This window comes from Neoarius graeffei, chromosome 3 (genome assembly GCF_027579695.1).
Source record: "Neoarius graeffei isolate fNeoGra1 chromosome 3, fNeoGra1.pri, whole genome shotgun sequence".
Classification (NCBI taxonomy): domain Eukaryota; kingdom Metazoa; phylum Chordata; class Actinopteri; order Siluriformes; family Ariidae; genus Neoarius; species Neoarius graeffei.
This window is the reverse complement of record NC_083571.1, coordinates 94,996,125-95,068,213: the sequence shown is the minus strand read 5'-3', so window position 1 is coordinate 95,068,213 and position 72,089 is coordinate 94,996,125. Positions and strand designations below refer to the sequence as shown.

At 40.3% G+C, this 72,089-nt stretch overlaps 2 protein-coding genes across 2 annotated transcripts; both read right to left on the bottom strand.

Annotated features, from left to right (window-relative positions):
* Positions 1-47,912: 47,912 nt before the first annotated feature.
* six1b (SIX homeobox 1b) lies at positions 47,913-50,728 on the bottom strand. Its single transcript, XM_060916095.1, has 2 exons — positions 49,907-50,728; positions 47,913-48,466 (listed from the first exon to the last, which is right to left on the bottom strand). Exons 1-2 carry the CDS (start codon positions 50,464-50,466, stop codon positions 48,187-48,189), a joined length of 840 nt encoding a protein of 279 aa, XP_060772078.1. The 5' UTR covers positions 50,467-50,728; the 3' UTR covers positions 47,913-48,186.
* A 7,013-nt stretch (positions 50,729-57,741) lies between these two features.
* On the bottom strand, positions 57,742-65,043 carry six4b (SIX homeobox 4b). The gene is made up of 3 exons (XM_060916093.1): positions 64,094-65,043; positions 61,522-62,153; positions 57,742-59,036 (listed from the first exon to the last, which is right to left on the bottom strand). Exons 1-3 carry the CDS (start codon positions 64,807-64,809, stop codon positions 58,534-58,536), a joined length of 1,851 nt encoding a protein of 616 aa, XP_060772076.1. The 5' UTR covers positions 64,810-65,043; the 3' UTR covers positions 57,742-58,533.
* Between the last annotated feature and the right edge of the window lie 7,046 nt (positions 65,044-72,089).

Genomic DNA, 72,089 nt, shown 5'->3' with positions numbered 1-72,089 from the left:
GTCCCCTCTGTTCCCAATAGAGAATGTGTGGTGAATTTTGAAATGAAAAATATGACAACGATGACCCTGTACTGTTGCACACCTTAAGACCTGTTTGAAGAAAGAATGGGACAAAGTAACACCTGAAACGTTTCATCACTTCATGTCTTCAGTCCCTAAACATCTTTTAAGTGTTATGAGAAGGAATGGGAATATTATAAAGTGGAAAATGCTTTACTGTCCCAAATTTTTTTAAATGTGTTGCAAGAATCTCATCTCATTATCTCTAGCCACTTTATCCTTCTACAGGGTCGCAGGCAAGCTGGAGCCTATCCCAGCTGACTACGGGCGAAAGGCGGGGTACACCCTGGACAAGTCGCCAGGTCATCACAGGGCTGACACATAGACACAGACAACCATTCACACTCACATTCACACCTATGGTCAATTTAGAGTCACCAGTTAACCTAACCTGCATGTCTTTGGACTGTGGGGGAAACCGGAGCACCCGGAGGAAACCCACGTGGACACGGGGAGAACATGCAAACTCCGCACAGAAAGGCCCTCGCCGGCCCCGGGGCTCGAACCCAGGACCTTCTTGCTGTGAGGCGACAGCGCTAACCACTACACCACCGTGCCACCCCTGTTGCAAGAATCAGAATTGAAATGTGTTCATTTAAAAAATTATAATAAAATGCATGAAGTAAAACATCAAATAATGTGCTGTTGTATTGTTTTAAGCACAATACAAGTCAAATATTATTTACAAATCATTGTTTCAGTTTTAATTTCAACTTCAACATAACATCCCAACTTTTTATGATTTGGGGTTGAATTATTTATATCATTAATATAACTTTTTTAGTATGTCAGCATCTCATATATTTATTGTTGGTTTAGCCATGGTCTTACTGGACTATTCATTAAAGTGTAGGTAATGCCTTATTGTCATGCTTTAAAATATATATATATATACAGGGGTGTAGTGGACGTGGTACGCGGGGGTACGCCGTCCACCCACTTCTCCCGAGGTGAGATTAAAAAAACAAAAACAAAAAAACCTGTCATTCAATGGCCTGAGTTTATACGCTCTACAGTAAGTGACACGTGCCTTTGTGCTCATCATCAATGCCCCCCCCCAATCGAACGTTACGTAAAACGTAGCGACGCAAAGTAGAATGCATTCTAAACGCAGCCGAGATATTAGAATTATGTAAACAGTTGACTCCGCCATCTGTCGGTTTAATGCTTCATGATCTTTGAAGTTCTAATGCGATTTTTGCTCAGTATAGGCCTATGATTTTGAATAGCCTAATAATAACAGTAGGGTCTCTCTCTCTCTCTCTCTCTCTCTCTCTCTCTGTGTGTGTGTGTGTGTGTGTGTGTGTGTGTGTGCGCGTGTGTGTGTGATTTCCGGGCGTTCATGGTAGCAGCACCGAGAGGGCAACAGAACTGTTATAATCACCTGCCTGGTCATCCTTACGCGGATAATTTCACCACATACTGTATTATATATATGATTTGAAATTCATAATCTTTGTGGCCTTCCTGTTTAGTGTTTTGTTGTACATCCAAAAATGTGAAATGACAATAAATTTAAAGAAATACTCAAATCTTTAAGAAGGCATGGTAGGGCTTAACCCAATGGCTGCATGTCATGTATTTTGTATACGCAGATGCCTCAATCGCGCCAGACTAAATGCTTGATTTATTCGATTGGTGCCTTTTATAATAAATTTCAGCCCATTGCTGGTTTGTATGCGATGTGAGTGAGTGACGTGACTTTTTTTGAACTTCTGGACACATGCTGGCGGCACGGTGGTGTAGTGGTTAGCGCTGTCGCCTCACAGCAAGAAGGTCCTGGGTTCGAGCCCCGGGGCCGGCGAGGGCCTTTCTGTGTGGAGTTTGCATGTTCTCCCCGTGTCCGCGTGGGTTTCCTCTGGGTGCTCTGGGTTCCCCCACAGTCCAAAGACATGCAGGTTAGGTTAACTGGTGACTCTAAATTGACCGTAGGTGTGAATGTGAGTGTGAATGGTTGTCTGTGTCTATGTGTCAGCCCTGTGATGACCTGGCGACTTGTCCAGGGTGTACCCCGCCTTTCGCCCATAGTCAGCTGGGATAGGCTCCAGCTTGCCTGCGACCCTGTAGAAGGATAAAGCGGCTAGAGATAATGAATGAATGGACACATGCTGTAGCTGTTGCCACGGCAGTAAGTAGGCTAGTAAAAATATCGAATTCCGAATGCAGCTCGGCTCAAATGAACATGAATCGAACCTGAACAAAGGTGTTTGTGTATCATAATTTCCAATATTTTGGCTTCACGCCTGATAGTCCATGTTAAACCTATGCAAGGTTTATGTTGAGTTCCAGCAGCAGAGTGGTGCTGTCTACGACGATGCATTCGGAAGGAGAAGGCGAATTTGTTCCTCTTTAGCCATTGCGGCATATTTATTGGAGACAAAATAAACCGCGGCTTTTCGCCATAACAGTTGGGCTGTACTGACAAACACGAATGAAAATTGCACACATAAAAATGTCTGGAAAAAGGTGTCTTCTTGTGCCCTCTTGTGTTGTTAAAAGAACGTAACATTTATACAAATCATTCATACCAAACACAGGCGACCAAACAAAGGCTATCGCTTCTGAAATGATATCAAATCGATGACGTCACGAATCGCGTACCCCCACTTTAAAAATCTCCACACGCAAGAAATTCAGATTTAAAACATGCTAAAGTGGCCCCAAGTTGATAACTGTATGAGGAGCAAGCCTCCCAGACTTCTACAATTTAATAATAATAATAATAATGATTTAGGATGGTTTGGGGCTTGCTCGCTGCTGCCAGGTTGGTTGTTGAGTAGCCTGACTGTTTTTTTTTCTTTTTTCTTGCGTGTGGTATCATTGTTGAAGCGAGGTTGTTTTTTGAACATGCCAATGCGGACACGATTTCCCCTGATGAGTTATGACTTCAGACGCGATGCGTGTGTGGAGTCCGCGTGATATGTGCGTAAGATAGGCTTCTCATGTGTTTGGAGATCCGCGCTCTGAGACAAGCGCAAGCACACACACCCCCAAGGGAAAAAAAGGGGCCCCCGAAAATATCGGCATAGTTCGAACACTGAGTGTAGGCACTGGGTGTAAACAACAAATAGTTTACAATGTCTGGGTAGCAAACAGATGGCAGAATTGGTGTCAGGTCCTCCTTATGTTTCCATTCTCCCTTGCCCCGAGTCTTATCATATGGGTCAAACCCATCAATCACAGCCAGTTTCTCCACATACCGTGCCCTTTCTGCAACTGGTAATGTACTCACATAACCAGAATTATCATCCATCGTGTCACTTTACTCTTGCTCGTACTTTGTTTTATATTGTGAGTGCATGTACTTGGTCTTCCAATATGGCGCCTAACAAAATCTCGCGGCGCGGTGACGTCATGTGAAAGGGGTATATATATATCATCATCATCATCATCAACTTTTTATTCAAGACACAAGAAGGTCCATATAGACAGCACAATACATGAAAAAATAAATAAAACAATACAAAAACATTTAAAAAGGATGCAAATAGAGCATCAACAATTACATCATTAAAATAATCGTGTTCTTAGACCCAGTCAATCTGCACATGAATCTATACATAACATTTCTCAGAACAGCATTAAAAGTTGGCACATTGTTCATAACAAACATTTCACTGGCACTACTGCGCCTGGGAATTTTGAGCAAAATTCTCAAAGCATCATTATATGCCATTTGAAGTTTTTTCATTTTCGCATTACTATAATTGAACCACAAGTGGGCAGTATACAGTGAAGTGCAGTATGTTTTAAAAAGCGATATTTTTACATCAGTAGTACACATGTGGAATTTGCGAGCCAGCATATTTGCCTGCCCATACAGTTTACCACACTGACGCTGCACATCATCATCATCATCATCATCACCACTAAGATCATCTCTTATCACATGTCCCAGATATTTAACTTTCTTTACAACCACAAGTGGTTCACCTGCCAATGAGAAAGAGGGAGATACAAGCTTCATATCCTCCTTTGTTCTAACAATCAGTACCACACTCTTCAATGAGTTAAATTTAATATCATACATTATGCCATATTGAGAGCATATTCTTAGAAGCTGCTGCAGGCCAGCACTGGAGGGAGACAATATCACCAAATCATCAGCGTAAAGCATATGATTAATGAGGTTATCCCCCACCATACAGCCAGTTCTACACTCCTTTAGCTCCATAGATAAATTATCCATGTACAGATTGAATAATAGTGGAGACAGAATTCTGCCCTGCCGCACTCCATTAGAGACATAGAAGGGTGTGAACATACTCACCCCCCCACCTAACTTGCATAGTTTGATGAGAATACCAAAACTGCAGTGTGTGTATATATATATATATATATATATATATATATATATATATATATATATATATATATATATATATATATATATACTGGGATAGGCTCCAGCTTGCCTGCGACCCTGTAGAACAAGATAAAGTGGTTAGAGATAATGAGATGATATATACTGTGTGTGTGTGTATATATATATATATATATATATATATATATATATATATATATATATATATATATTATACAGTATATATCATCTCATTATCTCTATATATAGAGATATTATTATATTATTATTATAATAAGATCAGCCAATTTTCACAGACTCTGCCGAGACTGATCCGGAAAGATATATATACACACACACACACACACACACACACAAACTTTCAAGCACCACTGTGTGTGTGTGTGTGTGTGTGTGTGTGTGTGTATATATATATATATATATATATATATATATATATATATATATATATATATATATATATATATATATATACAGTGGTGCTTGAAAGTTTGTGAACCCTTTAGAATGTTCTATATTTCTGCATAAATATGACCAAAAACATCATCAGATTTTCACACAAGTCTTAAAAGTAGATAAAGAGAACCCAGTTAAACAAATGAGACAAAAATATTATACTTGGTCATTTATGTATTGAGGAAAATGATCCAATATTACATAACTGAGAGTGGCAAAAGTATGTGAACCTTTGCTTTCAGTATCTGGTGTGACCCCCCTTGTGCAGCAACAACTGCAACTAAACGTTTGCGGTAACTGTTGATCAGTCCTGCACACCGGCTTGGAGGAATTTTAGACCGTTCCTCCGTACAGAACAGCTTCAGCTCTGGGATGTTGGTGGGTTTCCTCACATCAACTGCTTGCTTCAGGTCCTTCCACAACATTTCGATTGGATTAAGGTCAGGACTTTGACTTGGCCATTCCAAAACATTAACTTTACTCTTCTTTAGCCATTCTTTGGTAGAACGACTTGTGTGCTTAGGGTCATTGTCTTGCTACATGATCCACCTTCTCTTGAGATTCAGTTCATGGACAGATGTCCTGACATTTTCCTTTAGAATTTTCTGTTATATTTCAGAATTCATTGTTCCATCAATGATGGCAAGCCGTCCTGGCCCAGATGCAGCAAAACAGGCCCAAACCATGATACTACCACCACCATGTTTCACAGATGGGATAAGGTTCTTATGCTGGAATGCAGTGTTTTCCTTTTCTCTAAACATAACGCTTCTCATTTAAACCAAAAAGTTCTATTTTGGTCTCATCCGTCCACAAAAATTTTTCCAAGAGCCTTCTGGCTTGTCCATGTGATCTTTAGCAAACTGCAGATGAGCAGCAATGTTCTTTTTGGAGAGCAGTGGCTTTTTCCTTGCAACCCTGCCATGCACACCATTGTTGTTCAGTGTTCTCCTGATGGTGGACTCATGAACATTAACATTAGCCAATGTGAGAGAGGCCTTCAGTTGCTTAGAAGTTACCCTGGGGTCCTTTGTGACCTCGCCGACTATTACACACCTTGCTCTTGGAGTGATCTTTGTTGGTTGACCACTCCTGGGGAGGGTAACAATGGTCTTGAATTTCCTCCGTTTGTACACCATCTGTCTGACTGTGGATTGGTGGAGTCCAAACTCTTTAGAGATGGTTTTGTAACCTTTTCCAGCCTGATGAGCATCAGCAATGCTTTTTCTGAGGTCCTCAGAAATCTCTTTTGTTCGTGCCATGATACACTTCCACAAACACGTGTTGTGAAGATCAGACTTTGATAGATCCCTGTTCTTTAAATAAAACAGGGTGCCCACTCACACCTGATTGTCATCCCATTGATTGAAAACACCTGACTCTAATTTCACCTTCAAATTAACTGCTAATCCTAGAGGTTCACATACTTTTGCCACTCACAGATATGTAATATTGGATCATTTTCCTCAATAAATAAATGACCAAGTTTAATAGTTTTGTCTCATTTGTTTAACTGGGTTCTCTTTATCTACTTTTAGGACTTGTGTGAAAATCTGATGATGTTTTAGGTCATATTTATGCAGAAATATAGAAAATTCTAAAGGGTTCACAAACTTTCAAGCACCACTGTATATACTTATTAATGACCAAAATGAATTAATAAAGGAGTGGGAAAAGTAATATTAATTATGTGTTATTTTATTATCAAGCACAAAACTATTGATAAACTATTGACAAACTATTGATTGTTCCAAATCTTGTGTTATGTTGTGAAGCACTTTGGGGTCAACTTTGTTGTATTTAAATGTGCTATATAAATAAAATGACTTGACTTGATAAATTGCAGCTTCCAGATCCCGGAAAAAGGCAGCCTTGCCCCAGGGCTAATCTCGCATGATGTCACGTGTGGAACCTCGGTTATCTGGGTCATTTCTGTTCATCTAACTCCGAGCTTGTTTACTCACTGAAATTGGATATTGTTGTTGGAATCTTACAAAAATAACGATGGGAAAGCACTGTATTGTGTTTGGATGTTCAAATCCATATACAATAGGACATTCAGTTCATGAATTTCCAAGAAATGACACTAATCTAAAGTGACAGTGGGTGAGGTTTGTGCAAACGAAGCAGGCAGATTTCGTGTCGCCTACTAATAATAAATCTGATTCATCAAGTGTTCACCACCACCAGAACGACTACATGGGAATTACTGGAGCAAAAAAGAAACCCATTGATTTAATAAATGACATTTGATCTGACATTTGGACAGTTTGTCGATTCCCCTATTATTGCCCACTTCATTTTTTCTTTTAGTAATTACACTGAATAAGTGGACGTTTTAAAGATTATATTTCTGCATTTATTGAGGTACATGTAAATATTTTCCTTATATTTTGCAGTGGCCAGCTTAGAATAAAAATCCACAAACCAATCTGTGTTTCCAATTCTGTCTGGCTGGTGGTGCGCTATCGGCGGTGAGCGGGACTGTCGTGAACTGAGTGAACTGGCAGTTTCTCGTCTTAGGGACTCAAAAAGATAATCATTAACTCCGGAATATTCTTGACAATCTTCTGCCCCTTCATCCAATATATAAGAATCCCAATCACTATCAGAATTCTCTCCAAAATGTGATTCCATATCGAGACTGGTCTAACCACTGCTGCACACAGGAATGAAATTGATACATGGATTGTTACACGTGTGATGTCACACACCCCTTCAGGATCTTCAGGATCAGTCTCGGCAGAGTCTGTGAAAATTGGCTGATCTTATTGATTAACCATTAATTTATGGCCTTGTGGATCAGCTATGGTTTGAAAACACATGGTCAATCAACATGATTGTTGCTTTGTACAAGGAAAAAAGTGTGGTTTAAGACATTAAATTCACTTTAACAGATACTCTCAGTCCCACTACCAATCTTGGCTGCATTTCCTGAAAATGATGACAGTAAAGTGACAGTTAATGATTGACTTTTTCCCCTACATCTGCACTGAAAAAAAAATCACTCATCAAAAAATCGAACCACTGATTTCCATCAATGCTAACAGGATTGTTCCTGAACTTTTTGCATCCCTAACCAACAAACCCCATATACATCTACCTCCCCACCAAGATAATATGACCAAGAACAACTGAAAGAATATCTGTTGTGTTAAATGTGTGCTTAAAATTCCCAGTCCCACTTACCCAGCCCCAACTTGGCTCTCCTGTACATCATTCCCCCTGCTCTAATGCTGGCTTATCACCAGGGTCTTCACATCCTGGGCCCAGTTAAATAGCTGCACCTGAACAGGGCAGAGAAACAAATACCTGGGGGTGTAATCAAGAGCCCATTGTTCTGGAAAAGGAGAAAAAAATTAAAAACAGCTACAGCTGAAAAGATAAGTTTTCCAGCAGTGAGAGAAGCAGCTTCAGGAGCTGGTTCAGCTATCAGCAACCAAATCTGATTTCATCACAAGCTCAGCCATCCTCCCATTACAGTGTTAATTATATTGCCTTTTAGAACAAAGTGAATTATTTAAACAAGTAAAAATGGGGGAAATGTATAGACATTGATTTGTTTATAACAGATCCATAAAACGGGCGGCATGGTGGTGTAGTGGTTAGCGCTGTTGCCTCACAGCAAGAAGGTCTGGGTTCGAGCCCCGTGGCCGACGAGGCTGTGTGGAGTTTGTGTGGAGTTTGCATGTTCTCCGGGTGCTCCGGTTTCCCCCACAGTCCAAAGACATGCAGGTTAGGTTAACTGGTGACTCTAAATTGACTGTAGGTGTGAATGTGAGTGTGAATGGTTGTCTGTGTCTATGTGTCAGCCCTGTGATGACCTGGCGACTTGTCCAGGGTGTACCCCGCCTTTTGCCCGTAGTCAGCTGGGATAGGCTCCAGCTTGCCTGTGACCCTGTAGGACAGGATAAAGCGGCTAAAGATAATGAGATGAGATGAGATCCATAAAACTAACATTAAGTTTTGTGGCTGTGTCATTCATTTTTGTATTTCTTCTTCTTTTGGCTGCTCCCTATTAGGGGTCGCCACAGCAGATCTTTTGTCTCCATTGCTCCCTGTCTTCCGCATCCTTCTCTACCACACCTGCCACTTTCATGTCCTCTCTCACCACTTCCATGTATCTCCTCTTTGGCCTTCCTCATTTTCGTTTGCCTGGCAGCTCCATCCTCAACATTCTCCTTCCCACATGCTCTGCATCTCTTCTCAGGATGTGTCCATACCATCTCAGTCTCATCTCTCTTAGCTTAATTCCCAAGCTCTCCACATGTGTTGTCCCTCTGATGTGCTCATTCCTTATCCTGTCCAACCTTGTCACTCCCATCGCAAACCATAACATCCTCAACTCCGCCACCTCCAACTTTGCCTCCTGTCTCTTCGTTAAGGGTATGGTCTCCAATCCATACATAACAGCTGGCTTCACTACTGTCTTATACAGCTTACCTTTCACTTTTGCTGGGACTTTCCTATCACAAATGACTCCCAAAATCCTTCTCCAACTGCTCCACCCTGCCTGCACTCTCTTTCTCACCTCACTATTGCAGCCCCCATTTTCCTGCACAGTTGACCTCAGGTACTTGAATTCACCAACTTTCTTTACATCTACTCCTTGCATCTTTACTCCACTCTCATCCCCATTCTCATTGATGCACATGTATTCTGTTTTGCTACTCCTCACCTTCATTCCTCTTCATTCCAGTGCATACCTCCATCTCTCCAAACCCAACTCAACCTCCTTTCTACTTTCACCACATATCACAATATCATCCACAAACATCATGTTCCATGGTGACTCTTGCCTCACTTCGTCCATCAAGCTATCCATCACTATGGCAAACAAGAAAGGACTCAAAGCAGATCCTTGATGGAGTCCCACCATCACCTTGAACCATTCAGTCGTTCCAACTGCACACCTCACTGCTGTTTCACTGTTCTCATACATGTCTTGCACCACTCTGATCTCATTCACTCCACACTTTCTCATACAATACCATAACTCATCTCTTGGCACTCTATCATATGCCTTCTCCAGGTCTACAAACACACAATGTAGCTTTCTCTAGCCTTCTCTGTACTTCTCCATTAACATTCTTAAAGCAAAAATTGCATCCGATGTGCTCTTCCTTGGCATAAGCCTGTACTGCTGTTCACAGATTGCTACCTCTCTTCTCACTCTCGCCTCCAATACCCTTCCCCATAGCTTCATGGTGTGGCTCATCAATTTTATCCCTCTGCAGCTCTGTACATCTCGCTTATTCTTGTATATTTGGACTAGCAAACTCTTTCTCCATTCATTTGGCATTTTCTCATTCTCTAGGATCTTATTAAACAATCTCGTTAGGAACCCCACAGCCGTCTCACCCAAACATCTCCAAGCCTCAATCGGGATACCATCTGGTCCGACTGCTTTCCCAGTCTTCATTCTTTTCATGGCTGCCCTCACCTTGTCCTTACTAACCAACTCTGCTTCCTGATTTGCTGTCTCCAGTGAATCTGACCTTTTCTCTCTTGGATTCTCCTCATTTAATAAATCCTCAAAGTACTCTTTCCACCTTCTTAATTCACTCTCTTTGTTTGTCAGCACATTTCCATTTACATCTTTCATCATGGGGTGGCACGGTGGTGTAGTGGTTAGCGCTGTCGCCCCACAGCAAGAAGGTCCGGGTTTGAGCTCCGTGGCCGGTGAGGGCCTTTCTGTGCGGAGTTTGCATGTTGTCCATGTGGGTTTCCTCCAGGTGCTCCGTTTTCCCCCACAGTCCAAAGATATGCAGGTTAGGCTAACTGGTGACTCTAAATTGACCGTAGGTGTGAGTGTGAATGGTTGTCTGTGTCTATGTGTCAGCCTTGTGATGACCTGGCGACTTGTCCAGGGTGTACCCCGCCTTTCGCCTGTAGTCAGCTGGGTTAGGCTCCAGCTTGCCTGCGACCCTGTAGAACAGGATAAAGCGGCTAGAGATAATGAGATTAGATCTTTCATCACTCTTACCTGCTGTACATCCCTCGCTTCCCTGTTTCTCTGCCTAGCTAGTCTGTATAGGTCTTTTTCTCCTTCTTTGGTCTCCAGTCTTTCATACAACTCCTGGTATGCATCTGCTTTCACCTTCGCTACCACTCTTTTTGCCTTCTGTCTCGTCTCTCTGTATAACCGCCTTCTTTCCTCATCTCTCTGATCGTCCCAATTCTTCTTTGCTAGCCTCTTCTCTTTTATAATTTCCTGCACTTCTTTGTTCCACCACCATGTCTCCTTGTCTTCCTTCCTCTTTCCCGATGACCACCCAAGCACCTTCCTTGCTGCCTCTCTTACTACACTGAGTGCAGAATTATTAGGCAAGTGAGTATTTTGACCACAACATCCTTTTAATGCATGTTGTCCCACTCCAAGCTGTTTAGGCTTGAAAGCCTACTACCAATTAAGTATATCAGGTGCTGTGCATCTGTGTAATGAGAGGGGGTGTGGTCTAATGACATCAACACCCTATATCAGGTGTGCATAATTATTAGGCAACCTCTTTTCCTCTGGCAAAATGGGTCAGAAGAGAGATCTGATAGACTTTGAAAAGTCTAAAATTGTGAGATGTCTTGCAGACGGATGCAGCACTCTTGAAATTGCGAAGATGTTGAAACGTGATCACCGAACAATCAAGCGTTTCATTGCAAATAGTCAACAGGGTCGAAAGAAGCGTGTGGAAAAAAAAGGCGCAAAATAACTGCACGTGATCTGCGGAAAATCAAGCGTGAAGCTAACAAGCAGCCATTAGCATCCAGTTCTGCCATATTCCAGAGTTGCAACATTCCTGGAGTGTCAAAGAGTACAAGGTGTGCAATACTGAGGGACATGGCCAAGGTAAGGAAGGCTGAAAAACGACCACCACTGAGTAAGGCACACAAGATAAAACGTCAAGACTGGGCCAAGAAATATCTTAAGACTGATTTTTCTAAGGTGCTGTGGTCTGATGAGATGAGTGACTCTTGATGGGCCAGATGAATGGGCCTGTGGCTGGATCAGTAATGGACACAGAGCTCCACTCCGACTCGGACGCCAGCAAGGTGGAGGTGGAGTACTGCTATGGGCTGGTATCATCAAAGACGAGCTTGTTGGACCTTTTCGAGTTGAGGATGGACTCAAACTCAACTCCCAGACCTACTGCCAGTTCCTGGAAGAAACCTTCAAGCAGTGGTATAGGAAAAAGTCAGCATCTTTCAAGAAGAACATGCTTTTCATGCAGGATAACGCTCCATCTCATGCGTCCAAATACTCCACTGCGTGGCTAGCCAGTAAAGGTCTGAAAGGTGAAAAAAATAATGACATGGCCCCCTTGTTCACCTGACCTAAACCCCATAGAGAACCTGTGGTCCATTATAAAACGTGAGGTCTACAAAGAGGGAAAACAGTACACCTCTCTGAACAGCGTCTGGGAGGCCGTGGTTGTTGCTGCACACAATGTTGGTCGTGAACAGATAAAGAAATTGACAGAATCTATGGATGGAAGGCTTTTGAGCGTCCTCATGAAGAAGGGTGGCTATATTGGTCACTGATTTGTTTTTGTTTTGTGTTTGAATGTCAGATATGTTTATTTGCAAATCTGGAGTTGTCATATCAGTGTACCTGGTGAAAATAAATAAGTGAAATGGCTACACATTTGGTTTTTATTAAGTTGCCTAATAATTCTGCACAGTGAAAGTTACCTGAACACATACATATTCTCCTAAAATGGCCAAAACTAAAAACACCCCACTCTAACTTCCATACATATTCAGCTTTGATATTTATGAGTCTTTTTGTTTGATTGAGAACACAGTTGTTGTTCAATAATAAAACTAATCCTCAAAAATACAACTTGCCTAATAATTCTGCACTCCGTGTAGTACAGCAGTAGTATTCCAATCTTCTGGCAGACTTCCATGACCACTCAGTGCTCGTCTCATTTCTTCCCTAAACTCCTTCTGATGTTCAACCTCTTTTAGTTTCCACCACTTAATCTTTGGCTCGACTATTTCACGCTTCCTATTTTTCACTTTCAAGCTCATCCTGCACATGACCACTTGATGTTATCTAGCTACACTCTCCCCTGCCATCACTTTACAGTCTCCAATCTCCTTCAGGTTACCCCTTCTGCAGAGTATGTAGTCCACCTGTGTAGATCTTCCTCCACTCTTAAATGTCACCCTGTGCTGCTCTTTCTTCTTGAAGTGTGTATTGACTATTGCCAAATTCATCCTCTTTGAAAAATCAACCACCATTTGCCCTTCCACATTTCTCTCTCTTACACCATATCTGCCCATCACGTCCTCATCTCCTTTGTTTCCCTCGCCAACATGTCCATTGAAATCTGCTCCTATCAGCATGCGCTCCCCCCTTGGTATACTTTCTACCACTTCATCCATCTTTTCCCAGAAAGACTCTTTCTCTTCATTCTCACATCCAACCTGTGGGGCGTACGCACACACAACATTGATTACCACTCCTTGAATCTCCAACTTCATGCCTATCACTCTATCTGACACCCTCTTCACATCAATCACACTGTTGACCAACTCTCCCCTCAAAACAATACCAACACCATTTCTCTTTCCATCGACTCCATAATAAAACAACTTGCATCCATCTCCAATGTTCTTGGCCTTGCTTCCTTTCCACCTCGTCTCTTGCACACACAAAATGTCCAACTTCCTTCTTTCCATCATACCTGCTAACTCTCTTGCTCTGCTAATGATCCCACATTCAGTGTTCCTACCCTCAATTCTAAGCTCCTTCCCTTCCATCTTTCACGCTCTCTCCTAACATGCCTCCCCCCACTCTTTCTCCTTCTCCATTTTGGTGCAACAGTAGCACACTTTCCACCGGCACCCTGTTGACCAACAGTACCAGAGGTGGTGATTGTAAACCCGGGCCCCGACCGATCCAGTATGGTATTTCTCTTTTCATTCCGCATGTTAGATTTAGCACAGTTTTACGCCAGATGCCCTTCCTGACGCAACCCTCTCTAATTTATCCGGGCTTGGGACCAGCACCAAGAGTATGCTTATGCACCCCCAGTGGCTGGATTCATTTTTGTATTTACTTTTCTGATAGATACCAGAGAGCCAGTGCCAGTGTTAGTAATTACCAGTCATACACACCGCCTAGGGGCGGCACGGTGGTGTAGTGGTTAGCGCTGTCGCCTCACAGCAAGAAGGTCCGGGTTCGAGCCCCGTGGCCGGCGAGGGCCTTTCTGTGCGGAGTTTGCATGTTCTCCCTGTGTCTGCATGGGTTTCCTCCGGGTGCTCCGGTTTCCCCCACAGTCCAAAGACATGCAGGTTAGGTTAACTGGTGACTCTAAATTGACCGTAGGTGTGAATGTGAGTGTGAATGGTTGTCTGTGTCTACTGTATGTGTCAGCCCTGTGATGACCTGGTGACTTGTCCAGGGTGTACCCCGCCTTTCGCCCGTAGTCAGCTGGGATAGGCTCCAGCTTGCCTGCGACCCTGTAGAACAGGATAAAGCGGCTAGAGATAATGAGATGAGATGAGATGAGATGAGATGAGATGAGATGAGACACACCGCCTAGTCGCCAGTGTTAGTAATTACCAGTCATACACACCACCTAGTGGCCAGCGTTAGTAATCACCAGTCATACACTTTGCCAAGTGGTCAGTATTAGCAGACATCCCAACCTGACAAAATTCATTTCAGGGAGGTTCTTTCTTTTCTTTTTTTTTCTTTATTTTTTGGGGGGACAAATATTGCTGGGGTATGGGGGTACTCTCAGAAAATTTTGGATTTGGTTGATGTGATTTCCTGCATTCTGGTGGATTTTGGGGTAGCCTTTTGGAGATGAACAATATCTGAATTCACTCAGTTCACTCAGATTCATAGCTGACACCCTGACTTGGGGACTTAGCTGCCCCCAACCCATAAACTATGATAATTACAATGTGCCATATATTAAGATCCTTACTGATTTGAATCTGGACACCCAGAGTATTCCTTACTTTTATCAGACAAGGGTACACTTTTGTGTAGCTTGATGTAAAATGTGCCTTATATTTTCATTTCTTGGGGCACTCTGCCTCTGCCATGATGCTCCTGCTCCTATGCACTGACTGATTGGATCATTGTTAGAGGGAGAAGCGCACGGAAGATGGCAGCCGGTTCATCTGTTCTCCTGTTCACTGCTTTGGCCAAACAGCGCACGCAGAGGCGAGAGAAAACATGCCTCATGCACAGTCACGTTTTTTGTGTGTTTGTTTGTTTGTTTGTTTGTTTGTTTGTTTGTTTGTTTGTTTGTTTTCTTAAACCGGAAATACACATTGTGAAATTGGCCGCATCCCAAACCGCACTCTACCCTACTCAATAGTGTACCACCACACCACAGGCTGCGTGGGCCTGCTATTGTGACGTACACAAGTTTGCATCTGGTCGGTTCGGGATGAAGCTTGCTCTGGATTCCGTGAGATTGTATGTAATTTGCGGGCATCAGGGAGCCACTATCAATATGCGGGAGACTCCTGGAACTTCTGGGAGACTTGGGATGCCTGTATTAGCCGGTAAAGAAATAAAACAAAAGAGGCTGGCAATGATATAAGAAAATTCTACAACCCAGAAACAGATGGGAGCTCCACTTTTAGGCAGTGCCTAAATCTATACATTAGGTCTTTTTAAATAGAACAATTAATGAATTTAGGGCCATGTGTCCCTAAATTCTCCACTATTTTTTCTTGCTTCACCATGGCCCAATTCAAGATACTACGTCATGCATCATGTGATAGGCTTTCCCTGTTCGCACAAGGCATTGTGGGATACAAATCTGAAACAGGAAAGAAAAATGGAGGAGGTGAGTGTGCAAATGAAACATGAAAGACAGACTACAGGAACAGAAAGTCAGAAGAAAAGATGTTATGTTGCGAAGGAAAGGAAATGCAGGACCAAACTAATAAATATCGGCAGTCAGCGAACACCTCGGTGTGATCTATACAAAAAAATAAACTTGATCAGCTGTTCATTTCGTGACAGAATGATGTAAGTTTCAGTGCATGGTCAAGGTAAACCTGTAGATGGCAGTAATGCAACACTGTGGATGCCAGCAGCTGTAAAACCCAAAAGAAAAGGAAAAGAAGAAGAAGAAGAAGAAGGTAAACTTGCGCATGCGCACACGGACTTCCTCTGTCTGCTTGACTGCGCCAAGTGAACGATTTCATGCACATTATTTGCTAGGGAAGCCCTTCAAATTAAATAACTTCCCAGCCACAGAATGGCCTGGTTTTTTTTTTTTTAGATTTTACAGAAGTAAACATATATCACAATGACCATATTTCAGAGGGAACGAAATTTCACCGATTTATGAAATCGAAAGTCCGTGTAGCTTTAACAGAAATGATGGACTGAATTTAGTAGAACCATGAGTAAAAATGCAAGAATCAACATTTAATAATTTATGTAATGAATGTAATATAATAATGCATGTCACAAAACTAAATCCAATTCACATATCACAAATACAAATAAAGGCAGTATTTTATCAAGCTGATTTACATCACCACTGTCATGTTGTAGGTATTTTGAACAATACATCCAGTGGTGCTTGAAAGTTTGTGAACCCTTTAGAATTTTTATATTTCTGCATACATATGACCTAAAACATCATCAGATTTTCACACAAGTCTGGAAAGTAGATAAAGAGAACCCATTAAGACAAATGAGACAAAAATATTATACTTGGTCATTTATTTATTGAGGAAAATGATCCAATGTTATATTTTTGTGAGTGGCAAAAGTATGTGAACCTCTAGGATTAGCAGTTAATTTGAAGGTGAAATTAGAGTCACCTGTTTTCAAACAATGGAATGACAATCAGGTGTGAGTGGGCACCCTGTTTTATTTAAAGAACAGGGATCTATCAAAGTCTGAGCTTCACAACGCATGTTTGTGGAAGTGTATCATGGTGCAAACAAAGGAGATTTCTGAGGACCTCAGAAAAAGCGTTGTTGATGCTCACCAGGCTGGAAAAGGTTACAAAACCATCTCTAAAGAGTTTGGACTCCACCAATCCACAGTCAGACAGATTGTGTACAAATGGAGGAAATTCAAGACCATCGTTACCCTCCCCAGGAGTGGTCAACCAACAAAGATCACTCTAAGAGCAAGGCGTGTAATAGTCGGTGAGGTCACAAAGGACCCCAGGGTAACTTCTAAGCAACTGAAGGCCTCTCTCACATTAACATTAGCCAGTGTTCATGAGTCCACCATCAGGAGAACACTGAACAACAATGGTGTGCATGGCAGGGCTGCAAGGAAAAAGCCACTGTTCTCCAAAAAGAACATTGCTCCTCGTCTGCAGTTTGGTAAAGATCACATGGACAAGCCAGAAGGCTATTGGAAAAATGTTTTGTGGACGGATGAGATCAAAATAGAAATTTTGGTTTAAATGAGAAGTGTTATGTTTGGAGAAAGGAAAACACTGCATTCCAGCATAAGAACCTTATCCCATCTGTGAAACATGGTGGTGATAGTATCATGGTTTGGGCCTGTTTTGTTGCATCTGGGCCAGGACAGCTTGCCATCATTGATGGAACAATGAATTCTGAATTATACCAGTGAATTCTAAAGGAAAATGTCAGGACATCTGTCCATGAACTGAATCTCAAGAGAAGGTGGGTCATGCAGCAAGATAACAACCCTAAGCACACAAGTCGTTCTACCAAAGAATGGTTAAAGAAGAATAAAGTTAATGTTTTGGAATGGCTAAGTCAAAGTCCTGACCTTAATCCAATCAAAATGTTGTGGAAGGACCTGAAGCGAGCAGTTCATATGAGGAAACCCACCAACATCCCAGAGTTGAAGCTGTTCTGTACGGAGGAATGGGCTAAAATTCCTCCAAGCCGCTGTGCAGGACTGATCAACAGTTAGCGGAAATGTTTAGTTGCAGTTATTGTTGCACAAGGGGGTCACACCAGATACTGAAAGCAAAGGTTCCCATACTTTTGCCACTCACAGATATGTAATATTGGATCATTTTCCTCAATAAATAAATGATCGTCATAATTTTGTTTCATTTGTTTAACCAGGTTCTCTTTATCTACTTTTAGGACTTGTGTGAAAATCTGATGACGTCTCATCTCATTATCTCTAGCCGCTTTATCCTGTTCTACAGGGTCGCAGGCAAGCTGGAGCCTATCCCAGCTGACTACGGGCGAAAGGTGGGGTACACCCTGGACAAGTCGCCAGGTCATCACAGGGCTGACACATAGACACAGACAACCATTCACACCTATGGTCAATTTAGAGTCACCAGTTAACCTCACCTGCATGTCTTTGGACTGTGGGGGAAACCGGAGCACCCGGAGGAAACCCACGCAGACAACATGCAAACTCCACACAGAAAGGCCCTCGCCGGCCACGGGGCTCGAACCCGGACCTTCTTGCTGTGAGGCGACAGCGCTAACCACTACACCATTGTGCCGCAATCTGATGACATTTTAGGTCATATTTATACAGAAATATAGAAAATTCTAAAGGGTTCACAAACTTTCAAGCACCACTGTATAACAATACATGCCTTCCATAACAATACATATAACACAACATTGTTTTTGGAATCTGTAAAGAAGAAGTCGAAGTGTGCACTTGTTGTTTTGTATAGAATCAACAAAAAGGTTACTCTGTACACACACAGCTTCTCTTGCACATGAACTAAGTACATTTCTACTGTTTGTCGAATTGAGTGTTGTATTTTTATGCTCTTTCTTTGCCTGAGAGCTCCCCCTTGAGGTGAGATATTCCCTTACATTCTCTCTTTGCTGGTGGTTAACTGTTTCTCTAATGTGTTTACAAAAGCACATTCTCTCATCTGAGTTAAAGGCCAGGGATTACCTTCTGACTGTGCTGAATGGAGTTATTCTGCTCTATTTCTTGGCAGCCTTTGTGGACTATGGGAGAGCCTCCTGGACCTGGTTGCAAGCTGTCTGGTCAGGCTGATCTGCTTCTGGAAAAGCCATGTGATTGGCCCTATTTCTTCATAAGATTCAGTACTGTGCAAAAGTCTTAGGCACCCTAATTTTTTTTCATTCAAACTTTGTTGTAGATTTCTATTTTATGATTTCTACATTATCGAGTCAGTACAAAAACATTTTAGAGTCCAAACGTTTGTTTTGCATCAGAAAATTAAATGTTACAGGAAAAAAGTTTGTATCTGAGCAGCATATTACATAAGAGACTGCTGTTCAGATTAAAAAAGAAAACATAATGAAGGCTGTTGGGTTTTGGTGCAAAATTAAGAAGCAAGTGTGACAGTCAAAGTGTCCAGAAGAACTGTGGTTGGTTCTGCAAAATGCTCAGTAAAACCTACAGCTCATTTCCTTATAAAACTGCTCTAATTGTACTTGAGACTACTTTTTTTTTTAAAAGCAAAGGGTCGTCTCACACCAAATATTGACTTTGTTTCATTTATCATGGCTTACTGCTGTTTATAGTATTTTTTTATTTTGAAACATTTAATTTTATTTCATTATATTTTCAGCCATTTTTGGTCTCCAGCATTTCTTTATAAGTGCCTAAGACTTTTGCACAGAACTGTATTACCTTTTTCAGTGTTTCCTTCAGATACAGTGGTGCTTGAAAGTTTGTGAACCCTTTAGAATTTTCTATATTTCTGCATAAATATGACCTAAAACATCATCAGATTTTCACACAAGTCCTAAAAGTAGATAAAGAGAACCCAGTTAAACAAATGAGAAAAAAAATTATACTTGGTCATTTATTTATTGAGGAAAATGATCCAATATTACATATTTGTGAGTGGCAAAAGTATGTGAACCTCTAGGATTAGCAGTTAATTTGAAGGTGAAATTAGAGTCAGGTGTTTTCAATCAATGGGATGACAACCAGGTGTGAGTGGGCACCCTGTTTTATTTAAAGAACAGGGATCTATCAAAGTCTGAGCTTCACAACACGTTTGTGGAAGTGTATCATGGCACAAACAAAGGAGATTTCTGAGGACCTCAGAAAAAGTGTTGTTGATGCTCATCAGGCTGGAAAAGGTTACAAAACCATCTCTAAAGAGTTTGGACTCCACCAATCCACAGTCAGACAGACTGTGTACAAATGGAGGAAATTCAAGACCATTGTTACCCTCCCCAGGAGTGGTCGACCAACAAAGACCACTCCAAGAACAAGGCGTGTAATAGTCGGCGAGGTCAAAAAGGACCCCAGGGTAAATTCTAAGCAACTGAAGGCCTCTCTCACATTGGGTAATGTTAAGGCCAATTTATGCTGACAACCCAGTCCTCGCAGACGGTGTCGCAGATAGTGTCTGCGTAGCCCCCCCACCTTCGCAGACGCTCTGCGCGCACCTCCCAAAAATTGTGACCACCGCAGAAGCCTCGCAGACAGCACCGCAGACAAGAGGGCTCTGATTGGTCCACTCTACATCTGCTGTACATGCACTTCCGCTTCCCTACTTTCCCGGTTTGTTTTGTTTTCACGACCGGCATTTTTAAAAACACGAGCGAAGCTGGAGCAGCACGAAGAGCGGTTGATTGAGGAAGTACGTACATCTATACGACTCCAGTTCTAGTCATTATAAAAAAAAAAAGTTCTAGTCATTATAAGTAACTGGAGGATAAACACTCCACTAACCACACCCACCAACTACTCCTAGTGACTTTGCGCCCCCTTGCGTTGTGCCGGTGAATAACATCGCGCACACCTATTTCTCCCCGCTCAACAATAAATTACAACTGTCTGCGAAAAGCTATCTGCGAAAGCCTTGTCGCAAGAGCATGCAGAGGCCTTTAATGTTCATGAGTCCACCATCAGGAGAACACTGAACAACAATGGTGTGCATGGCAGGGGTGCAAGGAGAAAGCCATTGCTCTCCAAAAAGAACATTGCTGCTTGTCTACAGTTTGCTAAAGATCACGTGGACAAGCCAGAAGGCTATTGGGAAAATGTTTCATGGACAGATGAGATCAGAATAGAAACTTTGGTTTAAATGAGAAGCATTATGTTTGGAGAAAGGAAAACACTGCATTCCAGCATAAGAACCTTATCCCATCTGTGAAACATGGTGGTGGTGGTATTATCATGGTTTGGGCCTGTTTTGCTGCATCTGGGCCAGGACAGCTTGCCATCATTGACTGCACAATGAATTCTGAATTATACCAGGGAATTCTAAAGGAAAATGTCAGGACATCTGTCCATGAACTGAATCTCAAGAGAAGGTGGGTCATGCAGCAAGACAATGACCCTAAGCACACAAGTGATTCTACCAAAGAATGGTTAAAGAAGAATAAAGTTAAGGTTTTGGAATGGCTAAGTCAAAGTCCTGACCTTAATCCAATCGAAATGTTGTGGAAGGACCTGAAGTGAGCAGTTCATGTGAGGAAACCCACCAACATCCCAGAGATGAAGCTGTTCTGTACGGAGGAATGGGCTAAAATTCCTCCAAGCCGGTGTGCAGGACTGATCAACAGTTAGCGGAAACGTTTAGTTGCAGTTATTGTTGCACAAGGGGGTCACACCAGATACTGAAAGCAAAGGTTCACATACTTTTGCCACTCACAGATATGTAATATTGGATCATTTTCCTCAATAAATAAATGACCAAGTATAATATTTTTGTCTCACTTGTTTAACTGGGTTCTCTTTATCTACTTTTCGGACTTGTGTGAAAATCTGATTATGTTTTAGGTCATATTTATGCAGAAATATCGAAAATTTTAAAGGGTTCACAAACTTTCAAGCACCACTGTACCTTGCGCAATATACCTTTTTCCTCAAGGTGTGGACAATGGTTCTTAGACTGTTCCTGTGATCTCTGTTTCCCTGATCCATACTTTTTGTCCTTGGCAGATCTTTTGCTCTGTGTCTTGTTTCTTTGTTTCCATATGTTGTCTATCGTTTCAGCTTTAAGTTTCTATCTTTTTCCCTCCAAAGGCTTGCAGACCTGGCCATTCTGGTTTGAGTGTCTGAGGAAATACTGGTACTGCTGAATCTCAGTCTTCTCTCCAAGAGCTTGGCAAGTGACAGTCCTTCAGCCAGTGAGGTAGATCTGTAAACAGGGCAAGAAGTTTTTTAAGGATCTTGATTTTTATTCAGAACCTGCGTCAACATTGCTCTAAGGGTACTGAGAGATGCTAGTGATATGACTAAAATCATAATGTCAAGGAAATACTGTAAATTCCAGTGATAAATATCAGCCCATTATCAGCAATTAGGGTTTCAGGAACCCCAAACATGGCAAAGTGCCATCATTAGTGTTGGGAGATCTGACACTTCTATGTTATATAGAGTAATAGTCTACTTTGATAATATAGTGGCTATTCTTCCATTGAAAGATGTCAGCTGAAACTTACTGCCAAGGTCTTCAAGGTAACAGGATCACCAGGAAGGGTTCAGGTCTCTTCTGTGAAAACTGACAGCAGATTTCACACTTCTCCACCATTTTTCTCCACATTGACTGCTGTGCCTTGGCAAAACACTTGGTTATTTCCTGGTTGAGTTTCTCTCGCATTTCTTGAAGCATGGGTCCTAAAGTCAGGATTCTTTCTCCTTTCAGTAGGATCCCATCTAGTCAAGTCAAGTCAAGTTTATTTTTATAGCGCTTTTAACAACAGACATTGTCGCAAAGCAGCTTTACAGAAAATTAAAGACTTAAAACATAAGAGAATTTTATCCCTAATTTATTCCCAATGAGCAAGCCTGTGGCGATGGTGGCAAAGAAAAACTCCCTCAGACGACATGAGGAAGAAACCTTGAGAGGAACCAGACTCAAAAGGGAACCCATCCTCATTTGGGTGATAACAGATAGTGTGATTATAAGCCTCGGTCACAACCGGCCGTACATGCTCCTACGGCCGGTCTACGTGCAAAAAACGCAAGAAATGCAGGGAGGGCGCGCGTGAAACGCACGGAGGGCGCGTGTGTGATGTGCTGATTTTTGAGCCGTAGACTGGCCGCAGACCGGCCGCAGAGGTTCTTTGTCATGTCAAACAAACTCTACGGGCGCTTACGTTTTTTTCAGGTTGCAAGACAAACTTACGGCCAACGTGCGTCTTTCTCCATGAACAAAAAAAAAATGCAGCGATTTGGGAAACGCTAAAAATAGCATGGCCAAAAAATCGTATGTCCGGTTGTGACCTAGGCTATAAATAACTCACATCTCTAACTGTATCCTGTATAGTCACAAAGTATAACTGTGAAACCAGGAAAATCATTATAGTTTTAACATGAAGTCTGTTTTGTTGAAGTTATAAACTGTTCACTGATGGAAACTTGAGTGCAAAACTGTTCATGACAACTGCAGTCCTAAAGTTAGCAAGTTAACTGTAGTCCTCAGATATAAATGTATTACTGTAAATGTCCAGAGCATCTTCCAAGTGCGACTTTGACTGTAGTTCAAAGACATGCAGTTAGGTTAACATGGGGCGGCCTTGGGCTGAAGTGCCCTTGAGCAAGGTACCTGACCCCTGACTGCTCCCCGGGCACTGTAGTATGGCTGCCCACTGCTCTGGGTGGGTGTGCGCGCGTGTGTGTTCACTGCTTCAGATGGGTTAAATGCAGAGGATTAATTTCAATGTGCTTGAAGTGTGCCTGTGACAAATAAAGGTTTATTTTTCTTCCTCTTCTTCCATATGGGGCCGTCCTCCACAGGAGCAATGTGATTAGACTCCAGCCAGACGTAGGGCATAAGAATGGATCAGGCAGGTCCGAGGAGCAGAAGAGGTCAGCATCTTACTGGTGTTTCAGAATCAACATGTAACTCAACAGAGAGGGACAGACAGAGGGAAGAGACGGGGGATATTCATCTACTACATGAATATCAAATCATGCTGGCCAGAAGGTAATCTGGAATTGATCTCTGATGCACAGGCCATCCTTTACCTGTATACTGTATGTCCTGTCCTTAATTATTTGCATATCCAAACCATATTCTGCATTTCATGCATCTGTTCCAACATTGTTTTTGTTGTGCTCTCTCTCTCTCTCTCTCACACACACACACACACACATGTGAGCTTAGTTGGTAAAGTCATAATGTTGTCAACTGGACTATAGACTAGCCTGATAATTATTTTTATATTTTCTTTTTGGGTGCAGCATTAATTAATATACAAATCAAGAACTGATGATTTACACGTGTGTTTGTGGATGAAAGTAAAACCCTAAAGTAATGAAATTGTGTCCCAAATTACCAAACAAAATGTTATTAAAACATTTTTTCACCCAGTCTTGACAAAAGGGTAAACAACGCTTCTTTAGAATATGATATCAACATTTTCCCTTCGTATGTTAATAATCAGGACAGCACAGTGGTGTAATGGTTAGCACTGTCACCTCACAGCAAGAAGGTCCTGGGTTTAAGCCCAGCAGCCAACAAGGGCCTTTCTGTGTGGAGTTTGCATGTTCTCCCCGTGTCTGTGTGGGTTTCCTTCGGGTGCTCCGGTTTCCCCCACAGTCCAAAGACATGCAGGTTAGGCTAACTGGTGACTCTAAATTGACCGTAGGTGTGAATGTGAGCGTGAATGGTTGTCTGTGTCTATGTATGTCAGCCCTGTGATGACCTGGCAACGTGTCCAGGGTGTACCCCGCCTCTCGCCCATAGTCAGCTGGGATAGGCTCCAGCTTGCCTGCGAGCCTGTAGAACAGGATAAGCGGCTAAAGATAATGGATGTATGGTAATAATCAACATCTTGAGGAGATTCAAATCTGTTTCGAATCTAGAAATCTAGGCTATTTTGTTTTATTAATGGCAAGATAGCCGATACAAGTTGAAAATTAAAAAAGCGTTCCAGTAAGCTATCCAGGAAAACACAAAATATCTCATCTCATCTCATTATCTCTAGCCACTTTATCCTGTTCTACAGGGTCGCAGGCAAGCTGGAGCCTATCCCAGCTGACTACGGGCGAAAGGCGGGGTACACCCTGGACAAGTCGCCAGGTCATCACAGGGCTGACACATAGACACAGACAACCATTCACACTCACATTCACACCTACGGTCAATTTAGAGTCACCAGTTAACCTAACCTGCATGTCTTTGGACTGTGGGGGAAACCGGAGCACCCGGAGGAAACCCACGCGGACACGGGGAGAACATGCAAACTCCGCACAGAAAGGCCCTCGTCGGCCACGGGGCTTGAACCCGGCCCTTCTTGCTGTGAGGTGACAGTGCTAACCACTACACCACCATGCCACCCCAAACACAAAATATGTATAATTATATAATAATCTGTCATACAATACAGTATTTATTGTCATTTTAAAATAATGAGAAGGTAAGATAGATGTAAATGTTCTGTTATGTTCAGTTATATATGGCAGGGCACTGGATGCCCCACACTCCAGTGTGCTGATGGAATAAATGGTGTCAAACCAAACTAGGCACTCGTGGGCAGATATTCAACACAATTGTTTGCAAATTCATTGTAATACAACTTACAGCCAGCAGGTGGAAGTGTAGTCATAAGCTTTTCAAGTGTCTTGCTGATCACAAACACTATCAATATGGTTAGCTCTTTTAGCATATGATTACACAGGTTTTTTTTTTTTTTTTTTTGTATTTCTTAGACTCCGATATGTGCATGTGGTCAAAACTATATTTATTGGCCTCTCATATAAAACACATAAGTGGGCTATTACAAATATGTACAAAGCATATATTTATGGGTGGCATGGTGGTGTGGTGATTAGCACTGTCGCCTCACAGCAAGAAGGTTCTGTGGCCGACGGGGGCCTTTCTGTGTGGAGTTTGCATGTTCTCTCTGTGTCTGCGTAGGTTTCCTCCGGGTGCTCTGGTTTCCCTCACAGTCCAAAGACATGCAGGTTAGGATAACATGGGGCAGCCATGGCCTGAGGTTGGGCTGAAGTGCCCTTGAGCAAGGCACCTAACCCCCAGACTGTGCTTAAGTCTGTGCTTGAGTGTACATGTGACAAATAAAGGCTTCTTCTTATATGAACAGCTACCTATTTAAACTATTCTTTTGTCAGTGGATGGGCTACCTGTACATGCCAAATAAATCTACATTAGCCTGCCTGATTAATAATGGTAAGGTGACCCAGGCCTTACTGGCTGATGATCTCGGACATATAGTGAATTGAATGGATAATATCCTGGAGCTGGTCGTCCCAGTGCCCTTCGGCTATGCACCACCTGGTTCTTATAGCAGCACATGAATGAATGATACAATAGGCAATGACGGAGCTGAACTCATTACCTCATATGCTTTTAGTCCATCACTATTTATCATGTGGCTGTGTCGGGTGCCTGTCAAATTCCAATCATCATTAGGAGAAATGATAACATGCATAATCTCTTTGAATCAATAAATAGTTATTGGTGTTATCATACTGATTCTGAAAAAAAGAACAAAGAATGCACTGGTGAGCTCAGGTCTGGAGGACACTTGAAAAGACGTGTGGTAGATGACAGAAGAATTGTTTCATGATTTATCCTCATTGTTGAGTTTGTATTTGTAACTCAGATGAGACAGTGTTGAGTTAGAGTGCTTCTGACAGTCAGGAAGATGTCCAAATCCTTTTTCATACTAAGTGTCCAACCTGGTTTATACCCATATTGACTTGTGTCTGAAAGGGTTAACCCTTTCAATGGGTTGGATTTGGGTCGGACAAGGGACAATTTCAGTGTAAATTGCACCACACGGGTGGCTAACAGCAAGGCAAAAGGTGGTGCACAGTGTCCTACACACACACACACACACAGTGCAAACTTACAAACAAGACAAGCTGCATGCGCCATTTTTTTTTTCTACTAAAGTTAGTCAGTACATACATGAGTTCTGGGTGAAAATGAAAACACTGTGGCTGAAATAAAGCACGCGCCTGTTCTCATACATCTCCATGATAATTATTAGTAGGTACTACTTGCCATACCACGAGTTGGCCTAGTGGTTAGCGTGTCTGCCTCTCGACCGGGAGATCATGAGTTCTACTCGTGGTTGGGTCATACCAAAGACCATCATAAAAATGGTACCTACTACCGCCTGGCAAGGCACGCTGTAATACACATGCGAGTAGGGAAGTCAATCTCTTGTGGTTAGCAGAGGACTAGCCCCCCACTGTAACCTTAGCTGTATAGGCTATGAAAATGGAGATCGGCGCCTAAAAGAGTTGGTTAGTACCGAGACAAGAGACTGCCTGGGAAGACCAGATTCTGGCATAAGAGGGACTTTGACTTTTTTGACTACTCTCCATGCACAGAGCCACTGTGCATGCTTGCCATATTTATGAAATGACAGTTTTTACAATCATTTTCACACTTGTCTCAATATCATGTCCACTTTTTCAAAACTCTTCACACAGTGTGCTTCACAAACATGCACCTCAGCACATCAGTTAACTTTTGGTGCAAAATGCACTGAAACCACCAAAACCCAAAAGTGGCTCATGCTGCCATAACTATAACACATGCTCTCTCATATAAGACTACTTTGTCCCTCAAAGTACAATAAAAAAAACACAACTTGAAGCACTGCAAAATGCATATATATATATTATGTGTTGCTGTATCCTATATTTCTACATCGTGTTGCACTACAAAATAAAAGAAGAAAGTATGATATACAGTATACACTTTTGGGTTAAGTATGAAATGTTTTGGTGGTTTTAGTGCATTTTGCACCAAAAGTTAAGTGATGTGCTGAGGTGAAGCACACTGTGTGAAGACTTTTGAAAAAGTGGACATGATATTGAAACAAGTGCGAAAACGATTGTAAAAAACAACAAAAAACCTATAACTTTCAGTTAACATCAGAATAATCTGCAGTAATTCATGCTTTTTACAGTAATTTCATTTGTTGAAATTAGCATATTTCCATCGAAGGTGATTTAAATTTTGTTAGCTTTTGAACTGAAAGTGAACTCTTGAACTCTTGCAGACTCCTGTCTGCAAAAATTGTTGTAATTGTACAGAATTTTGCTAGTGGTGAATATTGACTGAGAGAGGTCTCATTCTCATCTCTCATTATCTCTAGCCGCTTTATCCTTCTACAGGGTCGCAGGCAAGCTGGAGCCTATCCCAGCTGACTACGGGCGAAAGGCGGGGTACACCCTGGACAAGTCGCCAGGTCATCACAGGGCTGACACATAGACACAGACAACCATTCACACTTACATTCACACCTATGGTCAATTTAGAGTCACCAGTTAACCTAACCTGCATGTCTTTGGACTGTGGGGGAAACCGGAGCACCCGGAGGAAACCCACGCGGACACAGGGAGAACATGCAAACTCCACACAGAAAGGCCCTCGCCGGCCCCGGGGCTCGAACCCAGGACCTTCTTGCTGTGAGGCGACAGCGCTAACCACTACACCACCGTGCCGCCGACTGAGAGAGGTATTTATGAATTTTGGAAGAAGTTGTCATTGAATGCATTTGGTATGAAACCAATGCAAAATAAACACATTCATTTTAATAGGGTGCTGGGGGACGTCACATCATTAAAACATTTACTGGTTAATTTCTCTAAACCTGATTGAACACAAATTTTTCATATTGTGTAAAAACAAATCAACATGCTTATTCAAGTTCTCATTATACTGTATGATGTGCCAGCTAAAGCCAGTTCAGAGAAAGCCTTGCTTAGAAACAATGCAGCCAAGAGGAAAAGAGCGTGTGAGCTCCATACACTGTGTGTGTGTGTGTGTGTGTGTGTGTGTGTGTGTGTGTGTGTGTGTGTGTGTGTGTGTGAGAGAGTGATATCCAGCCATTTCCAGCCTGATAATTAATTGTTATCATCTCTCCTGGGTTGAGACGCAGGTCCTATCTGCGTTGTCATGACCAGAGGATTACCAGTGTTGACTTTTTTGGTTTGAATTGACAGAAGGGTTGAACATTGGTGAAGTAACCCAGGTCAAACCCTGGTCTTTGGTATGAAAGAGGTATAACAGGCCAGTAAGAGGTGTTAATGAGTTTCACCATATTTTGGTATTTTAGACATTTCAGACAAGAATGGTTATATCAGATGACAATGAGTAATTGGAGCACTCTGATTGCCACAGCTTTGTCTCCTGAACCTGTGATGTGGGTTTATTTAGTGTGCTCACAGTCGCTGATTCATGCTAAACCTTTATAGGCAAGAGAATAAAATATCCCTCCATCCGTCCATACATTTATCTGTAACTGCTTATCCTGTGCAGGGTCACAGGCAAGCTGGAGCCTATCCCAGCTGACTATGGGCGAGAGGCGGGGCACACCCTGGACAAATTGCCAGATCATCGCAGGGCTGACAAATAGAGACAAACAACCATTCACACTCACACCTACGGTCAATTTAGAGCCACTAATTAGCCTAACCTGCATGTCTTTGGACTGTGGGGGGAAACCAGAGCACCTGGAGGAAACCCACACAGACACGGGGAAAACATGCAAACTCCACACAGAAAGGCCCCCATCAGCCACTGGGCTCGAACCCAGAACCTTTTTGCTGTGAGGCGACAGTGCAAACCACTACACCACCATGCCACCAGAATAAAATATATAGATTAGATAATGAAGTACACAGCGAATGCAGATCCAGTGAAAATAAAATAAAAATAAAATAACTTTGAAAATCATTGTTCATTCCTTTTCTGTGCTCTGAGCTTTTAATTGTGATGTTGTATTTCTTTTCTCTCTGTGTCTTATCTGTAACGAATTAATTTGGTTGATTGTTTGTTTGTGGTTCTGTTTTTTTTGTGGTCATGGTTTCTTTTTCTTTATCATTAGTCTGTAAAGTGTCCTTGGGTTGGTGAAAGGCACTATATAAATTAAACTTGTTGGTGTTGTTGTTGATTTTGAAAATGACCTCCAGCTTTGTCTACACTATGCATCAGTGATAGAGATATCTTTTTGGCATACTTGAAACTGGAACAGGCTGTCCTGATTGCTACTTGCTTTGGTTAGTTAAATCCTTGAGATTTATCTTCACTCGCACATTCTGCTCTCTGCTTAATGAAGGTTATGTTGGCCAGTGATGTAATGTTACATCACCCATTGACGTTACCTTGTCATACATCGATAACTTAGCTTCGTCAATCACATCGTCCAATCATAAAGCTACAACACACTCTTGAATGTGAATATATACTTATGTTTGTCCTACAATAAACTGAGAAACATCTCTGAGCAGCTGTGTCTCTGTCAGTGACTGTTTGTTCCTTAGGCGGCAGAGGTCTACATTCCTAGATCATACTTTGTCAGTTCAACCTCCTTCAGTACAGACAGATCAAAATCTATCAATTAGCTAGCTAGAGTTAGCAGGCTAGCTGGCTGTACATTAATTAAGCCAGTGGTTTGCTATGAGATTACAGCAGAGCAATGCTTGTCTCTTCATCCAGAACCAGAACCTATAGCTTTAAATCTTCATCAGCCTTTTCAACTCTCAAGCAACCACAGAATGATGGATACTTTGGAAGTATTTTAAACCGTAGGCAATGTGGTTTACTATGTGTTGTATCTTCAGTCGAAGCCTTTAAAAATGAAAATAAGTAATGTTCTAATGCAGGCTGCTTGAATACGTTATTGTTATGATGACAGCTTTGTACGGTTTAGGAACTCCCTGATACAATAATGCGGTCTTATATCATTGCACTATTCTTTATTCTAATCTGATTGGTCAGAAGGTGTTGATTAATTTTCTATACCAGCAGTTCTTACAGTAGTCCAAGGCAAATTATATATAACTTATATTAATGCGATCTTTCTAATGTGTTATTTTTTTCTATAGTAACAGCTCTTTCACATGACTTGTATGGCAGACAATGCATATGATTTAAGTCTGATAATTAACAATTTTTTAAGTGCAGTTAATTAAAAAAATCATTGATATGGTGAAGCATTCTGTAAAGAGATATTTATTTAACATTTAAGGAAGAAGCCTCCAGTGTGAGAATAAAGGTCAAGCTGTTCCTTTAAGTTTTTCATAAAGACAGAGGGCTTTGCAAGTTCTGGTTTCTCAGGAACATGACAAGATGTTTTCATTGTTGTTGTTCTTGTTGTGAAAAAGAGATGAGCGAAGTATTATAGCTGCAACAATGTAAGTAATGGCAGGAATGTTTTTTCCTTGAATTTCCATGACGTATTACAAACTAAGAAAATGTGTTCTTTAATTTATTTAAAAAAGTAAAATCATTTTTGGTGTAAAAGGAATAAAGCAGTTAAACATTTGTAGTCATCCAAAAATAAAATTAAACAAACAAATACAACCCCAATTCTGAAAAAAGTTAGGATGCTGTGTAAAACATAAATAAAAACAGAATGTGAAGATTTACAAATCATGGAAACCCTATGTTTCATGTTGAAACTGAGATTTTTTTTTTTTTTGGAAAAATATATGCTCGTTTTGAATTTGATGTCACTCACCAACACGTTTCAAAAAAATTGGGACAGAGGCAACAAAAGACTGAAAAAGTTGTGCAATGCTAAAAAAAAAAACTAAATTGGTTAATTGGCAACAGGTCAGTAACGTGATTGGGTATAATAAGAGCATCCCAGAGAGGCGGTGTCTCTCAGAAGTAAAGATGGGGAGGGGTTCACTGCTCTGTGAAAGACTGCATGGGCAAACACACTTTAAGAATAACATTCCTCAGTGTAAAATTGTAAAGAATGTGGGATCACGTATGGTACATAATATCATTAAAAGATTCAGAGAATCTGGAGAAATCTCTGTATGCAAGAGACAAGGCTGAACACTAAGTGCCTGTGATCTTCAGACCCTCAGGCGACACTGCATTAAAAGCAGACATGTGTCTGTAGTGGAAATCACTGTATGGGCTCAGGAACACTTCAGAAAACCATCATCTGTGAAAACAGTTCATTACTGTATCCACAAATGCAAGTTAACCAGATATAAACAATATCTAGAAACACTGCCAACCTCTCTGGGTGCGAGCTCTTTTACAATGGATGGAGGCAAAGTGAAAAATTGTCCTGAGGTCTGATGAATCAAAAGTAGAAATTATTTTTAGAAATCATGGACACCACGTCCTCCAGGCTAAAAAGAAGCGGGATCATCTGGCTTGTTATCAGTACACAGTTCAAAAGCGAGCATCTGTGATGGTATGAGGGTTCATTAGTGCACATGACGTGTAGCTTGTACATCTGGGAAGGAACCATTAATTCTGAATGATATATAAATGTTTCAGAGCAATATGCTGCCATCCAGACAAAATCTTTTTCAGGGAAGCCCTTCCTTCTTTCAGCAAGACAATACCAAAACACTTTCTGCACATATTAAAACTGCATGGCTCCATCGTAAGAAAGTCCGGGTACTAAACTGGCCTGCCTGCAGTCCAGATCTGTCTCCCATTTAAAACATTTGGCGTGTTATGAAGTATAAAATATGACAAAGGAGACCCAAACTGTTGAGCAACTGAAATTGCATATCAGGCAAGAATGGGACAACATTCCTCTTTCAAAACTACACCAGTTGGTCTCCTCAGTTTGCAAACATTTACAGAGTGTTCTTAAAAGTAGAGGTGATGCAACACCATGGTAAACATGCCCCGTCCCAACTTTTTTTGAAACGTGTTGCTGACATCAAATTCAAAATTAGCATATATTTTTAAAAAAACAATAAAATTTCTGCTTGAACATTTGATATGTTGTCTTTGTGCTATTTTCAATGAAATATAGGGTTTCCATAATTTGCAAAATATCACATTCTGTTTTTATTTACAGTTTACACAGTGTCCCAACTTTTTTGGAATTGGGGTTGTAAGTTTCCTCTGTTTTATCACAGAGTGGACATTTTATTCCAGATGGCACCACAGTACCCTCACCATGAATATGGTTAGGAATAAAACATTTGAATGTCTCAGTATCTGCAATGATCTAATGATCTTTTAAAGGGGAACTGAAGTCATTTTTAAACTTGCTTTATTTCTTAATTAACGTGTTATTCAATTACGTTTTTGGTTTTAGTAACCTTATATCGTGACTCATATTGGCAACTAATTGCAATTAAATATTATACTTATTGACCTATTCGTTTTTTAGCCATGTTGAATTTAGTTCGTTTGGTCCACGGCAGGCGTCTCTTATCCGTGCGATCTTCACGAGACTTGTGTGAGACTTCGAAACGTGAAGTGTCAGCCAGGTGTCAGTGCCACCATTTTGAAAACTGTTTTCCAAATGAAATATTGCACAAAAACAAGTTTAAATGACAATTACTGCCTACTTTTTCAAACTTTCCTGATTGCTATCAAAACAAACAAAACTTCCGGCTTGATTACATCAGTATTCAAATGAGGGTGTGCACGTCTTTTGACAACGTTGGCAGATGTTGGTCACTTTGATTTCCACTGTACATTTTACTTCCATCCTATGATGTTTCGCACAGGTCTCAACGAATATCGTTTATGGCCACTGCTTTGACATATGGACTGATATATTACATAGCATATTTCAAACACTCATAACTTGCTATAGCAGTGACAAAATAGCTATCAAAAATGCATTCCTATAGTTAATAAAATGAGATAAACAGAGTTTTGATAATAAAAAATTTGCCTTCAGTTCTCCTTTAATGGAATGATATTATATGATTACATTCAGCCAAATACTTTGTTCTATTGGCAGATAATTTTGATAATTTTAAGCATTTATTTATAGAAAGAAGCAATGTTATCTACCAGTAGAATAGAAGCTTTAGAGCTTGAGTTCAGTAAAAAATTGTAGAAATAGGTTTAAAACTTTTTAATAATCTTTATTACAACAAACCATTTTTCTCGTGTTTTTATTGGAAATGCTGGACAAATGACTATATTCAAGATGTTTTCACTTGTTTCATCTTTTTTTTTTCAGTGTGCCTAGTATGAACATCACTGTCACTGAACCTGTATGTTTACATTTATGATGGGTTTCAGTTTGAGTTTAGTTTATCAGGAAAGTAAACTGGAAATAAGAACCATTCTGCAATGTTTTCCTGATGAGCAAATTTTAGCAGAACTTGTGGTATGTATTTATGAAAGATAAAAGTGAGTACTGTGTTGTCCAGCTAATAGAAGAGCTTTACTTTTCACTGCTTGCTATGTTTTGGTGGTTTTTGACATGTCTCTTGTTTTGCACCTGGCTTCTGTAAACACACATTGTTCTCTTCTCTGTGCAAATAATCATAATGAATGTCATTTCGAACGCCCAATCAGATTCTGAGTACATAGTTTATATACTGTGTGTTGCTGAAAGAGCTCATTTCAGAGGAACTGTTCAGCAGTTCATCTGCATCCTGGCAGCAACCATTTTGCCTTTTAACTTAATTCTACTTCCTGTGTGAGTTTTGTTTTTGTCTCAGTCAGTGTATGGTATTGTCTTCAAAACACCTTTCAACAACCTACATGCAGTTCAGGGTTACTTAAGAAGATTCTATGGGACACAACAAACAAACTACCTTGGAAGAAGAGCTCAACATACTGAGACTTTGGTTGTGCTAGTAAATGAGCATGCGTGTCTGAGAAAGGATACTGCCAAAGCCTACCAGAGGTCTTATAAATAACTCCGGTCTCTGGTTACTGCAGCTGTTACTGTGGATGATTCTTGCTTCTTGCACTATGAGAGAGCTTGGTAAAAACCCAACAAGGCTTGGTGAACTTTTAGCAGCCCAGATATTCATCCCAGACCAGACAAGATCTTACCATGTTTCTTAAGAAGGAAGTAAAGCATGTGCACCACTATGGCCTAAGGATTGTATTCACATAAAACAACATAAAATTAATACTATGGTATCAATAGTGGATAAATCATAATTTTTTAAATTCATTAGCTAACCCCCACCCACCCACCCCTAGGCAAGTAGAAGCTCCAGTGTGTTCCCCAGTCCCATGTTTTGTTTGCATAGACATGTAATTGACTAGACTAAAAAGTGGTAGTTAACATAATCTAATAACACATGGTGAGCTAGTTAAATACAACCCCAATTACAAAAAAAGTTAGGATGCTGTGTTAAATGTAAATAAAAACAGAATGTAATGATTTTGCAAATCCTTTTTGACCTATATTCAATTGAATACAATAGAAAGGCAAGATATTTATTGTTCAAACTGATAAACTTTATGCACTCATTCTAAATTTGATCCTTGCAACACATTCCAAAAAAAAAAAGTTGGGGCAGAAGCAGCAAAAGACTGGGAAAGGTGTGGAATGCTCAAAAAAAAAAAACCACCAGTTTGGAACATTGTACAGGTCAACAAGTTAATTGGTCATTGGAAAGGCTCAATCATTCACAAGCAAGGATAGGGCAAGATTGAAAAACTGAAAAAATTCATGGGCAAATAGTCCAACAGTTTAAGAACAACATTTCTCAACATACAATTGCAAGGAATTTAGGGTTTCACCATCGACAATCCATAACACCACCTAAAAGTCCAGAGAATCCAGAGAAAACTCTGTGCATAAGGGACAAGGCCGAAAACCAAGATTGAACACGTGTAACCTTTGATCCCTCAGGTGGCACTGCATTAAAAAAATGACATAATTGTTTACATGGACATGGAGCATTTCAACATGGACTCAGGAACGCAGTAAACAAATTATATGATTGTATAAAGAATATTACTAAACAGGCATGGGAACACTTCAGAAAACCACTGTCAGCATGACTTCGTAATAAAAGAGTGCAGGTGTTAAACTGGCTTGCCTGCTTCCCATTGAAAATGTATTGTGAAATTATGGAATGCAACGGAGTCCCTGGACTGTTGGGCATCTGAAGTTGTATATCAAGCAAAAACAGGAAAGAATTTCACTTTCAAAACTTCAGCAATTTGAGCATTCAGTTCCCAAACACTTACTGAGTGCTGTTAAAAGAAAAGGTGATGTAACACAGTGATAAACATACCCCTGTCCCACATTTTTTGGAACATGTTATAGGCATCAAATTCAAAATGAGTGTATTTTTATAAAAAGCAATAAAGTTAATCAGTTTGAACATTAAATATCTTGTTTTTGTATTGTATTTAATTGGATGTAGATCAAAAAGGATATGCAAATCATTGCATTCATTTTTATTGACATTTTACACAGCATCCCAATTTTTTTTTTACCTCCATATGTTTTTGCCTCCGTTTGTTTGTTTGTTTGTTTGTTTGTTTGTTTGTTTGTTTGTTTGTTTGTTTGTTTGTTTGTCTGTCTGTTCCCAACATAATTCAAAAAAGTCGTGAACAGATTTTAATGAAATTTTGAGGAAAGGTGAGCCATGGGTCAAGGAACAATTGATTAGATTTTCATGCAAATCCAGATATGTTGCCTGGCAGAGGTATGCACTCTACTGAGTGCCCTTCTAGGTTTGGAATTGGGGATGTACAGAGTAAGGGAAACAAATTTAATTCCTAGGGAGAAGCTGACTCTGTGTAGCCATGTAATTATTGTCTATTGTGTTTGCCCTATACAGTTCAATTCAATTAATTTCAATTCAATTTTGTGTATAGCACTTTTAACAATGGACAGTGTCACAAACCAACTTTACAGAAATAGATTAATTCTGGGGGGTGGCACGGTGGTGTAGTGGTTAGCGCTGATGCCTCACAGCAAGAAGGTCTGGGTTTGAGCCCCGTGGCCGGCGAGGGCCTTTCTGTGTGGAGTTTGCATGTTCTCCCCGTGGCCGCGTGGGTTTCTCTGGGTGCTCCGGTTTCCCCCACAGTCCAAAGACATGCAGGTTAGGTTAACTGGTGACTCTAAATTGACCGTAGGTGTGAGTGTGAATGGTTGTCTGTGTAAGTCAGCCCTGTGATGACCTGGTGACTTGTCCAGGGTGTACCTTTCGCCCGTAGTCAGCTGGGATAGGCTCCAGCTTGCCTGCAGCCCTGTAGAACAGGATAAAGCGGCTAGAGATAATGAGGTGAATGAGATGAGATCAATTCTGGACATACAGTTTACACAAATGAATTAATAAATTTATCCTTTATGAGAAACCTTGAGAGGAACCAGACTGAAAAGGGGGTGGCAGATAATGTGATTATAAATAACTTGCTTCTGTAACTGTGTACTATATAGTCAAATTGTAATCGTGTAACCAGAAAATTCACTAGCATTTTAAAGTGAGACAGCCTTTCGATTTCATAAAATCCGTGAAATTTAGTCCCCTCTGAAATTTTGTCATTGTGATATGTGTTTATTTCTGTAATATCTCAAAACAAAAAAACAGAAAAACAGGCCATTCTGTGGCTGGGAAGTTATTTAATTTGAGGGGATTCCTGAGCAAATAATGTGCATGAAATTGCTCGCTTCACGCAGTCAAGCAGACAGAGGAAGTCCGTGTGTGCATGCGCAGGTTTACCTTCTTCTTCTTCTTTTGGGTTTTACGGCAGCTGGCATCCACAGTGTTGCATTACTGCTGTCTACAGGTTTACCTTGACCGTGCACTGACAGTTACATCATTCTGTCGCTAAACGAACAGCTGATCACACCGAGGTGCTCGCTGACCGCCGATATTTATTAGTTTGGTCCTGCATTTCCTTTCTTTCGCAACATAACGTCTTTTCTTCACACTTTCTGTTACTGTAGTCTGTCTTTCATGTTTCATTCGCACACTCACACCCTCCATTTTTCTCTCCTGTTTCAAATTTGTATCCCACAATGCCTTGTGCAAATGGGGAAAGCCCACCACATGATGCGTGATGTAGTATCTTGAATTGGGTCATGGTGAAGCAGGAAAAAATATCAGAGAACTTAGGGCCACATGGCCCTAAATTCATTAATTGTTGTATTTGAAAAAAATAAATAAAATTGGAAGTCTGTGATTCGAATTCAGTAGCTTTCAGTCCACTAAACAAAAATAATTGGGTGTCAGGGAAAATTATTTTTATGACCTACACTTGAAAAATCTGAGAGGCTTATCTTTAACATGAAGTCCTAAAATGATCATTGAAATTGTAGGTGTAAGCCATTGTTAGCAAATCTTATAACCCTATTGATCAACAAAAAGTCAGCAAGTCATTGGATGACATTTTGACAAAATAATTGTGGTGTTTGTCCTCTTCTTGCATTGCAAAAAGGAAATATTATTCAAGTCCAGCACGATATGCCTGAATCCAAGGTGACTGAAGAGTTACAGTATGTGATGGTTTTATTTTCCACATATCTGCATGTTCCTGATTCTGGAAACAAATTAATCTACCTATTAAAAGCTTTGTACTGTCAAACAAACAGTACTGTGACTCAGTTGATGTGTGTAGTGCAGCAGGCGGTGGGATACAGTGAGTGATTTGTCTACCCCAAGTAGGCATATGCTATGTATATTCCATATCTATGCCAGGTTCTTGTGACCTAGGAAGGGTTTTGCCTTATGTGAATTATTTCATATATGAAAATATATATATATATATAGATAGATATATCCTCACATCTCCATAGTTTCTCGCATTTTTAAATCGAAGGTTATGTTGCAGTGTGAACTAGATCATGGTCTAGGTGTTTTAAACCCCTGTGTAGCCTAGTAATTGAAGTGGAAGTCTGGCAGATGCAGGCTGAGCCACTGAATCTCTTGCCTGGTACCCATGATCCCCTTGTTGTCAGTGGAGCCCCAATGGCTCTGCAGCAGGTGCTAACGAGTCTAAAGTACTAAAGCAGCCCCTTAATCTGAATGCAGTGTTCTGTCAGCAGCACAAAGACTTTTTCCCTATCTCCTGAAATCCCACAGGAATGGCTTTCATAAAGACAACTGCTGTTGGTTCAATTAACATGAACATCCACATGAAACCTAGCTGAGTCCTCAGACTGTGCTGCCTATGATTCACATGCCATGCAATGACGTACTAACAGGCAAAGGAAGTGGTCTTTTTTTTCCCCAAAGGTGTCTGGATTTGTTACAACTTAGAAAATGCAAAACACATCAAAGGCATTTTAACCTCATCCTGTGATTTTGTGCTGCCACTCATCCAGTCTCTCCCTCACTTTAACCAGATGTGCTTCAATGGAGCATGATCAGTGGAGTCAAGCCCTGAGTAACTATACCACACAACAAGCAGGAGGGAGAACAGGGCAGGTGTGTGTGTGTGTGTGTGTGTGTGTGTGTGTGTGTGTGTGTGTGTGTGTGTGTGTGTGTGTGTGTGTGTTGTGGGTGGGTGGTTGATAGATGGAGTCGATATGTTGACTTTGAGTTAGTTCTGCTTTTATATTTATTCTAAGTCTCTGTGCTTATCAATTAAATAATTCAGATTTTGGAGGGGCTGTATGTTTTATTTCAGATGCTTTCAGCTTTTCTTTTTACTCCATCACTGCTTGCTCCATCATTTGTAGGGTAAAATGCTTGCTGGCTTCTGAGCAGCTTTTGTTTCAGTGTAGGTGTGGGGGTGGGGGGTTGGGATGGAGGGTTGTTGGCTCAGCGGGATCGTGTTTCAAACTTTCATTTCCTGAAATGTTTGAGGGAACATCCAGGGTTTTATCAGCGCCCATTACGCTGAAATGGAGGGAGGGAGCGGTAGGACTCAAGTTACCTGGCCTGTCACTCAGCTATCAATGGACAAACAGTATTCTCATAGCTAAGACCTGAAAGCTTGTCCACACTTCCAACTATTCACATACTTTTTCTCCCCAAAGAACATACGTTTGTACTATTCACATGATGAATAACTGTGTCCATGCCACATTCTAAGATACTTGGGTTGTGGTTGCAGGTTTGTAAAGGTGAAGATCATCTCACTTTTGAATAAAATTATCGTCTATCTGCATTATTTTTGATGCATTGTGTCTCAAGCCCAGTGATTGTACAATGCTTACCAGTTTGGCTCCTTCCACAATGCTTATATTCACCTGGTTTAATCATGCATGTCTTCAGCTCTGGTTTCCACAGGATTTGCTGTCACTGTACACCTAAAGGATCAGGAGAACCTTTATTATTATTATTATTATTATTATTATTATTATTATTATTATGTGGCGGTATGGTTGTGCAGTGGTTAGCACTGTCACCTCACAGCAAGAAGGTTCTGGGTTCAAGCCCAGTGGCTGACCGGGGCCTTTCTGTGTGGAGTTGGCATGTTATCCACGTGTCTGCATGGGTTTCTCTGGGTGCTCCGGTTTCCCCCACAGTCCAAAGACATGCAGGTTAGGCTAATTGGTGTCTCTAACTTGACCGTAGGTGTGAATGTGAGTGTGAATGGTTGTTTGTCTCTATGGCTACATCCACACGACAACGGCAACGAGATGTTATTTAAAAATACATCGCGTCCAAATGGGCAACGATCAGTAAAATATCAGGTCCATATGGCAACGCAACGCTTGCTGAAAACGATGCAATACACATGCCACACCTCTAGGGGCACTGTAAGACGGTCCCTTCGGAGACACCAGAACAATAGAAGAAGTAAGGACGCATGCGCATAAACTATTATGCGCGAGACTTCATATTAGCCACAAAGTCAGGAAAATCTGTTCATAAAATTACATTATAATGACCAAATACAATGAAAAGTATTTTTCCAGTCTCACCTGTGAAAGGTAATCCCATGTGATCTCGTTTGGACGGCAAACCTGTTGGTACAGTTAAACGCAGCTAATCTTTAGTCTCCGCTTTGACCTATCCAATATGGCGGCGAGGATGACGTATGATTCTACGCGGAAGGCGGTGTCTTTAATGGTCCGGAATAAATTGAATGCTACACGTTGATGGATTAATTTGTTGTTTCTCACCTGTGAAAGGTAATCCCATGTAATCTCGTTTGGACGGTAAACCTGTTGGTACAGTTAAACGCAGCACATGAATCTTTATTCTCCACTTTGACCTATCCAATATGGCGGCGAGGATGACGTATAATTCTATGCGGAAGGCGGCATCTTTAATGGTCCGGAATAAATTGAATGCTACACGTTGATGGATTAATTTGTTGTTTCTCACCTGTGAAAGGTAATCCCATGTGATCTCGTTTGGATGGTAAACCTGTTGGTACAGTTAAACACAGCACATGAATCTTTATTCTCCGCTTTGACCTATCCAATATGGCGGCAAGGATGACGTATGATTCTACGCGGAAGGCGGCATCTTTAATGGTCCGGAATAAATTGAATGCTACACGTTGATGGATTAATTTGCTCTTCTACGCCCTTTTTGAGGAATGTATTGTAGGACTAAAACCAACATCTGAAGAGGTGAGATCGCTCCTTTTTTTCCCTATTTTTGCTGGCAGGATTGACTCTGCCCTAAGGGCAGAGTCTCTCTCTCTCTCTCTCTCTCTCTCTCTCTCTCTCTCTCACTTTGCACCATTACACAATAAATATTCACAGTGAAAATATTTTGTAAGCGCGTTTCATGAACCAAGTTATAGGATTTGTTGACAACTCGCATCGAGTTCGTTACACTTCTACCCGGCGTGAAGCACTCACAGTCATGTGGTTGTGACATCATCGTAAACAAATCCGTTCTACTCATCCAGACGACTTCACAACGGCAACATTGCCAGATCTTTCCACTCTGGAACCCGTTCTCAAAAAGATTGCGTTTTGGGCACCCAAAACGCCGGTGCCGTGTGGACGCCAGGCCTAAACAATAAGCAATTGTATCGGAGTCACCTGAATCCGTTGCCGTGTGGACAGGGCCTATGTGTCAGCCCTGTGATGATCTGGGGATTTGTCCAGGGTGTACCCCGCCTCTCACCCATAGTCAGCTGGGATAGGCTCCAGCTTGCCTGTGACACTGCACAGGATAAGCGGTTACAGATAATGGATAGATTATTATTAGTAGTAGTAGTAGTAGTAGTAGTAGTAATAGTAGTAGTCAATAGTAGTGCATAATTCACACACGAATTCAAATAATTTAGCAGTAACCCAAACTCAGGGTCAAATTAAAGAGCCTGGAGCTGTGAGGCAGCAATGCTACCCACTGTGTCCCTGTGGCGTTCCATATAATAATAATAATAATCATAATAATAATAAATAGAAAAGCTTGGCCATTATATGGTAATATATAAAACCGTGCCAATTTACAGCATGAAGTTACAGTATATCACAAAGTAAATGTAAGTACAACATGCAGTGAAAGTACAATAACAAATTGTCATTAAATGGTCTCATGTTTTCATCAGCTTCATTCAGAATTTTTTTTACATTACCATACTATCTATCTCTCTCTCTCTCTCTCTATATATATATATATATATATATATATATATATATGTCATTTATTTATTTAGTATCTATTTAGTTTGGTGCATTAATTCAAAATAATATACAACTCTATACAATCATAGGCAACTAATCAGTTGTCCATGAGGACCTTGCTCAAGGTCTGAGTAGTGGCTCTTTAGCTGTAGTGCTGCGATTGAAACTCACAACCATCTGGCTATTAGTACAGAATCTTTTTTTTCAAACTTCTCTCTACCTCCCAGTATTGTATTCTACCAAGAAAGAAACATAAAAACCTGTTTACTCAAAATTCACTCAGGTTGGAGAATAGTTATTGAATTCTGTCAAGAAGAAGAACTTTATTCATCACAGATACACTTGTGAAATTCCTCTCTGCATTTAACCCATCTGAAGCAGTGAACACACACATGCACACACACGTGAGCAATGAGCACACACACATACCCAGAGCAGTGGGCAGTCATGCTACAGCACCCGGGGAGTAGCACTGTAAAAAGGTGATGCTACTGTATAATACATATTCAGAATATCTTCCCAAAATTGTTATTGTTCAGTTTTATCCAAGGTATGAACCCTGGATCTACCGGTATACTGTTAAAATAACTCCAATTATTTGCATTTTCTCTAAAGTTTTTGGTATCCTTGTATAATCAAATGCCATATGATATACTGATCATCTATGATAGATAGATAGATAGATAGATAGATAGATAGATAGATAGATAGATAGATAGATAGATAGATAGATAGATAGATAGATAGCCAAAGTGACCAGCTTTACTTCCACATCTGAAACGTGACTCTATCTATCCTCTCTCTCTCTCTCTCTCTCTCTCTCTCTCTTTCTCTCTTTACACACACAAACACACACATATTATCCCAACAATTTAGCAGATGGTACAAACATAAGCTGCAATATACATGAGTAGTACAGTGGCTTTTGTTTGTGGATTTATGATTTCTCACTTGTGAGTTTCATATTTTATGTGCATTTCTTTTATTCATAAAACAAATTCATAATCTATTCATAGAAAACAAGAAGAAAGAAGAGAATTGGTGTAGTTTACTATCAAGGAGAATAATTGTGTGTGTGTGTGTGTGTGTGTGTGTGTGTGTGTGTGTGTGTGTGTGTGTGTGTGTGTGTGTGTGCAGCTGTGTACACTGTGTGTGTCACTCAATTGTACTGTTGCTCTGCGGTCATCACCCACACATACCTGCTGTGTGAACCCAGCAAGGGGCTGACGCCAGCTAGGGTGAGAGCAGGAGCAGAACCCTGCTATATCACCTTAAACCCTGCTGATGGAGAGCTCCCGGCCTGTGAGACAACTGCCTCCGCTCGTCTATCAGTCTGCTTGGACTTTGAAACCCGAGCCTCTGTGACCGCCTCGCTGTAATCCGTTATCCAGCACTGCACCAATCAGCCATGACCAGAAAAACTATGGTGAAGAGCGTGTGACCCGCCACTCCTGGCCATTACAAGCATGAAGGAAAGCCAGAATGATAGTGCAATGCATGCTGTTTTTCTGAAGCATCTCTAGGTGACAGAAGACCAGCTACCGAAATCAGCCATCATTGTACTGACCAGAGAGAGTGTAGATAGAGCAGCAGGTGTGCAGCTGGGGCCAGTCTACTTCCTTTTTCAACCTTTGTGGCATGTGTTTGTTTGGGTGCTTCTGTCTGTCTGGTTGTGTTTTTGTTTGTCTATGAATGATGTTTGATGAATCAATAATTTTATAAAGTACTAAACTAAATATTAATTTGTAGTGTGGCTGTTTTGTTACACTTTCCCAGATACTGCCTATTAGTGTAAGCATAATCATATTGCCAATAAAAGCGTACAAAAGTTCATGCTGTTTTGTTATGAACAAAGTTGGTCTTGCAAAGTGATAAACTCACGGTGATGACAGCATCAGTCATTCCACATGTAAGCTGATACGATATGCTACATTGTTCCCACTCAGCTGCCTTGATTTCTTGTCAAGGTCATTTCAGGGTAGCTCTACTTACATGAAAATTGCTCAGAACTTCAAATGTCTTGATTTATAAGTGAATAAAAAAAACACGATTGCTATATTCTCAGTAATTAGCACCAGTCATAGTCCTTAACGTAGCTCAGAACATGAACATAAGCTATTAGTCCTATGGGTTCATAAAATCCATATAGTCAGTCTGGCGTTTCAAATGTCTCCAAAAGGTCAAGCCCCTTGATGCACCTCCATATGGAAAACTACTTTAACATACCTTTTTAAAATGCCTACCCTATTCCCAGTACTCCAATAACTTATAATCAGCTGCTGAACAAAACAGTTAACAATTATGCCAGGGTACCATAACATCAATAATCAAAAAGCCCTGATTATGCAAATCTAGAAATGTGTTAGTATTTATGAAGTTTAAACTCTAATTGTTAATATATTTTTCTCACCTGTTTAAAATTATACAATAGGTTAAAACTTTCCGTAACTTACAGCCTTGCAGGTGTTTAAGTTAAACTGTCAGTTTGGCTGATAATCTTGGTTGTTAGTGTATTGTTTGTCTCAATATTAGTCATCGTTCATAATCCCCTGATGTTTCATGAGTCAAAAATTGAAGTCAGACATTAATGGACAGCAAAAGATCAGGAGACAGAAGGTAAGGGTGGGGGAAGGGGAGGATATGAGGCCCACCTGTTCTATTTCTGCACTTTTCTGCCCCCACATTATGAGTGAAGAGAATGGGACTCACTTGTACACCCAACCTCACCCCCACAGGGACTGCTCACATTACAGCCGAACCCTTTTCTTCCCACAGAAGAAACTCCCTATATGTCTTATTCACATCTAGCACAGACTGACGCTTTGTGTGCTCACCTTGATTTAGTGGTGCAGCAGAGAGTTGGCTGGGAGGCAGCAAGGAAAGAGAAACCTGAACCATCTTAAAAGCTGCCTTGGCCAACCACCAAACTTTGGTACCAAGCCCACTGGCTTTCCGGGTAATAACTAAATAATGGTTCAGCTGAGAAGGTACAGGAGTCAAAAAGCTAATTCTGAAAGTTCATCCATGGTTTAACAAAAACAGAAAGTAATAATTTAACATTTACAGTTTAATGATACTGCTTCTATATACACGTCTATTGGTTTTACATATACTACAGTGACTTAGTAAAACTAAGTAATTTCTGACTGCTTTAGAGTTGTCTTCATTTCACAAATGTCTTTTATATTGCTTTTGAAACGTGTTGGCGTTGGTTGTGAGACGTTTAAGGCATGTTTATTTAAAATATTTTTAAATTCTTTAAAATATTAATATGAGTAAATTGTATTTCTATTAGGTGAAGTGCCTACTGCAAAATCAGCAGGAAGTAGGTTAAACCAGAATCCATTAGATTACATATTTTGAAAATAACAATTAAACATTTGCAAAAAAAAAAAATCCCCCAGACTATAGTTTAAATCAGTGAGAGAAAAAAATACTCCAAATGAAAAATCCAGCTTGCTCTAACCATATAGGCTCCTCGCTGCCAAAACACAGGCTGAGTTGGTGAAGCTTAGCCAGCTTGGAAGTTAGAGCATTTTCCAGCCTCCTTTTTAGGCTATACTAGACTACAATAATCAATTTTTATTGCCTTATTGTTGTCTTATTTTCTTGAAACAACCCAGAAACCGTTTGTATCTATGAGTTGGCTTGCAAAGTTGGTCTACCAGTTTGACTCTGTTTTATACCAGCTCTATTATGGGAGCTGGCAGCCAGTCAGAACAATCTGTAAAGCTTTTAGGTTTTAATCTAAAACTAATAATATAGGCTGGTTATTGTCGCAAAGGACGACTGAAATGTCATTATAAACGTTTAAAGTTGCGAATATATATATATATATATATATATATATATATATATATATATATATATATATATATATATATATATAAAATACACACACACACATATATATATATATATATATATATATATATATATATATATATATATATATATATATATATGAGAGAGAGAGAGTTCTTAAGATAATTTCACACGGGTGCTGAGCAGAAAGGAATGTAACAGCAGGGTCTCTGTGTATGGCCAGCACTGGCTCCCTAACACTAACACTGCTCAGTACTGCTCCAGCGCCTGGTTCTGATTAGAGACCGGAAATCCGCGGTGCTCTCTGCTCAAAACTGAGTGTGACATGCGCGCGTCGGGCTGAGTGGGAGGCCGCGGGGTACCAAAACTTTCAAGCAAACTAAGCAAAACAGACGTCTCCAGTATCCTACCCGAATACGTTCTAATCCGCATACAATGTGTACTTCTGACATTCTTTATTATTGTCTGTAAGTCTTGGTTCACAAACACATATGGATACTGAAATGGGTGTGGTCATATTTGCCGCAAAGGGTTGACACCCAAGGTCAAAAGGTCCAAATCGTTGCTACTCAGCTGAAAATGTTCTGCATATTTCCTTGTTCAGAGGACGGACGGATGCTATCAGTCAGGCTACGAGGCCATATCAGCATAAAGCACTGCAATAACAAATAAAGATTTTAACCAAATGATGTCACAACTGAATTGTCATACACCTTTGTAACCTGAGCCGTTTAAGCTTGCTAGATAATTTGATAATGTGCTGTGCAAAACTATATGCACCCTATGTTTTCTTCGTACAAACTTTGTTATAGATTTTTATTTGATGGTTTCTATATTATCAAGTTAGAATAAACATTTTAGATTCATTTTGTGTTTTCTAGCACAAAATGAAATGTTACAGATAAACGTTTCAAAGAAATTAGTGGTGTGAGACCACTTTTCAGACCAAAAAAAAAAACATAATGAAGGCGACTGAGGCGACTTTTGCTGAAGCAAGTCTGACTGTCAAAGTCTCCAGAAGAACCATAAGAAATATGGCTTGCTCTGGAAGATGCTCAGTAAAATTAAAGCTCATCCTGATCAAACTATAGGCCTACAAACTACTTGATTCTACTGGGTTTTTTTTTTTTTGTAAAGCAAAGGGTTGTCACACCAAATGTGTCACATCAGACTGTTTAGATTTTTTTTTTAATGTAGAAACATTTACTTCCATTATTTTTGAAAGCATCTTTGCTCTCCAGCGTTCCTTTGCACGTGCCTAAGACTTTTGCGCAGTACTGTAGCCTATATAAACGCATGTATATTACAGACTCACATTGTGAGAACTTGTGTGGACCACATTGCAATAAAAAAAAAGCATTAACTTTATCCGAGCCAAAATCAGCTTTGCCTTCAGTGTGTTTGCATTGTACTTATCCTTTTGTTTTCATGAAAAATTGTGAATGAAGGAACGTGAGCGCGCTTAGGGCAGCTAATGTCTTGTCTCTGGCCCTGAACCACCAGAGCAAACAGTGAGAGAGCGCAAAGCAAACAGCGGAATGAGGCGCTGCGAGCGGATAAGCAGCACGCGCCTCCCGGGGCTCAGGAAAAGTCAACACCCTCCCGTTTCTGTCTATGAGCACTTTAAAAAGATTTAATTTTATTATTTATTTTTGTTCTAACAAACCAAGGATCAACAAAATGTTAGCTATTATTATTATTATTATTATTATTATTATTATTATTATTATTATTATTATTATTATTGTTGTTGTTGTTGTTGTTGTTGTTGATTTTCATCACTTTTTTGTGGCATCACATTTTGTGTCTCTTTTTTTTTAATAAATAAATAAATAGTTTATTATTAATGTCTTGATCTCAGGGTTTTGAGTTGAATTAGGATCTAGATGAAAACATTCCGGGGGGAAAAAAATATTCCACCACAGGATGTTATCTGCTTCAAAATAAATAAATAAATAAATAAATAATATTATTCAAAAGTTTTCATGTGGTAAAAATATTGTTGCACATCGTGTTGGTTCATATGTGGCTCCTATGTAATCTGCGTTGTTGTTGTTGTTGGGGGGGGAATGCTTCCTTTTTTTTTTCCTCCAACACCGGTTTAAAAAAAAAAAAGGTAAATAGTTTCATGTTTGTGTTTGAAGGTTAATGGCTGTCGTTGCGAAATCAAACAGTGGAAAAGGCGTCGTGAGAGTGATGAAGACTGGTTTTATTTACTGATTTTGATTTTGTCCTCGGTCCAGTTTAACGACTTGGCAAATGTCAGTCCATGCGGCTATTGGCCTGGTACTGCGGTATAAACCTAGTGTGAAACTTTACCAGGAAATAAAGCCTACAGATTCTGGTGTTCACATTATACCGTTCGAGGTTTATAGCTACAGTAAAGTGGCAGAATAGCTCGCTCTATTGATCCGTACAAAATAAAACAACAAAATAATAAATAGAATTTCAGTCTTAATGGCTTAAGAGCCCAGGTCCACCAGGCTGGAGGTCAGAGGTCCGAGTATGGAGTCGTGGAGCTGGTGCTGGTGCGGGTGGCTCTGCATGGCCAGGCCGCTCATGCTGTAAGAAGAGGCGGGGTGGTTCATGTTGGCCTGCAGCAGGAGAGCCGGGTTCTGCTCGGGACTCTGCGGAGGAGAGAACTCATCTTCTTCTGAGCTGGACATCAGCGACTTGCCGCCGTCCAGCGGAGACAGCTGGTTCTGTTTATTCGCCCCTGCGTTGCTGTTCTCGCTGTTCTCTCTGGCAAAGTGGAGAAGAAACACAAAGTACAAAACCGGTCAGGCTTGTTTTTTTTTTTTTTATTATTATATCAGGAGTTTCTGATTGACTGTCATTAAACCATCCCTAGTGTTCTCTATGAGGAACCGAGAAAGGCGCATTTTAGCCTTCTTGCAGATCCAAATGTATCTCATGGTTGGAAAGTGTTTCTTTAATAAATCAGGAAGTAATGAGTCTAATTTCCGTCGAGACTGGATCTATCTATCTATCTATCTATCTATCTATCTATCTATCTATCTATCTATCTATCTATCTATCACAGTTTTCTGTTTCAGTTTCAGCCATAACTTGAACCGCTTTAATCATTAATGCGATATTCTAGTCATTAAACCCCAGTTAACCAAACTGGAAACTGGGTGTTTAGCATTAAAAATCATATCTCCCAAAAAAATACAGCTCTCTGAAAGAATGTGCAACTTAATAATAATAATAATAATAATAATAATAATAATAATAATAGTTTTAACTTCTGTGTCACATGATGTTTTATACATAAACATGTTCACATTAGAAAACTAGCCATTGTTCCGACAAAACAAAACAAAACAAAACCTAATAGTTAATCGGGAAAAAAAAATCAATATTCAATACAAACTTTGCTCTTTAGACTATTTTAAAAACATAATATTTTCTGTTGTCAGTGAGGTGGTATAATGTCATGATATTTACATGATATTTGACTTTCAAAATATGTAAATATCAGCTGGAAAGTGATCAGGGTTTTCTCGTCATTCTCAATTGTCAACTAAATAAACATGATTTTATTTATTTATTTACTTACTTACTTATTTATTTATTTATTTATTTATTTATTTATTTAAGAAATGTAGTTATTTATGCCTGTTTGATATTTTACGTGTAAATGATACAGCACGTAATAGTGACCCACGTAACATACTTCCTGAATTATGTTAAAACAGCTTTTTTTTTTTTTTTTGCGGGTAATATTTCTCACACACTGCAAACACACCAGTCATAAATGATCCCGTCTGGTTTTCAGTCGAATCCAAGACATGCCAGTGAAACTGTGTGCCACTTAATTGAGTAAGTGTTAACTCAACACTGCTGCATTATCCTGGTCTACTTTTATGGTTGTGTAAGCAAGTACAGCTGCATAACTTTAACGTCGAATATATTAAAATTGGTTAAATATTTTTTTAAAAAGACGAATAAACAGTCAATAAGCTGAGGTTGCTGTGAGCAATTATGAAAATAATTTGACATTTTGTTCGAATAATCCGTCATACTTTATCATGTCATCCTTCTGGATGTTTAGGACTGGTATTCGTCGTTAAGTTTTGGTGATCTGGAGGTTGTAAAACCATACTGCGGCTATTTTTTTAAGGTTCAAAATATTATTTTACATTTGTGCTCCATTTGTCTTCTCAGGCTACAGGTTACCTTTCTTTGGCTTCAGCGGCTCGATCCCTCTGTCTCCTGTTTTTAAACCAATTGCTCACTTGTGTGGTTGTGAGCCCTGTGGCTTCAGCCAGCTCTCTTTTTTCTCGTGGAGAGGGATATGGGTTGTGCGTGTACCACTCCCTCAGCACACCGCGGCTCTTCTCTTTGAAACAGTAGCTGGTCTCCTCTCCGTCCCATATGGTGCGCGGTAAAGGAAACTTCCTCCGTACTCGGTATTTACCCACAGCGCCCAGCGGCCGCCCCCTCAGCTTCTCGGCCTCGATGTAGTGGGCTTTCAGCCACAGCTGTTGCAGTTTAGGGTGGTTGTGGGGCGAAAACTGGTGGCTCTCCAGGATTTTGTACAGCTCCCTAAAGTTGCCACGGTGGAACGCCACTACAGCTTTAGCCTTGAGGACACTCTCATTCTTGTGGAGGTGGTCGCAGGCCGGCAGGGACCACAGGAAGCGGCCCAGGCGCTCGAGGTTCCCGCCCTGCTGCAGCACCTCGCACACGCATGCGACCTGCTCCTGCGTGAAGCCGAACGAGGGCAACATGGACATGACGGACGACCGTGGGCGCGCGCGCGCGTGCGTGCGTGCGTTCCTCCTGTCGGTTAAACCGCTCTGTTTTTGGACTGCGGAAAGGGATCTGAATCCGGATGCGATAGCCCAGTGCTGATGCTAATGAGATGTTTTCGAAAAGGTTCTACAGAACGCCTTGGTTGGAGATGTCCGTGTCAACAAGCTGCGAAGTTTTGGACGTTGGTTGGAGACGCTGTGCTCCCCGTCCAGTGGTGTCTCGCTAAAAGAGCGCAGCGCGCGCGCTGATTGGCTCTCCATGCGCCCTATCCGAACAGCGCTAAAGCAAGAGTTCTGCTGCCATTTCCTCCCTCGGGAACTCGGTGGTCTGAAACCAGATCTCCCGTCTCCAGTTTTACCTGAGGGAGTGGAGCACCTCGATACTAATCAATTACAGTGGGTCTCTGAAGGCAACGCTCACTCCCATCTCCACCTCAAGCCCACTTTGCCCATTTACCGAGCTTACACTGAACTTAAACAACTTTAAAACCATTAAATTATTAATGAATTAACGAACAGCTGCATGCCTTAATACAGTGCGTGAATTGGAAGGGAATAGGGGATTTTTCAAGAAATATTTCTCAAGTTTGTGCATGCAGCCTTTCCAGAACATATCCGAGATTAGTTTTTTTTGTTTGTTTGTTTTAATGAAATATGTCCCACACTGAACACAGCAAGAATGCAAAAAGGAAAAAAAAGGGAGGGGGCATTTTGGGTTGCTAATTTACTGTATTTATGCACGTAATCGCCGCACAGGTTTCTCTGCGTTTTGCTTGCTATGCCAGGTGAGTATTGTGAAGGCACACGCAGTGCGCGGTTTGTGAGGTCCCAGCGCGCACCGCGGTGATTAGATACTTAGCGTCCCATTAAAAAACAATCAAGCTCTAGAGGTGGAGAGATAACACAGCGCTGCTAAGAGATAAGCCGTAAAAAAGGCGTCCTGAAACCCTCACTTCAAAGCATCCATCTATTACAGCTACATTTAAATGCACATTTAATCCTTTTTTTTTTGAATGATCAGATATAGTGTTGATATAAATCAAGCTTGAAATATTGTATATCATTAATTATAATGTAAGGATATCACACGGCGGAGAAAAGATAAACTTCATATCCCCGTGCCACAGTGTAATGTTCATTTGATTATATGGACACAACGACAACAACAACAACAACAACAACAACAAGAATATACGCTCGTTAATCAAAAGAATTTTAGTTTTGAACCGGTTCACGATTTTGACAACAAGTGTCTAGTCAGCTGGAAAACACTGGGAGTGATGTCATCGGAGTGAAATATGGGAATTATTCTACACCCAGGACACTTTTTCCATGGAATAAAAACATATATTCTGTTCCTTTCTAGCGGGTTTCATTCATTTGGTTTGATAGCACACACACCATTATTATCATATCGCTTATCCTACGTGCATTACGTCACTCTACCCAATGGAGAATGAGCGTTGAATATGGTTTACGATATTGCATGGTTGTCAAGACAACATGACGTCACACGTCGGAGAAGTAAAACCCGTGCTAGCGAGCGACTGTGACAATTTGTAAACAAACATGGCCGCCAGGTTTGCTTTCTTTAAATATGAAAATTTGAAGAAAGAAATTGGAGAGAATTTTGAAAGAGAAAGATGCATTGAACACCATAAAGGAATGTATATCTCATCTCATCTCTATCTCTTGTCGCTTTATCCTGTTCTACAGGGTCGCAGCCAAGCTGGAGCCTATTCCAGCTGACTATGGGCAAAAGGCGGGGTACACCCTGGACAAGTCGCCAGGTCATCACAGAGGAATGCATGTGTATAATAATAACAATAATAATAATAATAATAATAATAATGGCTTTTTTCATGGTATATCAGATATATTCCATTCAGTGAGCATGATATTGAACTCATCTTCAACTTGTTCAGTATCATGTGAGCTGAATGGAATATATCTGATATGCCATTTAACGCCAGCCAAAATTATTTAAATATATCACTCAGATCTGCAATGTGTTTCATCTGAAAAATGTGAGTTTTTCAACACGAGAAAATTAACTTCATATCTTCAAGCCAACATGTGATTTTCCTTTTATTATCCAGATAACATTATTATCATATTGCTTATCCTATGTGCATTACATCACTCTACCCAATGGAGAATGAGCGTTGAATATGGTTTACGATATTGCATGGTTGTCAAGACAACATGACGTCACACATCGGAGATGTAAAACTTCCATGCTAGCCAGCAACTGTGACAATTTGTAAACAAACATGGCCGCTAGGTTTGCATTGTTAAATTTGAAAATTTGACGAAAGAAATTTGAGATAATTTTGAAAGAGAAAGAAGCATTGAACACCTGAAAGGAATGTGTATATAATAATAATAATAATAATAATAATAATAATAATAATAATAATAATAATAATAATAGCTTTTTTCATGGCATATCAGATATATTCCATTCAGCGAGCATGATATTGAACTCGTCTTCGGCTTGTTCAGTATCATGCGAGCTGAATGCAATATATCTGATATACCACTCAATGCCAGCCAATATTATTTAAATATATCACTCAGATCTGCAATGTATTTCGTATGGAAAATGCGTGTTTTTCAACACGAGAAACTTAACTTCATATCTTCAAGCCAACGTGTGATTTTCGTTTTATTATCTAGACACAAACACGAACAAAAAGTACCCAAATTTATCAAAACAATTAATCCATTTCCTCACAAGTGAAGATGTTGAAAAATATGTTACTCAATGTCCCGAATGTAGTTTGTGTTTAAAAAAAAATAGGTGTGGCGTATTTCCCAGTAAAACATTCGTGTGTGTGTGTGTGTGTGTATATATGTATATAACACACACACACACACACACACACACACACGCGCGCGCGCGCGCAACCCCCCCCCCCCCCCCCCCCCCCCCCCCCCCCCCCCCCCGCACAGTGAAACCAAAAACCGGTGCATTAGTAAATGAGTTCTGTGTTCGTCCAGCTCTTTGCTACCCAGTCGCTGTTTTAAGGAATGGATCGCATTTCTTTATCTGTGTCGAAATCTGCAATATGACACCAGGGCGACGCGGAGCTCACAATCACTCACCCGGAATGGAGCGCCTCTTTATAATTTAATTGGAGACGGAGCGTCCATTTTCAAGAAGACCACAGAGTCCACTCAGTGGCCCACGCACTCCTTATCCTATACCCTCCTGTAGGGTCTGGATTGTCCTATGAATTTAGCCCTGGGTCACTAAAATAAAGTAAGGATTTAATTAGTTTTAGAGGGCAGTTCAGACACGTGTGAAAACATTTTTTTGGCCCACTGTCTCTGGAGGTTCGGCCAGAAGAGGAGTCTTGTCAAGATGGTTGATCCATCTGTTCGGAAAAATATCATCCGTAATACTGTATAATATTTCATACGTGTCCCTTCAATATTTCATTTCCGACGTCCACGCAAAGTGATAATCTGGAATATTATTTAATGTAAATATAATAAACGGTGCTTACTTAGGAACTATTTAAATAATTTCTTTCAGACACACATTTATAAGACCTTATAAGATCTTTTAGACTTCAAATATTTGTAATAGTTTATAGACATGCGTAAAGTATACGTTCTTTGCCATAATAAGAATTAGGGACTTGGGATTTTCTTCAATTTAACGGCTTGTAGTCTTTTATTTGCGGGTCCATCGACCTTTTTCATCTCTCAGGTCAGGCGGCTCTGCTTGTCCTGATGTCTCCTCTCCACTGAGACGGCCGTCTTAAAGCTGAAGCCGAAAGACTCTGGTCGCTCTCAGACCCTGATCATTTCAAGATGTGCTCTTTTACAGCCTGAAGGCGAGGGGCTGGAGACCACAACACACACAGAGAGAGAGAGAGAGAGAGAGAGAGAGAGAGAGAGAGAGAAGAAATGTGTTATTACTGCATTCTTTGAATCCCTAAGTAAATAGGGATTTAAACAGGGAGGCACGAGCCATAGTCTAAATGACAGCACCATGTACCATCAACATGTATTGGAAATCTGTTTATTATTATTATTATTATTATTATTATTATTATTATTATTATTATTATTATTATTATAGATAGATAGATAGATAGATAGATAGATAGATAGATAGATAGATAGATATGACTGACATAAAACATAGCAGGATACAGTACGAGAGAATTTATTACCCTGTCAGACATTTTCAGTCTAAGATTATTATTATTATTATTATTATTATTATTATTATTATTATTATTATTATCCTTTAATTATTCTGTGTTATTTCAGTTATTAAAATCGTGTTTGCGTGTATATTACGAATATATTATTATCTTTTCTACCAAAACCATAAGTTTTTATTGTAACATAATTTCAAACACAGTGATTTTTGTAAATCTCATCCGGGATTTGCCACATTCTTCTAAATCACAGTTTGGACCTAGAATAGTCATTAGACTAGTATTCACTTGTAAGACCTGTCAGGAAAGCTGTCAGACATAAAATGTCTGTTTGGAAGATATATACTTTGAAAGGTCTATTTTTCAGACCTTTTTTTTTTTTTTGCATAACACTGCATTGTAGCTTGATTAAAAATCAATATCAAATCATAAATAATAAGAATAATAAGTAGCCTACTAAAACTAGTGTCTCATCTCATCTCATTATCTTTATCTCTAGCCGCTTTATCCTGTTCTACAGGCTAGTTATTTCATTGCATAGTATATATATATATATATATATATATATATATATATATATATATATATATATATATATGGGGTTATAAATTCATACTAATCCAATGAGTGATCTAAGAATAATGTTTCTTTAACTTGTATTTACTTTCGATATCTTCCTTAATTACTTTGTGGAAATGTATGGGATCTCGTTTTCCTGTATGCAGCCTGAGCCATCTGTCTAGAAAATAGCCAGCAATAAATATATTCACAATACTTTCAGACATGTTTATGAATCTCCCCTACATCATTTATATAGGACACAGATAAACCACAGTGACCTCTGTTGCCCTGGAGAAAATTTGTCTTACTCTTGGCCGGTGTTCAACTCTCCCTTCAGGCAAATATTCTGTTTCTGGTGAAGTTTTCATCATGCATAAGAAGATAGTCGTGACACTGTTGATGCATATATGTTTGAGTGTAACACAGAATGTGTGTGGGGGAGTCTGCCTCTTATCAATTACCTATCCATTCCGCTTAATGGCAATATTTTTTTTGTTGATATGCTCACAAGGGAATTTTAGGGGCATGCAAGTATTTACTCAAATTAGCCAAAAGTAGCTCTCTTCTCCAGATGTTGCTCTGTTCATAACAATTATACTCTTTTACAGCATTCTATCACACACAATTACACTGAACATGTGCCTCATCATTTCTCTGCTTTCCTGCTTGCTTGCTTGCTTGCTTGTTTGCGTGTCTGTGGATGTGTGTGAAGTGGTGGGTCTGTGAATCATACAGACCCAGTTGGCCTCTGACCTCACATTAGCACAGTGTGTAGGGTTGGGGCGCTCAGGGCTCCAGCTCAGGTTACCCGCGCCTCACAGGCTACAGCAGCCACTAAATGTCATGCTTTGAAACTGCATGCAAAAGTCAGGGGTCAGCTTCTTTAATAAGCCCACTTCTACAGGGCTCCCTCTTTTCTTTCTTTCTTTTTTTTTGTACAGCCTGCTACAGCCAGCATTTATGTGTTTGTGCCAGGTTTGAAAATGTACACAAGGATTAACAGAATGTGTGGGGTTGGTTCTGTTGAAAAGTCTAAACACTAAAGATATGTTTGAATACTCAAATAATGGGTAGTACCTTGATATCAAACTTCCGTCTACCAGTAATTCTCCCTTACCTCATACTTATTGTGAAATAGAAGATTGGATGGACATGAAGGTTCACTCTGTTTCTCTGCTGTACTTATGTCCTGGGGATGATAAGCTCACAAAGGGTTTCACAAAAAGCCTTCCCATTCACTACCCATGGAGACGCTGTGACGTCCATATCTGAACAATACGGCAAGGCAACAAGATACCCCACTTTACACACACTGGCTGACACGCAGGCAGCCCAAGGGAAATGGGGGACACGAAACACACATGTCCATTTGCCATGGCCATTGGTTCTTAGCTCAAAAGAACCAAACAAAAGTGCTTTCTTACTCTTCAATATTCCAGGAGGTGCCATTTGATACCTAGTAATCAACTAATCTGCTGCCCTAGGCAACAGGGTCACCTTTGCACAGGTAACAATAGATTCTTTACCTGGGCAGTTTTCTTCTTTGTTTGTGTGAACCAGTCCTACCTCGGTGCCATTCAATTAGCTTGGACTCACATGCCCTAGTGTCACAAGAAGGAAACGTTCCCACGATATGGCAAAGACTGATTCCTTCACGAAGCCCTTATTCCACTCTTATTTGATGCTACATTTGAAAAAAATGTTCATGCATCCTCATAAATCAACATCTGATGGAATTTTCTATTGCATGCACTCATGTGTGGATGTGCATGCAGAGCAAACTGTGACCTTGCATCAGTTGTTAAAGTGTCTCTCCAAGACAAGATTTTATCTTGTGCTAACAAACGACAACACAAGCTCAACAGAAGCCTGTTCCTGTTTGGTCATGTGCAACAGCCTCTGAGAAAATCCAACAAGCATATGCAGCTTTTCCACATCCACTCTGACTTTTAGGATGGCACTTTAAAAATGACCTGGCACATGCTGCTGCCAGGCATTGGCAAATGATCACAGAGGACACCCATAGTGAGAATTTGAGCTTATGAGAATATGATCTCCATTATGCTGCATATGCATACATTCATGCATTAGTAATGTCTGAGCATCATAGCCAGCTGTCCTAGAGGCCCAAGTCATAGTGTAATCTTGTTAAATGGAGAGTCTTGTATTTCTTTGCTGCTGACGTCACACTATTGGGCAAAACACAGCGCCAACTTACCTACTGCTTCCAATAATGTATGATTCATTCCAGGTGATGTCATTTTCTTCAGTTATCCAAATGTCAACCCAGGACTCCAGTGTGAAATACTGGTGTCAGTGACACATAAAATCCATTCACCATTCATTATGCATGTATAAATATAAAGATTTAATAGAGGTGAATGGTTTATAAAAATAAGTTGGTTCCATTTCTGAGTGAAGGGCTGAACTAGTAAGTCTCAGAATCTGTGTCTGTAATTCATACATTAAGAGTTATAGTCTGCAGAATCATTTAATGAACTGTAGAGGTTGTGGAGGCAGGGGTTATACAGTAAAACAAAAATGTTTAAAAAAAAAGGAAAAAAAGGCCTAAAACCTGTTTTTCATACAACTGAAATCATTTACTACTGTAAGGATTTCATTTCTTTAAGGAAGGTACATGAGACCAGTTGCTGAATGCCCAATAATACAGTATTGTCATATCACGGACAAAGATTTCTCACCTGTGGTTAAGTCCTGTGGAACTTAAATAGCTTAAAAAGCAAAACATAACAAAATGTTGTTCACATTGCCATTTCAAGCTTCAAAAAATTAAATACAAAATCAAACGTCAACAAAAAAAAAAAATTCAACATCTGTGCTTTGATAAAATTTTGGAGAGTGAAATAAAGAATCAGTATGAAGCTGCAATGATAGTGCAGAAACATTTGCAAGATTCACCAAACACATCTGATATTTTATATTGTTCTCTCTCTCTCTCAGTCCACCATGCTCTGTCACTGCCCAACTCTCTCTGAATTAAAATCTCCATTACTGCAAATAGGAGAGAAAAGACAGTGCTGAGACATCTTGTTCAGGGTCAGTGCATCAACAAGTACATTCTGCAGCCATCCGAGTGCAAGTCAGGACATGTGAAGCTACGTTTATTTAGGGATACAAAGGCACTGTTCATGTGTTCCACCTATTTGCACACATCTTGCATACATTACCGTAAAAGCGACAAAGTATAAAAAGATTGATGTGTGCTTAGGAGACCTTTATAGTTATACTGCAGTGCAAGAAAATCAACTGCTAATGAAATACAGCTTTTCAGATGTTGTGATTACAAGGGTCAGAGGTCATTGCTGTCCTCGTCCATCTGAACAGTCTGCAGCTTGGCCAGCTCTTTTCCCTCCATGTCCAGATCACCACACACTCCAGGAGGGCCCTCGCCAGTACCTGCAGGGGTCTCGAGATTGTCGGACAGGGGCAGCTGTGCTTCCTGTGCCCTGTAGTCTGAGGGCAGAGCTCCCCCAGTTTCCTGGAGGCCGCGGGCGGTGTGAGTCAGACCAGAGTGACCCTCTGTGCTGGAGAGCACAGAGGTGATAGCAGCTGTGGCTGCAGGGGCCAGGGGGCCTCCGTTGTTGGGTGAGTTGCTGAGGTTGGTGGAGAGAAAGAGGGATGCTGTGTAGCCCAAGTTGCCACTTTGGTCTAGGGGCACACTGGAGGGGTATGTGTAGGCCACTCCAATGTCCAAAGGCTCCTGCTTTACGGCCTGGTTGAGCGTGTAGAGCAGGGGTTGGCCAGAGTGCTGGGATGAGTCGCTGACCACCCCGTCCAGTGGAGCTGTGCCTGCTGGGGGTGACAAAGAATAAGACAATGTTGTTAAGTGAGCCTCCACGCCCTGTCTGACCAGGCTGACCACAGGTTAATCCCCCAATACACACCCTGGCCTAAATCCTGACTTGCCCACCCAGATCTTTTTTTTTTCCTGTTAATTCTACTCTGCTCTTTTCGGAAATTGCTGAACCAGCTTTTCTCACAGCTAATAACTATTAGACTCTGAATTTAAAAAAAAAAGTGCAGAGAGGTAAAATGATGGGGGAATGTCATCTTAACATTTCTCAAGGTTGCATGATTGTGTGTTTCTGTATATCGTAGGTGCATCATTCATGTTTCTGTCTGTCTGTCTATCTTTCTCTCTTCCCATTTCTACTCCACTTTATCTCACACCAGTAACTTTGCAAGTACTTTTTATATGGAACATAAAATGAAACACCTTTTTCATTTTCTGTTTGTGGTTATATTCTCTGTGATTTCCATGTAACTCTAGAATGTAGCTCTTGGCACATAACTCCCAGAGTGACAGCATACTGGCATTTGGCCAGGACATTTTCTTCCATTAGGCTAGCTGAATTGTCTGATAAATAATCACACAGCGCCAACCGCCTCCTTTTATAATCTCAAACTCATTTTTTCAAGAATCACATTTTTTCAATAAGTTTCTTGTTGCCAAAATGTGAAAGAATCAAAACATAAACCAATACTTATATAAATGTTTTTAAGGCATACATATGTCAATGCAATAGATTATATTAGTGTATGTTCATTTTGCTATAATAGGCTCTGTCATTCATATACAAGTCTTTATGCAACAGATTAAAACACTTAAATGGAAAAGGCAATTGAAATGGCTGGTTCGTGTGTTTTGCAGCACTGGACATCAAAACCACTGTTTTATTGATTCATATTTTATTGGATTGCCTTAAAATTATGGGCAGAAGAAAAGAGGGTTTTGGCTAAACAATTTTAATATTGTCCTTTTTTTTTAGTGAACCATTTAAGCTCAACCGTTTTCCTCCTAAATCAAAAGTTCAGCCAGGGGTGGGTTTGTTTTTATGTGGCTCGTAAACTGCATATTAAAGGATAAAAAAGATGAGGGTTGTAGGGAGAGGGCAGCAGCACCCAGTCAGCCTTGCTGTTATTGATGTGGCTATAAAATATTCATGGAAAGAACCATTAGTGTGTGGTTAGAGCCATGGAGAGGAGGTGGGGATAATGTCATTGAGGCCTGTTATTTGTTGCAATCCTGAAGTCATTGCAAACTTGACCTGACCCCCACCCCATTCCCTCTTTATTTTATTCACAATATGCTGCTCCCATTCCTGATTCACAGTCCTCTTTTACAAATCCCTTAACCACTGTTCTCTGTATAGAACAAAGCACTGTGTCTGAACAATGTAGACCAGATAATATTCTGTTGTGATATACTCCAAAGTAGTGATGCAATTAGCTTAGGTCTGATGTGAAGTCTGTGCCAGTTGTTGTGCAGACACAGGGGAGAGAAGAAACAAAGAAGCTTAATGTCTGGATTGATCTTTTGTACATAAGCTTCCAGTATTGAATAGATGTGGTATATCGCAGTGCCCAGCCCTCCTCCTGAAGTTCCAGTCCTACACACCAAGTTTCTAACATTTATCAAGTGAGTTTGACAAAAATTATAAATAAAATCTACAAGGAAAGTATATTATATTATATTATATTATATTATATTATATTATATTATATTATATTATATTATATTATATTATATTATATTATATTATATTATATTATATTATATTATATTATATTATATTATATTATATTATATTATATTGATCCGAGTGTTTTACTGGCACCACTCATATTTTTCATGCAAACTACATGAGTAACATATTCTTCAATATCCTCACTAGCGAGGATATCAGTGAATTATGATTAACTCGCATAGTTTTTGTTTGTGAATGCGTCTTTTTCATAAAAAGAAAATCACACATTTGCTTGAAGATATGAAGTTTATCGTCTCGTGTTGAAAAACTCGTATTTTTCATACAAAATACATCCTGGATCTGAGTGACACATTTCCCGATATTTCACGCCAATGACGTCACTCCCAGTGTTTTCTGCTGACTTGACGTAAGTTGTCAAAATGGTGAACTAGTTCAAAATTAAAATTCTTTTGATTAACTTGCTTTTTTTTGCATGGATGTGTCTATATAATAAAAAGAATATTACACAGTGGTGTGAAGATATGAAGTTTATCTTCTTGTGTTGAAAAATATTTCACTTGTTTGCTTCGCTCACTCATGAAATATGTTCACCACTCAAAGACAAATTTCATATCTTCATGCCACCATGTAATATCCTCTATTATATTATATTATATTATATTATATTATATTATATTATATTATATTATATTATATTATATTATATACAGAGTCAGTTTTTTTAAGTAACTAAAAACTGTCCACATATCTTTGCAAGGGGTTAAAGTTCTAAAATAAGTTTCTCCTACCGTGAGAGGGTGCTGTAGAAGATGGTGGTAGCAATAAAGGAGGAAGACTCAGATTGTTCTCAACCCCAGGAAGGTTGACCATGCTGTAGCTGTTGAGATGAGGAGCTCCAGAGGGAGAGGAGGAAGAGGATGTGGTGGAGGCAAAGGTGACAACTGAAGGCACTGCTCCATGTTCTGAATGTGAAACCAGAGGCTGCATACCATCTAGTTTTCCAACTGTGGGTTCTGGAGCCCCCATTGAATAAGAGGCATAAGACACCGAGGAGCCACCCATTAGCCTCTCTTGAGCATGGGAGACCCTCTGGGGATCGAAGGTCAAGAAGTGACCACTTGTGGTTCCAAGTCCATTCAGAAGACTGTTGCTGCCATGTGATTGAACATATGCTCCACCATTAAGATAGTGAGAGTTGGTGTTTGTCAGGTCTCCATTGAAACCCATTCCTGCGGCAAGTGGAGACATTTTGGCATCCCCGATCTGCTGGATGACAGTGGTGGCACCATCGGAGTATGCTACAGCAGGGCTAGTGCCAAGGGCAACTGAACCAGCAGAGCCACTAGAGAGAGGACGAGGAGAAAGCTCTTCCTGTCCTTTACTTGACTCATCCTCTGTACTATGATTGCCATCAGATTCACTGCAAGACACAGGAGAGGCTTTTTTAATGTACCCTTCTTTAAACATGCACTTTTTTACACAGAGTAAGCTCAGTGGCTATCTACTAACCAAGGCTGAGAGGCTAAACTGTTTGCTTTGTCCTGAGAAATGTCCAGTTACAGTGCAATACAGATGCATGCATAAAATTTTTCACATTAAATAGATCCAGTGCATTCAAAAGAGTTGCTGTGGTATATGCTGTTGCTGTGGATTAGAATTTACCAGGGGGTATGCAAATTTTGCAAAAATTCATATTTATTCTCTTTCAGTTACAGCTTTGTACTTCCTCTAACATTCATTTATGTCCATCACAAGTTTAATGTAAAATGCTCGTAAACTGGCCATCCCATTGTAATATTTTGAGCATAACTTATATGTACACCATTAAAATTGAAATGCGACACATAAGCAGGTTGAAGACCTACAGAGCTGAAAAGCATTTTGGGGGTGCCTTTACATCTAACAGGCCTATTCTCTTGTGATAGATGCTTATAGTCCCTTAATAATTGATGTGCATCCACCCGTCCTAATCATCTCTGTCTAAAATATTATGCATCTTTTGTAACACTGCATGGTGCATGGTAAACCTGAGAGAGATTCAAGAATACAGCAATGAGTAGTCTTGAAAATTAGGTTGTTCTTGTCTATATAAATTGATTCTCATTGTTTATCTTTATGTCAGGAACAACACTGTTCGACCAAGAAAATGTGGAATGTAAATTTGGAACATATGGAACATCTAAGCGTGACTTTTTGTCCTTGGGGCAGCAAACAAATAAAAAGCTGTGAGCATTTGGCAGCCTTTGGGTCTCCTTACTGACTCTGACAGCTGTGGACACACTAACCAACAAACTATCCAATTATCTTCAACTTAGGCTACATGGCAGACGAGGATAAGGTTTTTTTTCTTCCATGTAAAAGATATACTTGTATATAGGTACAGCAAAATTCACACTACATGGATGTATGATGATTTACAGAGTTTGTCTAGACACAAATGAACGCTTAGAGAATTTAACCCCAGTTATACCCACACACATTTTGCTGTGTGCATGGTTTATTCAGTCCAGAACAGCTTTGTGTTTTCTCATCGCTGACGCGCATGGAAAAAGTCTGACCTCCCTTATTTACGAGACCAGGCCCTATACTATATGATAAAAGCAACCTAAGACATGGGCATGGGTGGTGTAGGAAATTAATTATTTTTGTTGTGAGTCTGAGTGTCAGTATATCACAGGGACTAGGTGCACTCAGGGAGTTGCATGTGTATTTAGTTTACACACACACACACACACACACACACACACACACACACACACACACACACACTATCCACACCAGGAGATAAAGGCCTAATGGATAGATTTCTTCAAGTGATTACCATGGAAAAGAAGACAATCGGCTTAAAACCCACAAACAAACATACACAATGACTAATGTCTCATCTCGAGGAAAAAAAAAAAAACATACACAATGAGTGACTCATTTCCAAAGTGCTACTTTTTCATGGCAGGCAGGCAAACATTCAAATGTTCTTGGAAAAATAATGCTACTCTGGCTGATCTAACGTCAGTGATCTCATCCTGATTTATAGGCGCTATAAACATCTATACAGGCTCGGAGTCTATATCGAATCTCATCGATATCTGAAGGTTTCTTTGCCCTTGAGCCTGCTGGCCGCGCGCTCTGCCATTCTTAAAACTGATACCTCACTGGAACTGCCAAAGCTTCGTATTTCAAAACAATGTGAAAGTGTGTGTCCATTCAACAGGACCACTGCCGAGGTAAGATGCGTCAGTTGCATCCTAATGCACTGAGACTAAAAGTAAAAAACAATCAGCTGCATCACTCTAGAGTGGATATAGGTATTGATCAGAAAGTTCAGCATTCTTCTGAATGCACTTTGAAAGGGCTTCGTACCTTTTGGACTGAGCTTCGGACGGGTTCCGGTCTCGCTGTCTTCTGTTTTTGAACCAGTTGCTAACCTGCGTCAAAGAAAGTCCTGTGATTTTGGCGAGGTTCCGCTTCTCTGCCGGAGACGGGTAGCGGTTGCGCTTGTACATGTCCTTGAGCGCGTTCCTCGACCTCTCCTTGAAGCAGTACACGGTCTCTTCTCCGTCCCAGATGGTGCGGGGCAGTGGATACTTCCTGCGCAGCCGGTATTTGTCCACGGCGCCCAGTGGCCTGCCGCGTGCCTTCTCTGCCTCGGTGTATCGCGCTTTGTACCACATGTCCTGCAGAGACGAGTGGTTGCACGGGCTGAAGTTATGGTTCTCTAAGATGCAGTAGAGCTCCTGGTAGCGCGCCTGATGGAACGCAACGATGGCCTGCGCCTTAAGGATGCTCTCGTTGCCGCGCAGCAGCTCGCTCTGCGGGAGCGACCATAAGAACCGGGCAAGGCGCTCCACATTGCCGCCCTGCAGCAGTGCCTCGCACACACACGCCACTTGTTCCGGTGAGAACGCAAGAGAAGCCGGTGCGCATTCAACTGCCACCGCAGCCGAGCCAGAGTTCTCCATGGGCAATCCGGCCGGATCGAGCGCGGCCAGCTTGGCACTCCCCCGAGTGTCCAGTGCCCTCGAGCTCTCCCTCTTGATCTCATCGGCACCAATCACTTCACTCGAGGAAGAAGACATGTTCTTTTTTTTTTCACGTGTCCTTGGTAGTGAGTCACTCCTCCAGGTTTCGTGGGCAGCAGTACATTCGGAAGATCGGGTTTCACCCCTCCATCCGAGCGCGATCAGGTGTCCGGTCGCCGCGCAAAGAGAATAAAGATCTTAGTTTCAGAGCTCCAGTGCGAGTTTAACTCCGCAGTCCGTATGGGAAAGGGGGTCCGAACAGTCGCACGGCCGCCGATTGGCCGCCTCGAACTCTGCGGGGGAGGAGCGTGTGAGATCGAGACACAATAATGTTTGCGCTCGCAGAAGCAAGCGTGCTGTATCCACTCAGACTACCTGCGCCAAGGTGATCACAGAGGCAGCACGCTTCTAGCTTATATCCACAAACTTGTTCACACAAGTCATCCAGGAATGTAGGCTACTGCCACTCCAGCAGCTTAATTGAAATATCCATTAATTATTTTCACCAAACATACAAAATGCCTAGCTTATAAAAAACAAAATATATAGGTCTTGTCATTCCTCCTGAGTCTTTTTAGTCTGATTCTGTTCTGTCGTGCTGTTTACTGGAAACTGAAGGCTTGTGTAGGCACCAGCAACCGCAACAGCTGACAGGGCCCCTAGAAGCCTCTAGCAAAAAAAAAAAAAGTGGAGGACAGTCTGACACGACTGCCTCCTAAAATTAAACCTAGCACTGCTACAAATACCTGGCATCAGCTTTGTGCACTGAGAGCCATTCACGTGCTTTCTGATATGGTGGTGGGGATAGTGGTGGACACCACTGTATCTGGCCTAAGGTGTCTCCACTTAGTGGATGAAACAACTATCCGAGTATTTCTAAACAACTAGTCACTGTCATAAGAGTATCCTGACCAACACGTACAGACATAACATATTTATGGACTCAGTCACTCCTTGGAGCAAGCATTTACTATTCCAACTATTCAGTGTTGTACACAATATGTAAAGTGTTTCGGAAAGTGGGGAATAATCTCGCTGTGAGGAGGAATGTTTTGAGGTAAGTATATAGCTGCTGAGGTGAGATTTGAGGTTTGTGAGATTTAAGAGTCTTGATCAGGTTTTGGAAGTGTGCGTGTGAAATAAGGGCTGGTGATTTGAGTTGTGTTATGCTATAGGCATTGAAAGCTCTTGCCAATTCAGCTCCTCTCTGTGCCCAGCGCTGTCCTGAGGATCAGTAGATGGGCCAAAACACATGTTATAAATTTGTCAAAATGAGCTGATGGGGAGAGAGAGAGAGAGAGAGAGAGAGAGAGAGAGGAAGTCAGGCAGACATGCTTTTAATGTAGACTATCCAGACATATATATATGTATATATATATATATATATATATATATATATATATATATATATATATATATATATATATACATATATGATGATGCACCCAGCGCATCCATGAGATGTGTCTTACATCTACGGTATCTCTCTCTCTCTCTCTCTCTCTCTCTCTCTCTATATATATATATATATATATATATATATATATATATATATATATATATATATATGGGGATAGTCATCCACTGTTATTGCTTGCAGTTTTGGGGTTTTGTACACGTTTTTTTTTTTCTTTCTTTTTTTTTTTGTACATGCCTGCATGTGGTCTTCACAGCTGTTGCCAAATCATTCACATGTACATTCATGCTGGACAGTGATTTTTTTTCTCTCTCTCTCTCTTCTTCTCCAACGTGTCTGTTTTATTGCTGTTGGCATATCCACATGCCCAACACTACAGCCATGAATAGGCTCATTGTGGTCCAGCCAGCACAGAGCCATGACCATCCCCAACCCCAATGCAACCTTCACCCTTTTCTCCATATGTTCCCCATCCATCTGAACCTGGGCCTGAGGGCTACCACCAAACACCTGCCCCTGTTAACCCACAACAAAGACCCTTCTTCACAAAGCATAGATGAGCCAACATGGATGATGACTGGTGGGCTTGTGAATGAGGCAGAAAAGCAACAGGAGCAACTTGCATGAAGTTTGTTAGTAAACACATTGAAAAACCCATAGCTCAGCAGTTTGTGTGTGTGTGTGTGTGTGTTTGTGTACGTGCGCGCGTGTGCGTATTTGTCAGTTTCTCCGATGTCTGGTTTGACCAGTCTTTGCATGTTCTTTTTCTTTCCTCAGTTTCTCATGTTGTCTCAGAATGTTATCTTAAGCAATCAATGTACAAAATGCCGTTGATTCAAATGTGATGCTGAGTTTCAGATGGAATGTAAGCAAAACATCTGAGGTAAGGTCTTTTGAATAAGCACTTTGCTGTTCTTCCAGTTACACTTATGGATTTATTGCATTTATGAACTTGGATCATAAAATGGGGATTCTCTGACTTAGTAAATTCATCTTATATTAATAAATTTATATTAATAAATTCACCTTATATTCATCAGGCTCTGAATATAAGCATTTAAGCATTTCCATAACTTTATTTAGAAATTAACGGTCAGTATAAAGTGTCTGTACTCACTGTCTATTCTGCACAAAGTAAGAAAGGCTGATGGCTCATTCTCCATTCAACCTACTGTTTTGTTTAGTTGTCATAGTCATGAGGGCTCGTCTGTTAAGAATTGGATTATTGTGTCTTCTGTTGACTATTAACATATTGTCCATACTGCTTGCTTAATCACAAATTATGACATGTTAGCAATAAGAATGCCCACCTCCTGAATTCCTATCAACTTAATACTGTGACTTTAGATTTAGCTGTCACCTCCTGCTGCAGGGAAAGACAAACTTTTTTTCTCTCTCTCTCTCTCTATATATATATACGTGATTGACAACTGTACATGAGTGTTAACTGAAAGAAAGAGCTTTTTATTGTTTTTTTTTGTTAATTTTTCGCCTGCAGGAATATTTGTCTTCTGACGGGTAGGGCTAATCATTATCTCTCACTATGATCTCTGAAGTATCTGTCAAGCAACACTTCCTCTTTTATAATTTGTTTTTCTGCTTTAAAAGCTACTTTCATAGTATTTCATCCATCCATCTATCCATTATCTCTAGTCACTTATCCTGTGCAGGGTCACAGGCAAGCTGGAGCCTATCCCAGTTGACTATGGGCAAGAGGCGGGGTACACCCTGGACAAGTCACCAGGTCATTGCAGGGCTGGCATATAGAGACAAACAATTGTTCACACCTACGGTCAATTTAGAGCCACCAATTAGCCTAACCTGCAAGTCTTTGGACTGTGGGGGAAACCGGAGCACCCAGAGGAAACCCACACAGACAACACGCAACTCCACACAGAAAGGCCCTCGTCAGCCGCTGGACTCAAACCCAGAACCTTCTTGCTGTGCAACGACAGTGCTAACCACTACACCATCATGCCGCCCCATAGTATTTCAATAAATTGGTTATTTAGTGTCAAGAATTTCCTATCAACACATGCAAAATATAATAATACAGTAATTCTAAATCATTAACTAATTAGATTTATCATGGTGTAGATATTTATCATATGTGCACCATGAGTTAGTAAAATACACATATAGTAGCTCATATTAATTCAGGCCTACAGTGTGTCCAAATCATTGTTCTGATAAAATCAAGCTAGAACACCTTAATTCTTCACCCCTCCCTCTTGGTAGGTCACCTTTAGTTTGATGACAATGCTGTGTTTTGTAGTGCCAACAAACCTTTCATTCCCAGGCCCCTCAGTGCAGGGTGTGGCTTTGCCCTGTGTACTGTCAACAACACACACTCTCACCGTACAGCTTCATCACATCACAACAAATCACATCACATCCACACTCTATTGAATCATCTATTTTATTCAAATCAATAAAATAAACCAAAGAAATATATATGTAAATACTCTCCCACCTCATGCCAGATGTTCTCAGGATATGATCCGGATCCACTGTGACTCTGACCAGGATTAGCAGTTACTAAAACATATACAGCGGATGGTATATGTTTCAATGGAAAATTAACAAATACTGTACGGTGGACGGTATTTTGAATTTACTCTCACAGGGATGTTAGGTGGTTTAATTTGAACATTTTTTTGAAAAGGTAATACAATTTTTTCTTGTCTTAATATTAATATTTATTAAAGCATCCCCTTGAGAATATAACAATGTTTAGATTTTTTTCTGTAATGTCGAAAACAATGCATCAGATAATCATCTACTTCAAGATTGTTTACATTCTTATGTTTGTATGTTTGTGAGGATGTTCCATCCTCAATTGGCCACAGCTTTTCAGTGAGATCGTCATTGCAAAATATTAATTTTGTTTCCCAACAACCATTTCTATGCTCATTTAGATGTCATCATCTTGTTGAAAGCTCTGTCTATGGTCAAATCTTAACCTCCTGGTCGAGTCAACCAGTTTTTTTTTTGTTTGTTTGTTTGTTTGTTTTTTACTAGTTAGTGATCATTTATGATGCCTTCAGTCTTCAGAAGAGCCCCTCGGTAATAGGTGTTTATGCATTTCTTACTGACAAATTTTCAACTATCCAAGTGATTTTAAAATATGGCCCAGATTGTGCTTAACTGTTGACTAAATTTCATATCAAGTACCTGATGAGTGAAGGTCAATTACCATCCGTCTATTTTATGTTTAAAGCTGCTGTTCTCCTGTAGCTTTGAATCACAAAGGAAAACATTCCGGGGAATAAGAGCAATAAAAAAATAAAAAACAGGGATGACAATTTTCAACAAATGATTTATATAAGAATATAATTTTTGTTAAAAGAAAGCTAAGTAGTCTCTCCATATATCTGACATAATGTATGTAATATTTACAGTGCTGTTTACAAACAGCATATAATTAGTACCTATTTTATTTGTAGCACTAAACTTGAATTTAAACCTTGTTAAATAAGTACTGCATGGCTATTTGACTGAAAATGGAATTAATGTACTGTATACTTTCCCATCATTATTGTTCACCACCATGTAATTAACAATATATTTTGAATTTGATTTAAAGCAAATGGATGGAGTCTGACTTTTGCATGGTATTATATATTAGACAAACATTTTCCGATAATTTCAGAGTTGATTGTATCACTTTAACATTTCCTTTGTAAATATAAAAATAGCACATCTTTGCATGGTGCTATTATTTTACCCAAGGAATTTGGAGTATTTATTGATTGCAATAATAGCGCCATACAAATAAATATTATTTTACAAAAGGTTTTGTTTCTTGTTTCAAGCATTCACCTTCACTGATATTGCATTAGAATGACATATTAAACACCATATACCTTTAACCCTTTGGTGACTGACCCCTTGAAAATGGTTCCTCCAGGAACGATGACGTTTCAGTTGTCAAGACAACGGAAAAACTAAAATACAAAAACAGAAAGATATGTCACAATGCTCTTGTGCACAAAACAAAATGCTCTTGTATTTGTATTTTAGTTTTTCCGTTGTCTTGACAACTGAAACGTCATGGTTCCTGGAGGAACCATTTTCAAGGGGTCAGTCACCAAAGGGTTAAAAAATGTTGACTGTTTTAATCATTTAATCAAGATTAAATATTTAGTTAGAAATAAAAAGAGGATAAATCTACAGTCCATAATATACCCAAGATGACAATGCCATGTAGATTTTGTTGTATGACATATTATTACACACACACACACACACACACACACACACACACACACACACACACACACACACACACAAACTATGGATAAAGAGCTCTTTGTGGTTCTTGTTGTCTCTTGTAATTACTTTCAAACAAGCCTCAGTCTTACTCAGCGAGGGGTCTTTACTGTGAGCCAAGAGCTTTGCCTTGTGCTGTGTTTGCAAGTCTAATGCTCTACTGACAGTCAAGCTTTAAAAAGATAGATGGATGATGGAAAGATAGAGAGATGGATAAGAGATAGACAAAGTGGCAGTGCTGAAGATCCTACATCAACACCTACCTACCCCTCAGGTATTTTTTTTAACAGAGATCTAACTCCTCACGCAAGTTGACTAGAAGTAGCGTATAAAGAATTTGTTAAGGTGCATACAGTAGGTTTTCCTTCAGCTTCTCTGAATGTAGGAACCCTTATCTTATCAAGCTCTGTGTGTGTGTGTATAGGGGCTGCTGCTGCTGAGGTTTCAGTGCTGAGAAGTGTGCACTGTCAGGTTTTTTTGTTCTTACTGGCACAGTGAATCTTCTACTCTAGTGAGCTCACTGCTGGCCATGGGCCAACTTTTTTCACAGGTGTTTACTTTTCATTGCTCACACCATGTACCTTATAGTGAGATTGTATCTATAAAATAAAAAGGTGCTTTGAAAACCCTCATACCCAATGGTATGAGAAGTAAAAATACGAATATCAAACAAATTATTTGGGAACCACAATACATCTGTAGCTTGCAGGTGTTCTGGGAGAAAGCACCAGAATTTCAGATCACATTAATTAAAAACGGACTACCTGATCCTTTGTAATTTTTAAGAAATGAATCATTTTCAGAATCATTTTAATTATCAAGGCAGCACGGTGGTGTAGTGGTTAGTACTGTCGCCTCACAGCAAGAAGGTTCTGGGTTTGAGCCCAGTAGCTAACGGGGGCCTTTCTATGTGGAGTTCGCATGTTCTCCCCGTGTCTGTGCGGGTTTCCTCTGGGTGCTCTGGTTTCCCCCACAGTCCAAAGACATACAGGTTAGGCTAATTGGTGGCTGTAAATTGACCGTAGGTGTGAATGTGAGTGTGAATGGTTGTTTGTCTCTATGTGTCAGCCCTGCAATCATCTAGTGACTTGTCCAGGGTGTACCCCGCCTCTCGCCCACAGTCAGCTGGGATAGGCTCCAGCTTGCCCCTGACCCTGCACAGGATAAGCCGTTATGGATAATGGATGGATGGATTTTAACAATCAAGACCAAACTGGCAGGCAGCATGGTGGTGCAGTGGTTAGCACTGTTGCCTCACAGCAAGAAGGTTCTGGGTTTGAACCTACTGGTCAACCAGGACCTTTCTGTTACCCATTTTCAACCAAAAAGGAATTGGCTTTTGAACCAGTTCACTGCAAAAAATTTAAAACTGAATTTGAGGAGAAAATGACTTAATACTAGTGAAATTATCTTGCTGCATGGACAGATATTTTTACTTGATAAGACATCTTAGAATAAGTTGGTTGCAATCTAGAACTAGATTTAATAATCTCAGAATTAGTGTCTTGTATTCTTCTTATAGGAAATGTTAGATTGTTTCAACTATTTTCAAGATATTTTCACTTGCTAAAATATCATTCTTTGCAATGTTCCGTCCAGGATACCTTGGTGCCAGCTAGCAATCTGGCCCACATTTTCACCAGTTTTG

Excerpts from the sequence above, each read along its gene's own strand:
- six1b (XM_060916095.1), bottom strand. The coding sequence starts at position 50,466 with ATGTCCATGTTGCCCTCGTTCGGCTTCACGCAGGAGCAGGTCGCATGC. Across the intron at positions 48,467-49,906 it reads GCCGCTGAAGCCAAAGAAAG|AGAGAACAGCGAGAACAGCA; the intron begins GTAACCTGTAGC and ends CCACTTTGCCAG.
- six4b (XM_060916093.1), bottom strand. The coding sequence starts at position 64,809 with ATGTCTTCTTCCTCGAGTGAAGTGATTGGTGCCGATGAGATCAAGAGG. Across the intron at positions 62,154-64,093 it reads TCCGAAGCTCAGTCCAAAAG|TGAATCTGATGGCAATCATA; the intron begins GTACGAAGCCCT and ends TGTGTCTTGCAG. Across the intron at positions 59,037-61,521 it reads TTCTACAGCACCCTCTCACG|CAGGCACAGCTCCACTGGAC; the intron begins GTAGGAGAAACT and ends TGTCACCCCCAG.